The 60,948-nt window shown below is 39.0% G+C and overlaps 5 protein-coding genes and 1 pseudogene across 5 annotated transcripts; 2 read left to right on the top strand and 4 right to left on the bottom strand.

The window, feature by feature from the left end:
- Nucleotides 1-10,222: 10,222 nt before the first annotated feature.
- Nucleotides 10,223-14,837, bottom strand: LOC126600913 (B3 domain-containing protein At2g36080-like). Its single transcript, XM_050267618.1, has 3 exons — nucleotides 13,653-14,837; nucleotides 13,008-13,237; nucleotides 10,223-11,048 (listed from the first exon to the last, which is right to left on the bottom strand). Exons 1-3 carry the CDS (start codon nucleotides 14,494-14,496, stop codon nucleotides 10,995-10,997), a joined length of 1,128 nt encoding a protein of 375 aa, XP_050123575.1. The 5' UTR covers nucleotides 14,497-14,837; the 3' UTR covers nucleotides 10,223-10,994.
- A 17,822-nt stretch (nucleotides 14,838-32,659) lies between these two features.
- LOC126600908 (uncharacterized protein At5g41620-like) lies at nucleotides 32,660-35,929 on the top strand. The gene is made up of 3 exons (XM_050267615.1): nucleotides 32,660-33,465; nucleotides 33,831-33,956; nucleotides 34,140-35,929. Exons 1-3 carry the CDS (start codon nucleotides 32,983-32,985, stop codon nucleotides 35,565-35,567), a joined length of 2,037 nt encoding a protein of 678 aa, XP_050123572.1. The 5' UTR covers nucleotides 32,660-32,982; the 3' UTR covers nucleotides 35,568-35,929.
- A 1,117-nt stretch (nucleotides 35,930-37,046) lies between these two features.
- Nucleotides 37,047-37,575, bottom strand: LOC126600916 (uncharacterized). The gene has a single exon (XM_050267620.1). It carries the CDS (start codon nucleotides 37,518-37,520, stop codon nucleotides 37,329-37,331), a length of 192 nt encoding a protein of 63 aa, XP_050123577.1. The 5' UTR covers nucleotides 37,521-37,575; the 3' UTR covers nucleotides 37,047-37,328.
- Nucleotides 37,576-39,058: 1,483 nt separating this feature from the next.
- LOC126600910 (IAA-amino acid hydrolase ILR1) lies at nucleotides 39,059-42,315 on the bottom strand. The gene is made up of 5 exons (XM_050267616.1): nucleotides 41,871-42,315; nucleotides 40,384-40,509; nucleotides 39,987-40,301; nucleotides 39,728-39,856; nucleotides 39,059-39,646 (listed from the first exon to the last, which is right to left on the bottom strand). The coding sequence occupies exons 1-5, from the start codon at nucleotides 42,231-42,233 to the stop codon at nucleotides 39,269-39,271; spliced, it is 1,311 nt and encodes a 436-aa protein (XP_050123573.1). The 5' UTR covers nucleotides 42,234-42,315; the 3' UTR covers nucleotides 39,059-39,268.
- Nucleotides 42,316-43,727: 1,412 nt separating this feature from the next.
- On the bottom strand, nucleotides 43,728-59,014 carry LOC126600909 (IAA-amino acid hydrolase ILR1-like; annotated as a pseudogene).
- Nucleotides 45,043-46,829, top strand: LOC126600914 (uncharacterized). Its single transcript, XM_050267619.1, has 2 exons — nucleotides 45,043-46,220; nucleotides 46,544-46,829. The coding sequence occupies exons 1-2, from the start codon at nucleotides 45,827-45,829 to the stop codon at nucleotides 46,585-46,587; spliced, it is 438 nt and encodes a 145-aa protein (XP_050123576.1). The 5' UTR covers nucleotides 45,043-45,826; the 3' UTR covers nucleotides 46,588-46,829.
- Nucleotides 59,015-60,948: the final 1,934 nt, after the last annotated feature.

Genomic DNA, 60,948 nt, shown 5'->3' on the forward strand with positions numbered 1-60,948 from the left:
ATAAGCATAAAGCATCATAAGATCAATACAAGCAGTGACGGATCTAACATCGGGTGGTCATAATCAAAGTACACTAATCGGGCGGTGGGACTTAGCGCCTATCCACCTAGATGGGGCGGGATCTAGACGGTTTTAAGTAAATTTGTTATATATCATATGAATAAGTGCCTATTTATACTTAAAAAACTATATTTGTATTGAGAATTTGAGTTTATTATTTTAATTAGGTTTATCATTTAACATATAACATACAAAAATAGCATAATTGTCACTTTCGTATTTTAGTAAATGTGATGGTATGAGATGAAATCTCAAGTGATTACAAGTTCGTAATACTTGAAATATTTTTGAGATGTTGCATTGCAAGAATTTATAGTGAATTTTAAAAGAAATTATGTTTCAAACATATGATATAAAAACTATTGGTTAAGAAGTACCTCATCCTCTATTAATTAAAATGTTGGGTGATACAACCTGATTGGAAAACAATTAAAAAAAATGGGGAGTTGGCTAAGCGGGAAATGGAGAGAGAAAGTCTTTATTCTTCATTGAAACCAAGGTACAAGAACAACAGAATCATGGTAGTCTTTCTTCTTGGTTCAGATCTCATGTTCCACAACATCTGCACAGTCATGGTGGTCTTCTCTCTTCCACCACCTGTCTAGACCATTGAGTGGTCCTCGGAGATCCTCATGTGCACTTCTTCAAACTTCTAGATGGTCCTGGGACCACCATGTTCCATACATGCATTCGCCTCCGAATAAAAGGAATTATCAAAACGGCTCATCCAAAACCCACACAAAAATCAGGAACAAAAGCATCATCTTAAAAAACGAAGCGACGTCTGAAACCTTCATGGTGAAAACAAAAAAAAAAGGACAAAGGAGATAATCGGTACAGTATATAGAAACGGGCATACAACGCAAATTTTACTAAAGACATGGGGTTTTTTTGTGTATGCTTGAAAATATTTGCATGGACCAAACTCAATCTATTTTAATCTTGATTGTACAAGAGCTGGCCGTGGATCTTAATTATACTGTATATATAGTGGTTTCCCCTTCGGATCATATATATAATGCATTGATTAGGTCATGTATTGTTTGGGACGTTAGGATTTTGAATGCGTCTCAATATTATAGATCCAAACCAAGTAGGTTAGGATGTTAAGTATTATGTCGGGTCGATTTCACTACTAGAAATTTGACCAATAGCCACGCATTTTTTTTGTGGTTACTGATATTAATGGGCATGGACGATCAGTGATCATTGAGGTTGGCCACAGATTGACCGTTGGTGGTGTTAATATTGATGTTGCCCACAGATTTCCCTACTCAGTTTATGTAAAACCCAATTTCAAGAAAGTCCCGGTTTGACACGATCAGATTTCTTAGAGGAAAATTAGCATATTGAAGTCATGAGCAATATTTTGGATGCAGTAGAACTACCCTAATGTACAGGACTTATTCATTCAAAAACATGAAACATAATTTTGGGGTTTCTAATTCACTACAGTTTCTTATTAACTAGAGTTTCTTATTCATTAGCCAAATAGTCTCTTAACACGTAAATTGCGGGGCTTTGATGGTACATTTCCTCTAAATGTTTTTTTGGGGTTTTGGTGACATGAATATCACCAATTGAGAGCATATAGCTATTAAGTACAGATAATATCGATAAGAACAACGACAACATGACAACATTTTACTAAAAAAGTGATGTTCTCTAGGGCATTTGGGTAACTATTTGCCTCATCCCTTGTCCGTGACAAGTTTTTAATCACTGCAATGTTGAAGGAAAAGTACAACAAATAGATTTCCAAATCAAATGACACCATCTGCCTCAAACATTTGCTTTGTCCTCGGAGATGTTCTCTAATCTAAGAATCTATGTACTTTTACGAAATTTTAGTATGAGTAATGCTATATGGTACTCCCAGCAGTTTTACTTGTATAGCATTAACTTGTATGCAGGTTTATCTGCTATATATCTGGATCTGATCAGATTATTTTGGTTTGAACAGGGAATGTCTGATCCAGCCTGGACGATTCCTCAACAAATATATGTCCCCCGTTCTGCTTACAAATATGAAACCATTATTATCCTTCGCTAGAATCTCTGCTGAATTGAGTCTTGAGTAAAGCCATCTGATATATATGAACAAGATTGAACCAAGATACACACCATGGCATTTGTTGCTTGCTTTTTTCTTTGAAAATTTTTGTACATGGCGGACAACTTAATTGGGTTTGGGAGATAATTTGGAAGGACATCTATACTACTTTAAGCACAGTAGTCATGGAATAATCCCATTTATGGATAAAGCACTGAATATGGATAAAGCACTGAATTATCCATTTATGGAGAAAGCACTGAATATGGATAATTTCATTTATGGATAAAGCACCGAGTCTAGAGTAGATCATCAAACAGTACGGTTCCAAGATTCAGAAACTCTGACCGGAAGTGGTTCCATTTTAGGGCATGTCTTTAATGGATGGGTGGTGCTATTCACACTTTTTTAGTGTTTCTTTGAAGCACAATATTCGTCTATTTTTTTTCACTACAAATGAATGTCTTAATGATTTTGCATTTGTCTAATTTCTTGCATTGATAATATATGAATGATGCATTAAAATATGAACAGTTCGCATCATTGAAAAATTTATAAAGTGGGTTCCACAAGTTATCCCTCAAGTAAGATTTTTTTTTTTTTTTTGGTAAATAAAATATATTGATGAGAAAAATAGAATACAAGCAGTAAAGAGTAGCTGAAAATACAAACACGCAACAAAGAGATGCAGCTAAAAGAAAAATAGACAGAAAAGCTAACAACGCTGCATCAAAGCAGCAAAAAAAAAAACACTAACTATTCATAGTTATATTCCATTCCCGTAGAGTTATTAGCAGCGGAATGGGTGATTTTCAAAGAACTCAATCGAAATCTAATGGTGGACTTAATTGACTTGAGAACCACCGCAGCAGATTGACTTGAGTTCTTGACTATACGGTTGTTCCGCTCCCTCCAAACATAATATATTGTAATAGCAAGACTTAACTTCAAAACTATTGAAGACAGAGATTTTGCCTTGCAACGGCTAGTAGCCCACATGACAAAAGGAGGCCAAGGGAGACTTAGCCAAGGGACACCGCACTTGAATAGCACCAAAGATCAAATACCATTGGTAAAAGGACACTCAAAGAAGAGGTGGCAATGGGACTCCGTAGCACTAGAGTAGAGTACACAAGTGACAGGAACTGACGGAGCAAAAGTTAAAATTCTATCCATAGTAGAAAGCTTGCATTTAATAGCCAACCAAAGAATGAAGCTCATCTTGGGAATACTTTGATTATACCAAACAAGCTTAGACCAACCAACTGTAGGCTTGGATTGCCGAAACTTATCTCAAGCAGAAGCAGCAGAGTAAATGCCAAACGATGAAGGAGTCCATCGAATCATATCACCCAAGCTACGATTTGGCACAATATTAGACATAGAAATTTGAATTTCCAACTCATGAGAAGAATTATTAGGCCAGCACCAATTAGAACCATTCCAAATATTGCAAACCAAAGCAATTTTTGGAAGCCCAGACTCAGCAATGATATGGCTACTCCAATTGATAACAAGAGGACCTAAAGGATGCCAATTATCATACCAAAGAGATGTTCCCCTACCGTCTCCAATTTTGTGGAAGAAGAAGAGCCAAACAAAATCTCTCAATCGGAAAAGCTTCCTCCAATTCCACGAGCAGTTTTGGGGGATCTTAATCTTCCAAAAGTTCATATTTCTCAAAGATAGATTCTAGCCCAGATAGACCAAATATTGTCTTCATCGGTGAGCAAGTTCCAAATGTGTCTAACCATAAGCGCTTTATTCCAATCAATCAATTTTTTAATCCCAAGTTCTCCTAAATATTTAGGAAGACACACATCATCCCAAGAAACTTTAGCAACACAATGACCAAAAAGCTTACCAAACCATAAGAATTTTCGAACCCTTCACTCAATATCGCAAAGAATTTTCTTAGGGAGCATGAGGTGTGATGCCCAAAAAACTTGCATACTACAGAGAATAGATTGAACAAGTTGTAAACGACCGGCAAAAGAGAGGACCTTGTTCTCCCAAGCTCTAATTCTAGCCTCAACACGCTCGATAAGAATGGAGCAATCATGCAAAATAAGCTTTGTTGAAATGAGAGGCACACCAAGGTAGCGAACAGGCAACATTCCTATGGCAAAATTGTAGAATGCTCATCTTCATCCACACCCGCAAGAAAAATGGAGCTTTTAGTTGGGTTGGCCTTAATACCTGACAAAGAATTAAAGCTGCATAAAGAGTCCTTCAAGATCTTAGCTTAATGATAATCCTCTCCACAAAACATAAAGAGGTCATTAGCAAAACAAATATGAGCAAACTGGACTGCCTCAAATGGTCAATGGTATTTGAAAGAAGGGCTAGCATTTATATTAGAGGTAATTAATAAAGAAAGCACCTCCATAGCAATAACAGAAAGGTAAGGGGACAAAGGATCCCCTTGTCTCAAACCTCTCTTACTAGCAAAGAATCCCGTCAATTCACCATTCACAGAAATGGAGAATTTGGGGGACGAGATGCAGCAATGGATCCAATTGATCATGACAGGAGGGAAGTTGAACGCCATCAAGGTGCTAAGGATGAAGTCCCATTCAACCATATCATAAGCTTTCATAAGATCAACTTTGAGAGCACACCTAGGAGACCCCTTATCCCTATGATAGTTTCTAAGTAACTCTTGAACTAAAAGAATATTGTCTCTGATCCTCCTACCATGAACAAAAGCTATGTGGGACTTGCTGATAATATGAGGAAGAATAGATTTGAGCCGATTAGCAAGAACCTTGGATATGATCTTGTACATAGTATTGCAACAAGAAATAGGCCTGAAATCACCCATGGTAGATGGGTTGGGGACTTTGGGAACTAAAGTGATGATGGTTGTGTTGAACTCCTTGAGAAGCTTTCCGGAAGAAAAAAATTCTTGAACAGCAAGTATAATGTCTCCACCAATCACAGGCCAAGCTTTTCTAAAAAACATTCCATTAAAACCATCAGGACCAGGAGCCTTGTTGGGATTCATAAAGAAGCACACATCTTTTATTTCATCTCTAGTAACCTCACAACATAAAGGATTCACCATTTCACAAGAGAGAGGATTCTTGATAAGATTATTGAGAACCTATAATCGATGGTGATTACCCTCAATGGACTGACCCAACAAGGATTTAAAAAAGCTGGTTGCTTCATTTTTTATGTCGCAATCACTAGTAGCAATGGTACCATCACTTCTTGAAATAGAAACAATCTTGTTTATGTTCCTCCTCTTAGTCATTACCTTGAAAAAGTAGGACGAGTTTCTGTCCCCAGATTTAAGCCATTGCACACGAGCTTTCTGTCTAAAGAAACTTTCTTCAGCAATAATCGCATCAGAGTATGATTTAAGAAGTTTCTCTTACTCCCTCAACTGAAGATCAAAAACATTATCATCAAGATCACGCTGGCAGCAATCCAGAGCATGCTTGGCCTCTTTAGCCTTAATGGTAAGGCCATCTCCAACCGATGGCTGGCCAGAGGGCTCGTTTTAGCCCTCTGGCCCTCCAAGATTCTCCAAGATATTAATATTTTAATGAACAGTACAGGGCCATATTTGCCTCCGTCTCCAACCGAGGGCCAGATGGCTCGTTTTAGCCCTGTCAAAAAAAACCGTCTCCAACCGAGGGTCAAAGGGCCATAGGGCCAAACATAATTTATTATTTAAAAACTACAACTTAATTTTATTTAAAAATCATGTTGGTTAGTGTTGTATAATTTTTATGTCGGTTAATGTTATTTAATGTTGTTTCATATTGTTTAATGTTGTTTCATGTTACTTAATTTAATTTAATATTGTATAATGGCTTAGGAAGTTATAGGAAAAAAATAGAATTTAAAAAAAAATATGAAACAAATTTTGTGAAATAGAAGTTATAGGAAAAAATGGAATTTAAAAAAAAATATGAAACAAATTTTGTAAAATAGAAGTTATATGAAAAAAAATATGAACCAAATTTTGTAAAATATAAGTTATAGGAAAAAAATAGAATTAAAAAAAAATTGAAACAAATTTTGTAAAATAGAAGTTATAGGAAGTTATAGAAAAAAAAAGAAAAAAAAAAGGTTTAAATTCATAAAAAAAAAAAAAAGGATTTACAACGGCTAGTGGCGCTAGCCGTTGGAAGTTTGAATTCAAAATGTTATTTCTGTCGGTTGTAACCGACAGAAATAATATATATTATATTATTTCTGTCGGTTATAACCGCCAGAAATAAGAAACATTAAAAAAAAAAATAGCCAGCCAGGCCCTCCCAGATTCCCGAGCCCTCTGGCCTAGCCCTCGGTTGGAGACGGTTTTAGGGCTATTTTCGGCCCTCTGGCCCTCTGGACCCTTCGGTTGGAGATGGCCTAACATCTTGGACATGATAGTGATTCAAGCGTTTTAACTTATGCTTAACCATTTGCAATTTATAGCAAACCTGGTATTGGAAGGTACCACGAACACTAGAGTGCCACGCATCATGAACAATGCTGAGGAAGTCCTCCCGATCAGCAAGGAAGTTGAAGAACTTGAAAGGAACACATCAAACCCTAGAATTAAGGTCCAAATGAACTAAATCACAAGCATGATCAGAAATGCCCGGAGGAAGGAACTCAGTGTAGCTATTAGGATATTGGAGGAGCCACTTTTCATTAATAATAACTCTATCGAGCTTTTTAGCAATGCTCCCATTGTCTCTCTTATTGCACCAAGTGAACTGAACACCAGTGAAAACAAGATCAACAAGATTGGCATTATTGATGCACAAGTCAAACTCGTTCATAGCAGAAGATATCCCTTGCACTCCCCCCACATCCTCATTTGTAAACCGAGTCAGGTTGAAGTCTCCCAAAATAATCCAAGGAATATTAGAAACCTTATGGATTGAGCAACCAATTATTTGAGGGATCCCTACTCATTGAAGATAACTCATAGAAGGAGCAGCTTCTTATCCGAGATTCCGTTTGATTGTAGCAAAAATATGATAGCTATTTCCATTTTTTTGCTTTAGAATACAGTCATATACGGTAATTACATGTGTTTTACGAGGGCCCTATCATCTCGTATTTTGCTACCATAGAACGGGATCCGTACACACTCACATTACACACAAGAGTTGAAGTCACAAAATGAAGCTTTTCCTTATGGCTGCTAAAAATTAAGTGAGGTGAAGGGTGAGGTCTAAAAGTCCCCAAGGGCCAAAAGCAATGATATTGAAAGACTGTTGTCATACATGTTAAGATGAAGGAAAATGCTGAGTGGGAATATTATGAAGAAAAAGACTCGCATGGTGTTTCTGTACTGTGCTTGGTAATATCTAAATATCTCTAACCAAATGCATGATTGAATGATTATATTCGATCTGGCTCTCTGGCAGGACAAACTAAATATAGAGGATGAGTCCATTCATTCCTTCGATTGGTCATGCACTTACTTGGAGTTCAACTTGAATCATAATATAACTAGACACAATATATATCTGGATTCTGGGGACCCTATAGCTTCCCCACCACTTGCAGAGAGAGAGAGAGATATGACAAGTTGAGTGGTTAGCCACTACGACACCAATATGCATTGGACCCTTCCCATCATCTCCTCCAACTCCTGCAGATGTTTGAGAAGGTCAACGGTTTAGGGTTATCACTCTCCATCTTCATGGGCCCTCATAATTATCACAAGAAAATTCTTAACCTTAATAGTTTCTCTATTTGTCTGACATGTTTTGCAACTTGTATATCAGACAAATTAACATGTAATTATTAGATTTAGGTTGTTGGCCATTACGTACTAAATAAAATAAACAGGTAATCAGATAAAGGTTGTTGAAAGAGATTAACATGGGGGATGAGATCAGTTAGTTGGGTCGTTCTGGTGTCTTGAACGTTATAACAGTCTTGAATAGTAAGTAGCATGTAAGATTTGAAGAAAGCTAAGGTTCCACAATAAAACCAATTGGTAATATAAGGAGTAGCCCAACATCTTATAAGCTCATGCAAGATCCATCATCCCATCAATATGGAACTTATTCTCAACACGCGCCTTCAAGTGTGGCGAATTTTCGAGCATAATACGTGGACAACACAACGGGGTGATGTAGAGTACATGTGGCCGTTTGGCTTCACACGTGGGACAACCTGCTATGATAGCATGAAGAAAGTTGGGATTCCACCATAAACCAATTGACAATATGGAAAGTAGTCAAACCTCTTATAAGCCCATGCAAGGTCATCCTCCCATTAATGTAGGATTCATTCTCAACAAGATTTTGGGTCTCTACTGACTAAAAGAACAGATCGTACGCGAACTTCTGAATTCTGATCACATATTGTATTGGAAATATTGAGAATCCATATCAGATAACTAAAGCCACGACGATGTCTTTTATGTTTAATTCATCCTCACAACTTTTGTGCAAAAGAGAGTTGCGAATTAGACTTTTGGATACAAGAAAGACTACGTTTGTAAAAAAAAAATTCACTCCTAACACAAACTTCAACACTCCAAGAATAACAAGAACACTTAAGTATAAACTACGAACAAAAGTTTCAGAACTTTGCTTTCTTGGTGCTTTGGTTTTAATTCAATGACATGTGGAGAGAATATAAGTTTTTTCTATCAGCACTTGTAGATATATGTGATTTTGTTGGAAAGTAGGTCAATCCAAATTTCAGAATTCGTCCTCTACTTCGTCCACTACTTATAGAGGTTTAAGTTTCCATTTCTAAAATGGTCGGGTTCGACAACCATTCAAAAATTTCTAAAAGATAAAATGTAATGTGGAATGTCTCTTCCATTGAATTCAATCTCTAGCTTAGTGCATGTTTCTGACGTGTTTTGGATACCATATACGGAGTATCATAATTAAAATCGAATGATAACACATGTATAAATAATTTGAATTCGAAGTAGCACTGACCATTCGCTCGATTGGCTCATCAAACTATTGTTGCTGCGCGCCCGGCCACCAGTATGGACTAGCAAATGTAGTGTGAATTATCATACACAAATATTATTTTACGACTTAACGTTAATTCTTTTGCCAACATTATATTTTTTGTGCAAAAAAACGTAACCAAACCAAATATGCAAAAGTAACCACCTATCAAATATAGATTGTTTTTTATCCACTTATTACACAAACACAAACGTTGATTTCAGTGCAGAAAGACTCAACTAGAACAACAATGGCAAATGCTAAGGAGACTCTCTAAATAGTGAGACTCTTCATAGATTTTCAATTACTTCATGTTTTTTACACAATATTTTGTAATATTGGCACAAAATTAACGTTAAATTATGAGATGGTAGAAAGTCTACGAAGAGTTCCACTTTAAAAAAATCTCTTTAGCATTTGTCTTGTGATATTGGGGCAGGTATCTGAGCAAAACTGCAATGGTGGTTTTAATCATATCATGTAGTATTGTAAGTGGCATGGGATTCCTAACCCACTATCCAGGTGATGGTGATGATCAGTAAAATACATGTAACTAAGGTTGAGGTTGCTGAAAAATTCAAATCTGATGATGGACGACTGAAAATTATTGTCTTGCCATGCTCTCTCAAGTGTGACACATGCTTTTTGGGGTCATTGGCCGTATACAAGGACTTCTGTTTTCTTCTGAGTAATTCATGAGCCATTTGTTACTTGTCCAAGAATACAAGAATTTTGTTTCGAACAATTGATAAAATTAAATATGACCTACGTACGTGATGACTAAGAATTATTGTTTTGCCCTACCCTGGACATGTTATGCAGACCTTAATTTGTAAGTTGGGGGAAAACATCGATAATAAAAACCCCTTTCTTCCTTGCCATTGCCCCCAGTCGGTTTGTTTTTCTAAAATCTTCACAATACTATGTTTGTTTCACTCATACCTTCAGTACTTGATGAAACTATACTGTGAGTATTTCTACGCAATTGCAAATCAACCAACCAAATGATACTTTGCTTGCCAATAAAGTAAGATCAGGATCGCCAGAACTTCTAGCAAGTCATTATGCATTTCCCTAGTGTAAATACTATAAATGGATCGAGACATGAAACTCGCCATACATTATTTGAAAACATTTGTCATTCTGATCAACACAAGCAATTAAGTGAATCGCATTAAGTAAAAACTTTGTCAACTGTCATTACTATTCAAATTCTAGAAGTAGAGTGACCAAGACATCCAAAACAAGAGCTTAATTAGCTAGCTACATGGGATTGATCAGAAAATTAAACTAGCTATAATAAAAAAGTTAAACTAGAAAAATAGGAGAGTATGGGTTCTCTCTCTCATTCTCCTCTCTCTCTAGTACAAAAAAAACAAAACAAAAACACTGGGGTTTGCTGTCACCCATCTATTCAAAGTCTAGTCGCACCCACTCAACTGACTTCCCCACCCACCGTGCACCCACCCATTTTCTATCACCACCACCATATCTGATAGACTGGTACCCTCCTTCCCCTTCCATTATTATTTTATCAAAAATCTTCAGGCAGAATCTCAACAGTGCTGCCAAATACCAAACATATCAGATTCCTCCAAGCAAATTTCCCATTTTCCATGGAAGGAGAAACAAGGATGGCGTCACCTCCCCTGCTACTTTTCCTAAATATACCCCACCAACCACTCTCTCTCCCCCCTTACCTGCAGCACCTTCCTTCTGGTTCCCCCTCACCCCTTCTTCCTTCATTGCCCCGGACATGACCTGAAAATCTGGGATTTTTTCGAATATTATATTCGAAAAATAAGGGATTTTTTTTCCCAAGTGGGGACTGGATATTAAAATGGGGGATTTTTTCCCAAGTGAGATGTGGGAGGTTAAAAATAAAAATTATATATATATATTGGGAAGTCAATCAATTCAAAAGCGGACGTCACATCGGAAGATCTCTATCCTCGGCGATTTCTCGTTGGTTTGACATCTCCGGAGAAAGTAGTGAATTCCTGTTCCACATCACAACACACAAATATCAATCAATTGCATTTGTGAAAATCGGTGCTCCCTCATTTTCTTTATGATGCAGCGAAAGTAGAATTGAGTTAAATCACACAATATAAATCAATAATAAGAAACTCATTAGTTATCAAAGTTAAATATCGAATTCATTTATAAATACCGTTGAATTGTAGTACTAGCGACAAACTCATTACTTTCTATAAATTTTTCATTTGTTTCTGGGTTCTGAAAACCACCGATATCCCATGTATAGACCCTAGTTTTTTTCTGGCCCTACAAGAAGCCTACTGCTGCCTGCTATAGGTTCAACGGCAAAACCATCAATTAATATTTGAGCGGCTTAAAATTAAATATTGCCAGTCAAGATCTGTGCAATCCATAATCTGAAATGTTTGGTGCAAGTTTATAATATCTCACACAATTAATTTAGACTACAAATTATGTAACATGGCAACAGTAGGAGATATTTGACAAAAATAATTGAATGCTCAACCCTAAGGAAATTGATCTACGAAAAAGGAACGAAAAACCTAAACCCTAGAGAAATAAGAGAAACTTTAGTAGAACCGTCTTATTAAAGTAGCTTTACACAGAGTAAAGACCAACGTGAAGTTAAATAAGAACAAAATATAAGAGTAGCTATGTTCTGTGAAAGAGGCGGGTATGGATAACGTGGTCGGAGCGTTATTTTTCGGTTTTTTCTCTAGGGAAATATATCACTCGAAAAAAAAGAAGGAAAAAAAAAAACCCTAGAAGCATGAGAGAAGCTTCGGTATTGGTTATTCTACTAAGGCAGCTATCACACCAAATAGGACCAACCTGAAATTAAGTCGATTGTGACAAAAGTACAGAAGCGTGGACAACGCACAAGTAACGTACGTGATCCAAGTGTTCCTACCAATATTTTTCTCATGGAAAATTTGCAAAATTAAAGATCGTATAACAGCTAGCAAATAAGGAGACCGCTTTCACAAAGAGTCGGTGCCTAAAAATATCCCACATAGGGCATAACAGCTATTTTGTGTATGTGTCTAACATAGAGGAAAAATGGAAAACCATGAATGCTTTGAACACACCAGTCAGTCCACAAAAGCTGCCCTCATGATTTGCAACCGTGTTAAATTTTTAATATTTTGGTTTTTTAATTACAATGGTCTCAAATTGGTACTTTAGTTTTTGAGATTGAAATTTGATAGAAGTGATTTTTGAGTTTGCGCACCGTCAATTATTTTGGTCTTTATGTGAAAATCTACGTTAAATGGAAAAGCAAGTGGAGGTGTTGATTGGACGATTACTATCAATTTAACATAGGTTTTTCACTGAAGGCCAAAATAATTGACAGGGTCAAACTTTAGAATCACGTCTATCGATTTTAAATCTCAAAAACTAAAGTAAGAAGTTATACTAATCTTAAGTACTATTTTGGCTAAAAAGTTTTTTTCATAAAAAAAAATAAACAAATAAAAAATTAGAAGCAAATCAACTCAAAGCCAAAACTGACCTTAATTGGGCAAAAGTTGGGTTGGGTCCAACCTTTGTTTCGGCTCAATTGTAGGCTTAAAACTTGTCACTTTTTTGTAAAAAAAATAGTCCGAACATGTTACTTCTCACCCACATTGATATCAATTACCACACATATATGCATTGATAATTCTGAATCGTTGATTGATACTGAATGTATTATGTCATACTAATGACTTACTAATCATACCAATTAAGTTATTCGTTTCGTTGGGGAGAAAGGAGATAACATATTTTACTAATTTTTTTTCTAGACTCAACACAGACACTATCATTTGCTCTTAAAATAATGTGTCTCATGAGAGGAAACAAAATGAGCTTTCTAAAAGGGAAATGCGACCGCAAAATATGCTCTTATAATACACTACCCATGTAATTATATAGTATGATCATTAGGATAACGATAGTTTAGGGGGTTTACGTACCCTGTGTTGGTCGGCATAATTATAAGCAGCAGAAGGGTACAATTGTTGCTGGCCGTGAGTCGGACCCTGGCTTGACATCGACAAACTCGATGATGAGCCATCTGGGGTCGATGGTTCCGACTCGTGGTGCTCAGCTGCCTGCTGCTGGCACTCCAAGTTCACCCCAAATAGCCTCAGTACCTTCGAGTTCCCAACCGATGTCGTTTGGTTCATATTCTGAACATCAGACCCTGCAACAATAACAATTATTAAACACATGCATGAAATTAAATACATACCCCCAATTTCTTACCGTAATTTTACAAAGGACCAATGTACTTGGTTATTTATTTGGGTCACATGTCTTTGACAAAACAACAATGCTAAACATGACCGCAATTTGTACCGTCTCAACTGAACATCTAATTTAGTATATCGATTCATACAGCTTACTTGGAAATATAATCTAAACCCGAGAGCAAATTCTTCCCAAGTAATAGGAAGGTGATTTTCACGCACTTTCACGTGCGTGTAAACAAGAATTAAAAACGTTTAAATTATGTTTTTACGAAATTAAATGAGTGGGAAACTGTAAGAGATAGGGTTTTTGTTTTTTTTATTTTTTGGTCAAAAAAAAAAAAAAACAATTAAGAGGATATACATCACCTGCTGCATGTAGACAGTCAGGTGGGTATGGCGCCACACCATGACAGTAGTGGTGCGCAGGATAAGACGAGCCGTGATGCGGTGCAGGATACAACATCCTGGTCCAACCTCCGCCACCACCACTGCTACTCTCAACCCCTCCTCCGCTAACCTGAGCACCGCTATCGTGCGCCGCGACCGCGTTGCGGCGTCTCCAGCCGATGAAGAGTCGATCCGTGTGGGCCCGGAGCCGCTCGAACGAAACGACGTCGCCTGCGTCGAGGCGCTTCTCCTTGACGTACCGGCTCCAGCCCTTGGTGAGGACGTAGCTCTGGCTGCTGTTCCAGTAGGAGTAGCGGAACCGCCACGACTTCCCGGACTCGTCCTCGAAACTGAGCAGGAGGCCCGAGTCTCCGCCGCCGAGCGGGAAGTACTTCTCCGCGTGCTGCTTGGGAATCACGAGGCGGTTGAGCTTGCCGACGTCGCTGGGGGTCAAGGGCTTCTCGAACATGGGCTCTTTCTCGTCGTAGGAGTCGATGCGGGGATGCGGCGGCGGGGGCTGGAGTTGGTCTGATTCGTTGGGATCGATGGCGTTATGGTGGTTGAGGTTGAAATTGAAGGTGGTTGTAGGGGTGTGGAAATGGGTGGGGGACATGGGAGTGGCGGGGTCTTGGGAGTTGAGCTGCAAGGGTTGGAAACTGGGATGGGGGTGGCTGCCACCATCTTGATAAAATTGGGGGATGATATGGGTTCTGCTGTGGGGGTGTCCTGAGGAGTCATCTTGTTGGTGGGGGTTAGAATTAGCACTGGAGGTGTTCCACCACTGGGTTTCTGAGAGGTCTGAGGAGAAGTGGTTTGTGGACATTTCCACAGAGTGAGAGAAAGAGAGAGAGAGAGAGAGAGAGAGAGAGAGAGAGATGGAGATGGAGATGGAGATGGAGATGGAGAAATTGAGAAATGGGGTTCTGGTTTTGGGGACGAATAATGGGATGGGGAAGTTAAGCTAGCTAGCTAGAGATGTAGAGCGATAGGGGTAAAGGGGTATGTGTGTGTGTGTGTGTGTGTGTGGGTGGGTGGTGGTGAGACGGAAGGGGGAGGGAATAGGCGTGCAGATTATGGGGCTGATGAGAACTATTTGACGGAAGGTAGCTACCCCAAAGATATTGACAACAATGTTAGAGAGGGAGAGAGAGAGAGTGGGAAAATGTAAGTACGAGAGTACTACTTTAAGGTTTTGCGTGAGGGAAAAACTCAATCATTATTTTCAGTGTAAATTCCCATATTCTACTACTACTTTCTTTGTGTTTTTTTGTTGGGATTTTGAGGGAAGAGAATTTTTAATTGAATATTGCTTTTGTTGTGAAAAATATGTAGGAGATATGCAAGTCCCTTAGACCATCTCCAACTCTTGGGCTAAAAGCCAAATTTTTTAGCCCGGAAAATTTAGCTTTTAGCCCAGAAACATCTTTTCTGCTCCAACCCTTCTACCCTAAAATTTTAGCCCGGAATTATTAAAGAATGAAATTAGCCTAAATTTTTTTCTTAAATCAATTTTTATAAAAAAAATAAATATGTAGATTATTGTAAATTAATTTTATGAACATTTTAATCTAAAAAAATTTAAATTCCGATACACATTTCGCATTTAGCCCGGGGGGAAAGCTGGGGGGTATTTGGCCCAGAAATAGCATTTGGCATTTAGCCTAAAATTTTAGCATGGGTTGGAGAGTGTTTGGGGGGGTAATTTGGGGGGTAATTTGGCTTTTAGCCCAGGGTTGGAGATGATCTTATTCAAACCGACAAAATTTGATGAGTAGTATTATACTTATTATTTAATTGTATTTTTACTTGTATCATCTATTTAATAGAGGTATTTCATTTCTATTATAAAAATGGTAAAAATAGATGATAAGAATAACATTTTTGAAATTTGATATACTCACTGAGACAGAGTGATTTCACGTACAATAATGAAGCCTACCTATATATTATTCAAACGCAAGAAACTGACCATACTCTCGTTAATATAGATGGTTTCATGTATAAAATGGGGCATACAACTATTACATCATAACAACCACGTAATTAGTTAGTTTTGTGTGCTTAAATAGTGTATAAAGATAAATTAATAAAAGGAGACTGGTGTTTTCTGAATTGGGCACAGCATGTATGTGGATGAATCTCTTGAGCAAGAAAGAGAGGGTCTTGTGGCAACGTGGATTAAACTATTTGTTTGGAAACACCCCATGTTATTGCTACATTGCCAAACAAATCAAATTGTAACACCTCTGACGTAATAATTGGCCACCTGGTTCTTCATCAATTCCATGCAATGGCCAAGCCGGCCTAGCCTAGCACTTGGTTTTCTAGACCATATATATGGGACACTTGAGATTAGTTTTTTTCTTTTTTTTTTTTGGGTAAACTTGAGATATCCCCCCCTCCCTTCCATATGTTTCAAGCTCGTTTACTCATATGTAATCAAAATGGGAAGAATTAAATTGAAGATGAACTGGAAGGAGATGACTTAGAATTGATTTATGTTGAAGTTGTTTATTAAAACCTTATGGAAACGATTAAAATTAGTATAGATTCTATATAAATTGTTTACTAATTCACTTGAGTTTTTGGTTAAATTTTATATGCTATTTAATAGAGCAAAAAAATGTTAAGCACACTGGAATTTAATTATTTTATTTTATTTTAATTATTGTTATTAATATTGTTAAATGTCATTAAAATGGGTACCAGTTGGTGGTGTTGGGTTAATGCGAACGGCAATTTTAGGATTTTAGAAATAAGTGAGGGTAGAACGGGGAGGAAAAATTCATTCTGATTCACCAAAAACCCATAATTAAATTCCCACCTAAATGTAGGGAATTTATTCCTCTAAATTTTGGAGTTGGATTCCAAAATTTGCGTGGTTCTCACCAACCTTTTGAATTTCCCAATATTTAATAAACATTGGAGTATCTTGTAATCAAATTTCAACTCCCGACCGATTATCTTTACATAAACATGCCATAACTAGAAGAATTCACTCATAAACCTATGAACCCAATTGAACAAAACAAGTTAGTTTGTCTTTTCTCTCTCCAAATTACTTATACAAGAAGTTTGATTTACAATACTTACTGCAATTCTCAGTCGTTCCTGTGTGCATAACGCACTGAGGATTATTTGTAAATTAAACAAGTGACAACCGAGATTAGAATCAGTAGGCATTGGGCAAGAAGGATGTTTCAATGGGGAAAAGGAAATGTAGCTGCACAGAAGAATAGTAATATCACGTGCAGGGCAGCATTATTGGTGTTTGGCCATTCCGGCCTGGATTTAAACGGGGATTGGAGGTGGTGGGATACATAAATCCACAGATCCCTTCCCTTTCCAATAAGCATGCAGGAGAGAGATAGAGAGGAGTGGATGGGATGGGATAAGATTTGTCCAATTGGGAGAATAATACAATAAAATACAAACACAAATACAAATAGGCTTTGGTTTTGGGACATTGTATAATCGTTTTTGAATCGTTTCCTCACACTTCTAGTCCCATCTCTTTCTCTCTCTAACAAAACACTAACTGGGGTCTCAGTCTTCTGTCTCTCTGGGTGTCTTATTATTTTCTTTTATTTAATATTTTATTTTCTTATATATTATCTTTAATTTCTAGTTGGGATTTTATGTCTTTTTCCTCCCCATGAGTTTCAGACAAATCCCACCTCAATTTCCAGGTAGATTCACAAACACCCAATTTCATATCATATCCCCCCAACTAAAAGGTCGGATTGGATTGGATTGGATTATTGTTACCACTTGGTTTTAATTTGATAGTTTTAAGTAGTAAGTGGAACATGTGGGAAACACATTAATCATAGGTTTTTGTTGTTGGCTTTGTGTGTGTTTGTGTCCTTTACCTTACTACTATTCTATCATGATATGTACCATGCCATTCGTCTCTCAATCATATATTGATGGGACAAGTCATGGATTTTAATAATTCATGGTTAAACATGAAAATTACTATACAGGAAACACATCAAATATAATTAAAGTGGTGGATTTGTGACACTACTTTTTTCACACGTTCAACGATCCGAATTGTCTATGTTTCAGGTATTCTCTTAAAAATCATGTCTATCAAAAATAATTTAAATCTGAAACTATATGACCGTAGAATTAAGGGTTTAGGGTTTCTTTATAGAATTGTCGTCCATGTTTTTACTACAAATGAATGTCTTAATGGTTTTGAATTTGTCTAATTTTTTGCAAATGATTATCTATAAACAATGTTCTAAAAGATAGGCTATTCGAATTGTTAAAGTATATTACGGAAAGGGCCCCACAACATCGTAAAATTATGTAAAAAAAGGTTGTGACATGGATCCGCCCCCATAATTAATAGTGTTTGTTTGATCAACTTTGATACAAATCGAGACTTTATTGCAAATTAACAAATTAGTCATGGGATTTTAATAATTCATGGTTAAAGGTAATGAAAAATTATCATATGATACTAAAACATCAGACCTGTACTTAACTAGTGTTCGTGTGATCAAATTTCAATTTTTTTTTTATATCATTAGAGGATTATGCATCTAAATGATGAGATAAATTGAAAATTTAATTATTGATAATGCGCATAGTTAATTAAGTTGGAAAATTAGTTGTTTTATAACATTGATTGAGAGTTCATATTTGTGCAAAGAGTAAAAAACGTGAAGACTTCGAAAAGGACTTTGTCTGCCCTCCCCATTCCATGCTCTTCCCATGCTCTCCTATTCTGTGGTCACTGTTAAATTACGTCAACATTTTATATTGATTTTTTTATAGAAATAATAAAACAAAAAAGTAATGAGAATATAAAATATTGATGTGGCTTAACCGTGACCACAGAAATAGAAAGGCATGGGAGGGTATGGGATGGGAAGGCAGACAATCCAAGTCCCTTAAAAAATGGAGTCCGCACAAAAATGATCAGGAAAGAGTTACGGATTTGAAGGCTAGTTCAAGGCATCGCATGATTTGAGAACTGGTTCGAGTAATGTGTGGCCTAGATTGAAGTTAGAAAGGCTTATAATTTTTCATATCCAAGAAAGAGTCTCATAAGATCAATCAGTTGTCTACGCAGTACAATTGATTGCTTACGCAGTACCGGTCAAACGATGGAAGGCCAAGAACCGCTTAACAAAGGAAAGCTCAAAACTTTGAACAGAAGAAAGAGGATAATGCTAGAGAGTTCAAATTTTTAAATTAGAATTTGCAAATAAATGGTATGGTTGTTCATAATTGGATTATTACCTAAGCATTAATTAACGTGCTTATTTTCTATCGATGATATATCATCTGACCACAGACGAACCCCAAACGTCAATTCGACGAGCTCCGACACGAAGCTACTTTGCTGGCGAGTTTTGCTATTGTATTGGGGGAAGACCTCGGTAGGGAGGTTCTCGTCGGAGATGGAGGCGTAGTGGGGAGGGAAGTGGTTGCAAGTGATGGGGGATGGGGGAAGGGGTGGGTGATGAGGGGTGGGAGGGCGGGCACATGTAGGGATTCTAGGGAAGACGAATGGGATTTGGTTTTTTTTTTTTTTTATAACTTTTCTTTAAATAATTTTTTTTTTTTGAATTTTTAATTTTCATGTGGATCCCTTAATAACACGTGTAAAATTCGACATTTATATAGTAAATAAACACAAATATCAAATTTAAACTAAAGTATACAGATGTTGAAATTTCGACTATCTTGCAAATATACACCTGTTACGTAAAAGGAAGAAACTTCCCTGAAATCTTTTTCATAAGTATCTCTCAAAGATTATGTTTGGCCAGGTGCTGGAATCCTTGACCATAAAGAAACCTATACACTGGGCGAGGCGAGGTTCTGCCATGTAATGCATAATTCGTCTGCAAACATATTTAATATTTCTGAAAATTAATATTCTGGAAAATCATTTATTAATATCTATATTTTAATAAAAAAAATAGTTTATCTTGTTCAAAGAGACCAGGGAACAAGAGGGGCCTTTGATATACATGGAGAAACCCTTAATATTTTTTGATTTCTGGGAATTTTTCAATTCCCAAGTAAAAAGACGTACACCACCTGGTTCTTGTAAGAGCAATCCGTGAGACTTTGAGCCTCCTTCCTCGTTCCCCACCCCAACTAAAGTCCAGGCCACTCTTTTTCGCATTGATTTCTGCCCAGTTTCAGAGATAAAAGGCCGTTTTTGGATTACTACTAATTATATTGATGTTCTTCTTAATTCACATAATATTTACACGCACAAATCCGACAAGTGTGAAACTATAAAGCATTGCATCTCCTTCTATTGGACCAATAACTACATTCACATCTATCGTAATTGTAAATTAGATGTGATTTCTATGTTTCAAATTTGTATTTCATACTATAAATGCAGAGCCGGCCCTGAAGGTAGCCAAATAAGACCTAACTAAGGTCTCCGATTTATTGGGCTCCAAAATTTTTTAATATATCTATTTGTATTATAAATACCATGAAAGTAAGATAGATGACATGTTGGAGCAGTGGAACTGGTGTAGTGGTTGCTTCATGTTCTCGGTTCGAAACTCGAAGTAGGTCGTAAAACTAAAAGGGTCACGCTATATAGCCCAGAAGACTCCCAACAAACATCCAAATACAAATAGAAAACCAAATCTAAAAGGATTTTTTTTTTTTTTTTGGCCTCTCAACGGTAATATATAAGTAGTGTTTGTATATATTTTTTTATTAGTTTTTAACAGTATTTGATGTAGGAATATATTTTTTTTAATGTATTTAACAAATTTTTTTTTTTTACATATTAGTGTATAAAGCTTCAGCCATTAATGCTCTTTAGGGTCCCAATTCCAAGGCTTGCCTAAAGCCCTCAAATTCTTGGGGTCTGCCCTGTATAAATGCTCTTATCTAAAAACAAAAAGAATTTGGATGCTCTAAGTTTGTGATTTTACTCGACTATGGGTAGAGTGAAATTCCTTATAATCTCTTCGGGTCTGGAAAATGTGGATAAGAGTGGCTTACTATCTGTTGTCCTTTTTTTTTTTTTTTAAAAGAAAAGAAAAAAATCATTTATTCATCATATATTGTACTCCTTAGGCAATTTCAGCTCTGGAATTTTCTAGCATGCTTCGACATGTTTTACTCTGTATTTTTAACTGTTAGTTTTTTTTGTTAATAATATAATAATCAAGATCTAATTATTAAAGGGGTGTGGTATTCACACATTTCATTTTACTTTTCACACATCTTTCTAATTTTTGGCCTTCGGATCAAATAAATTGAAAAAAATCAATGGATAAAAATTAACAAGATGTGTGTAAGAAATAAAATAAGGTGTGTGTAAGAAATAAAATGATATGTGTGGATAGCACTCCCCTTATTAAAACTCTTAAAATATACTAAAGAACACCGTGACATTTTCGCTCAGTTTTCTTTTGTTTTCTTGTGAAAAATATTTCAAAGAAAAGGAAATAATGATCAGATATTTGTCAGGTAAAAAGCTGGGTTTTCTGGAAAAATGTTAAACTTGTACATGTACTGGATTGGAGTGTTCTTACAGTTGAATATTATATAGTTTAATCAGGAATGCATATTATATAGTTTAATCAGGAATGCTTAATCACTCGTATGTGGCTGATGCTGATGCTTCTTCAGATGCATCAGTAGTAGATTAATATAGGAGGGAGGACTGGCCAAACTGGCAAACAGGTACGTACCGACTCAAAGGCCACAAACAATGTATCAAAATCTCAAGGTTGATACACATCCTCTATTCAACTTATATTTCTAATTCAATGGACATGCATGCATGGCACCTAATTTATACTGTTTCATAAATGTCTGATTCTTATTTTGTTCTCATATCACATTCTTAACTGACTAGCCTTCATGCATGCGTATGCAAAATGTATTTTTTGAATCACGGCATGCTACTCGTAACTTACACATTTTAAATATATTTATATGCATAAATTAACAAAGGAAAAGTCAAATATTTGAAGTAAATGAATAATTTTAGATCATGCTAGAAGAAACCACTCATAAACCAATTAAAGCAACTGAATTCATATAATAAAATCGGTCTCTATAGAATTTACATTAAGAATAGAGAAAATAATATTTAATAAACAATTGATTGAATCATATTATTGTTAGCCTATTGTGAGGCTAAGCCCACCCCTCTCTTAGTATAGATAATATCATTAATTTAAAAAAAACTCATTTAATAATTAATTTAATCACATTATTATCTGTGTGCGAAAGACCTTTTTTTTATAACCAGCATTACACGCCTCTTAAGATGTTTTAAACGTGTTTAAAAATAGAGAAAATAATATTTAATAAATAATTGTTTGAATCACATTATTGCTAGCCTATTGTGAAACTAAGCCCACAGCCTCTCCCTTAGTGCAGATAATATCGTTTGTTAAAAAAAAATAATCATTTGATAACTTATTTAATCACATTGTTATCCGCGTGCGAATAACCTTTTTTATAATCGGTATTACACGCTTCTTAAGATGTTTTGAACGTGTTTAAAAATAAAGAAAGTGAATCACATTATTGTTAGCTTATTGTGAGGTACTAATTAAAAAAAAGCACCAAAAAGTAAATTATTAAAGAAATACTGTTAAAATGACAAAAATGCCCCTACTGTATTTGATGTATTATTTTGGAATGCATTTGAAGTTTTTTGTTTTGGGGGTATTTTTATCCAAATCTTTTTGTTGAAGCATGGTGACACCAAATCGCTATTCACCTTTTCCATTCTCTTTATATATAATAGATTAGTTGCATGACAATTAATCGAGAGAATCTATTCTACAATCAAGCATATATATGAACAACAAAGTCTTATTTTACTAAACGGAGTCGGCTGTATACATCCTAGAACACCTTAATTTTAGACCAAGTTTTCTGTTAGCTCCAAGTACTTTATGTCTTTTCTTGGAATCTCTTTCTAAGTCTTTCTAGGTGTTCCCCTACCCTTTTTTTCCATGAGTGTGTGTCTCATAATTGCATCTTCTAATTAACCGAAGCATCTATAGGTATTTGGTTCACATGTCCAAATCATTTTAATTGATTTTCTTTCATCTTATGTTCAATTGTGGCCACTCCGGTTTAACCTCAAATATCCTCGTTTTTAACCCTGTCCTTTCTTGTGTGCCCACACATCCAACGAAACATTTTCATCTTCGGCCGCCACACTCATCTTTTGCATGGCCCAAAAAGAAGCATTAACCGAGGATATGTATCCATTGGTGGATCCATATAGGGAGCCAGGAGGTCCCGAGATCCTTTGGAAACCTGAAGAAACACTTATGATCGACCTTCGGGACCCTCCAACAATTTGGGCAGGTGCAGCGGAGAGGCTTGTTGCCTCCATGGATGTGCAGGCAGTAGTGCTTATGATGATGAAGAAGAAGAGGTTTTTAATTTTTGTTTTAAAAGTCCTACCCAAAACAACAGCGTTTTTGAGCCAAGTCATTATAAAAAATTTAAAAATTAAAGTATCTCCATTTTCTCTACAGAGCCCTGAGAACCTCGATCTTTTCAGTATCCCCAAATTATATTTAAGAACTCCCAGCTCTAATTGTCTTCTAACTTTAAACTCAAGTTACCTTATCCCCCACCATCATTTGCCGTTTCATTGCCTTTAGTTGCCTAATTTAAATTCTTCCAATTTCATATAATCATAAACTCTAGTCCCAACTCCCAATTAATAATATATATATATATATATGTTACATTAACAATTTTTTATCTTTGTAGAGTCACTAATTGTGTTATGTTGCTAAAGAGAATTTGTTGATTTTATTACCTTTGAGATTAATCTTGATTTATTCAATGAACGAAATTCAATAGAAAATAGCGATATGAAACCAAATTAGTCTAATATTATTTTTTGAACTTTTATCTTGGGACCCTCCAATCTTGAAATCCTGAATCCGCCATTGTACATATCACATTGTATAAAAAAAAGGACAAGGAAAATTTCCTCCCTAGCTATTGGTTTGTAGTGAATTTTAAACCAAACTAGAAATGAGTCCTCTGTTATTTTTATATAGGCCAAGTTGCACCGAAGGCATCTATATAACAGAGTTTTCACTTTTGTGTGTTAAACGAGGCAAAATTCCTTACAAGTTTTGGTTTTCCATGTAAAATATATGAACTTCACGTTAAGTTTTGACTCATAAATTTTATATTTTGACATGAATAATCATAGGAAGTTCAAAGCTTGTAACAGTAGGTTTCAGATCATATACAAAACTGATTTGATTTGTTTAACTTGTTCATGTTCTAGGGTTTTGTTGACAAAGCACCAAAAAACATGCATGAAGATCTTTAATTTGATTTGTTTAACCTAGAATCAAACACTTCCTAAACTCTAATATGAGCATGAAAATTAAAATTGAAAGTTTTGAAAACCCAAGTTCGTTCACAAAAAAAAAAAAAAAAAAAAAAAAATCAGAATTTTGAACTAACTGAAAACTAAACGAAACTATAACGACTCAAGAAAAAAATACATGAAATAAAAGTTAAAATCCAAATAAACTGCAAACAAAATACAAATAAAGACATTTGCAATGGAATTGGGAAGACATAAACATCATGTTTACATTCACATTTTTCAGAGATGTGAAAGTGATTTTTGCTTCACTAGAGATACATAAATTTACATAATTATTTACATTTTTCAGCCACGATTAGAGAGCTTTCAGACAAACGAATGGTTTTTGCTTCACTCGGGCCTCGAATAAGAAAAAAATTTCAGTGTGCCGGAACATTGAAATATAGACAATAATATTTTTTTTTTTTTTTTGTTCACTCCTCCTTTTTCTGGGAATTACAACATGTGGCATATGATGATCATACTTTACCCAATATAAACCAACATGCATGGGAACGGAAAACCATCTGGGATATACCAAGTTGGTGGCAAACTTCCAGATATTTCCCGTCTTTTTCAAAGCTACAATATTCACTTTTCAATTATTTGACTCAGTGACAAAACCAATATTTTAAAAAAATTAATTAACAACCTTATCAACATTAGCATGCTGCGTTTAAGAATAATTTGAATCCCAATACACGACCATGCATGCATGATGTAAATTGATAGGATAAATTGATCGAAAGTATAAAACGAATGTTTGGTTTTTCCCCTAACTTCATCACAAATTATTTTGTAGACTTCAAGATACAATTTTGACCAAGAAATCTGTATTTGGCGAATAAGAAGTTTTATCCGTTAAGTTGATGAAACCAGTGTGTTCTCTTCTTCTGTACAAGTTCAAACTCCTGTAATTTAAATACGTTTATTCTTAAAACATTAGCTATATAAAAAAAAAATTAAAAATTACTTAGGGCTTGTTTGGTAGTCTACTTGAATTTAACTTTTTAAACTCAAAAACATTTTTTAAGGCATTAAAAACTTGTTTGGTAAAATTATTTTCAAAAACTGAACTCAAGACTAACTTAAAATAGCATATTCTCTAAAAGCACAAAATGAATTTTAAAGTTTCTAAACTTAAAACCCACATATTTCTTTTCTCTCTCTTTCCTCCCTTCTCACTCTAAATCTATCTCTCTCTTTTTCTTCTTTCTCCCTCTCCTCTCTTCAGCTCTCTTATTTCTCTCCTCCTTTTCTATGTCTTTTCTTATCCTCTCTCTTCTTTCTCTCTCCTCTGATCCTCTCTCTTCTTTTTCTCTCCTCCGATCCTCTCTTTTTTTCTTTCAACTTTCTCCCTCTCTTGTGACCCCTCTCTTTGGATCTCTTTGAGCATTTTAAATTTTAAGATTTAAAAACAATTTCAAATCTCATACCAAACAAATTTTTTAATTTTAAATAAAATTATTTTCAAGAAAAGTTTTTAAGAAATATTTTACAAAATGACAAAAATTTTAAACAAGATACCAAACACGTTTTAAATTAAAAAAATAATATTTACAAGATATATGTATTATATGAGTATTATTTTATATACACCCACACTTTTTGAATTCATATTAATTAAAATAACTTTCTTTTCAATTTCAGCTGTCTATGAAAAGTGGGGACCTTGGTCCTCACATGAAGAATACATGTCTTGTAATGGACCACACATTTTGGAAACTGTTCGCACCTGCAAATTTATGGAGCCGATTTCTCAGACCTAATAATTTCTTAGTGATGCCACCTTAATTAATGTACAGTATAATATATATTTTTTATTTTTTAAAAATGACAATTGATGATAAGTCACGGTTATATATAGATAGTGGAATGCAACATATATATGATATATTTCCGAAAAGTTTAGGTTTGCCTGGAATTTTTAACCTAATAATTGTAGTCGGTGAGATCTCTAAAAACTTGGAACGTGGCTGTATAATGGCGAACACACTGTTTTAATCAACTTGACTAAATTCAAATTTGCTTCATCACTATCTTTTAAAACAAGACAATTAATTTTCTATTTGTAGGACACTTCAAAATTTCAAATGCAAATTAGCTAAAACCACCATCTTTTTACCTTCTATAAATTTTTCTTAATTTTTGACCTTCGGATTGAATGAATTGAAGAACATTAAAGGACTGAAATCAACAAGAAAAAAGTTAGCAAAAGTTCTGACACATCAGACAAAAAATAAAATTTCCCAATAAATTATTAGTTGGCCTGCAATTTGGAGTATTTAAAATCTCAGAAACCAAACACCAAAGTTTTCTCTCATCACACCCATCTCCCTCTCTCTCTCTCTCTCTCTCTGCCCTTTTAGTGAGCTTACTAAAAATACAGCAATGAAACAAAGCATGCATGATCAAACATCTGGCACTTTAGACTTTAGAGTTACAAAAAATATTCAAAGAAAGCAACCATAAATATTCATATATTAGCCAACTTCCAAGCAGCCAACTAACTCAAAGCCAAGAAAACTAAATTAATGCTTTGTTTTTTAGCAGTAATCCGATCTACTGTACCAAAAACGGGACGATAAAAATCTGCATCGAGTACACATCTCATTTTTAGTCGCCAGCAAAAACTCTGCTAAAAAGCTGTTATATATATATATATATACATGGATAAAATGTAGCAATTTCCCAAGGCAAGGCATATGTCATTAGCAGGAGCAAAATCAATGTGTCACCAATTCAATCACAGCCACGAACTTTGGGGAATCAACAAATTAAAAAACTGCATGATCCAAAACTGTATGGAAGAAGTCCACGTCTCCAAACTCTCTGGTTTTCTGGTCTGCCCTTAAACGGGAGGGTCATGAAACCAATTCCCCCTTCCTCTTCCCCTATCAGAAACGGCATGCGAGGGCCAGGGCCCATGAGATCAAATGTTTTCTTTTCCGAAGTGGACCCTAACAGTTGGACCCACAAGGCCAATCGGGTGTGCATACTGCATGTCTCTGCATGTCTGAATAATTTTTACCTTCCCCCTTTTATCGTGGTGAATTCGAGCAAATAGAGGAAAAAGAGGAGTGAAAAATGGAAAATCAGAAGCACATGGGTGACGCAGTTGAGTTTCTGACACGTGGCATGAGATACTGTAGCACCGAAAAATTCACTGTAGTGTGTGGATGACGTGGTGGCCCGTGGTGGCGTGGTGGGTTTTCAGTTATAGGGGTGGGACCATAAACCATATTGTAGGTTTTTGTAGAGGGAAGCTGGAAGAAAAGTACCCTACAACTAGAGGCCATGACCCTAAAATTGCCAAGGAATTTGAGGAAGATGGGACATGGGTTGTGAAAGGGACTCTGTCAACTTGCCTTTCAGAGGGGATATGGCACTTGCAAAATCTTTGCAATGTTGCAGCAGCAGCAGCAGCAGCAGCATGCGTTACACTACGTACACTGCAGTGCATGAGTTAGGTATCTACTGTTTTGATAATTGTTATGCTATAAAGTTGGAACTTATTTACATATCAATTACATGTTTGTGGCAAGTGCCAGCAGGATAACGTCATGTCTAAGTTGAGAATATAAGAAGACAATATTGTCCTCTTCATGTTGAGTGGTAAATTAGCATGTTCTTTAATTAAGCAATAACTACCTGTGTACGACCACTTAGTAATATTATCTAGTGGTATTCTTCTTCCCTTGTAAGTGAGAGGTCTTAGATTCGATTCTCGCCGCAAGTTTGAACCACATTATTGCTAGCCCATTGTGAGGCTAAGTTCACCCATTTTTTTTAATGTAAATAATATCGTTTGTTCAAAAAAAAAAAAAAAAAAACTACATGTGTGTGGATTCGTTTTGGGATCCCCTCAAAGGTAGCATTCTCTTATGGGTTAACAAGATCGTAGGACTCCTGTTTCTACATCGAAAACTGGGCAAGACAAGTTTCACTAGTAATAATAAGGTTCATATAGACGCTAGACGCTAGTTGAGCGGTGAGTTGGAACTTAGTGTCCTAGGCAAATTTATTTAACTTTATTGTATATTGTATAAATAAGTGCTACTTATATTTTAAAAAAAATACATAATTGCATTAGGATCCATAAATTATAAAATAAAATAACATATGAATTATAAAGTATTAAAACATAATACAAAAATGAAAGTTATCTATTTTTTGTGTAAGTGAGTCACGACCTAGGCGAGATTTGGCCGGGCTAGGCATGACCTAGGAGGGCGCCTAAGCAGGTCTAAGCGTTCGTTCTTAATTTTCAAAAACCTAGGGACTAATCAAGACAGTGACCAACTACCTAGCGCCTAGGAGGGGCCTAGACGGTGTTAGGCAGAGATTTTTAAAATAACATCTAGACAATTTGTATTAAACCTTTCACCTGTGAGGGTGGTTAGATTGGTCGGTGTTAGACTAATTTGTGGTTTATATGTTGTTGAAGCATGTAGGGCTTGTAAGAGTTTATAACAAGCTACTCAATCTTGAATTCTTGACAACCAGGTTAGGATGAGATCGACATTGAAAATATGAACAAATCCATTAAGGCTTTGACATTTGATAGGCTGCATTGGTCACTAGACTCACTAGTCACTACTAAGCTCACATCACATTGATCTGAATAATTCAATAATGGAATATGTCATCGCGCATGCCAAATGAATTGCTATCACTTATTGGTATGAAGCAGCTCTTAATTTTGTCTTCCTAAAAGTCTTAAATGGAACAGCGGCGTTGCATTCGTCATTGTCACAAAATATTATCAATTGATAACAAAATGACGTGTAATCATGTTGGTCTCACTGGGTTCCTCTATATATACCGAGGTATAGTGAGTCACTCTACAATTACCAGGAGATGACAAAAAGCTAATAAAAACAATCAAGAAAAACCATGAAATAAAGGTTACACTTGTAAACTGATTGTGATAGTTGATGCATCAAAAGATGCATATAATGTTCATATAACAAATAAACACAACCAGTTTTGAGTTAATCATACTTAGCATATAATAAAGTAGGCCAGTGGATGTTTATATAAAAAGACTTTCACATCATAGAAGAAAGATTTCACCTTCAAGATGGTCTTAAATGGAAGAAGACCCACAGCACCAAAGTTTGAAGTTTGAACAATGAACCGACCTTTTCCCTTGATCCCTTCCCTGCCTAACTTTTGAAGAAAATGAGCCGAAATGGGACCCCATCAATCGATATCAGCACATTATCCACAGTTAGTATAAGCACGTTCTTTATCTGACATGCATGTCATTTCCTTTGTCTTATGTTACATCTGTTTTCTTGCACTAAGGTCATCTCTAATAGAGAAGGTTAAAAGTCTAAAAGCTAAAAAATGATTTGATTTGTCAGATGACTCATCTCTAATCAATAGCTGGACTATAATTCTATGGAGCCTACCAGGTCATTATCTGGCGAAATGGCCATCAGGCTGGCCAAATGTAGGCCCTCTACTATGGCCCTTTTTTGGGGTTCAACTCCTCAGTTGCAATATTTGATTCAAATCCAACTGCTATATTTGAAAAAATCCAATGGTAGTTTAACTAAATTACCAATAAATTTAAAGTATAAACTTAAAAGTAATAAATTATTGAGAGATGCTATATTTAGCCCATTTCGGTTGGAGATTGTACATTAGTATGATCTGACATTGTTCATTAAAAGATAATTTTTGCAGGACTATAATTCAGGACATAACTATGTATAGCCCTTTAGGTTGGAAATTGTCTAAGCGTCCTGCTCCTTTGTTAGGCAGGTAACAAAATAATTGGGGGGCTCATTTGTGATTGTGTCTATAAAGGGTTTTTGTACGATGAAAAATGTTTCTGATTACGTTTGACAACAAGCTTTTGAAACGTTTCTGATTATGCTTTCACCAGAAACCACGTTAAAAGCGCTTATGAGTTGTAAGACTTTGAAGAAGTACTTTCAAGTGCTTTTAAGCCATTGAATCTGAGTTTGTGTACACTCGCCGAAGTTTTATAACTTGGACCTGGCATTTAATTTAACATAATGGAATGGGTTTTTGGGCTGTGGCACTGGCTTTGTTGACTGCAGGCTTCATAGAAAGTATAGTAGATCCCAGGCCCAAGTTAGACATGCCATTAAACTATTGGACCTGTCCTATACATGTTCTGTCTCTTTTGGGTTTCCACAATTCTTCTTCCTTTTTATTTTTTCCCCTTCGAATACTGGCCATATTACTACTCTAGTCTAATAGCGCATTTACGTAACCGTAATGAAAATATGAAGAATTAAATTGAGGAGGAATTGAAATGAAGAGAAGTTAGAATCGGATTTTTGTTGAAGTCGTTTACTTAAATATTTTGGAATCATAATAGAAATGACACTAATTCCATAAAATTGTTTACTAATTCAGCAAAATCGGAATATAAACCAGTATGATTACTAAAATGTCCTTGTCCCAAATTAAATATTTTATATACTTTTTTCAATAAAATTTGATATAATATATAATAGTAAGAAAAAAATTAGATTGCTTTTTTATTTCATAGACACTAAAATGCTTTTGTTGATTATTTTTATACAAATTTAAGTATTTACTCTAATATTTAAATTTTCTTGCTCAAGTTGTAGTTTCTTCTCTTCAGTATATGCATGGAGTTGTGCATAATGTGAATTAGTATGGAAATAAAAAAAAGAGTAAGGAATTGTGCATAATTAAACTAAGATTAATGTGTTTATAAAGGATAATTTTAGAAATAAAAAAAGCAAGTAAGGGCATAAAGGGAACCAAAGTGTCATTCCGATTGCCCAAACAATGAGGAATCCAAATACCATGTTAATCTAAGGAATCCAAATCCTCCAAATTTTGGAATTGAATTCCAAAATTTTGTGCGGGTCCCACCTTTTCTTTTACTCCACAAGTTTAGTAAACAAAGATATACCCCGTAATCGGAAATCAATTCCGTGTTTTGATTCCAATTACGGTTACATAAACATGCCTAAAATAAGAAGAGGAAGAAGAGTTTTAAGGCCAGAATAATGGATTGAAGAGAAAGACCTATCAAGAATAATTACCACTTACGGGTTCCCACAATCTGTGTATCTGAATATTGTTTTGGGCTTGCCGACAGTGATAGGCTTTAGTTCGTCCTTGTAATGTGATTTTTCTTACGAACTTCATTTGGTTGGAATTGTTGATATTCGTTCCTGTTGGGTTTGGATCAATCTTTTTTCTACAAAACTAAATCATAGATAAAATATTCATTGTTTGCAATGAGCTTGTAGATAAAGTAGTTAAGAATGTTTTACCTCGCATCCGATATTATATGCTCAAAATTTCCATGCCCAAGATTCATTATTTGTAATGAATTTGTAACTCAAATATTTAACAGTTAAGAGTATTTACCCTTGCACTGAAAATCTTGTGTTCGAATTCTCCTTCTTCATTATCGCTGGCATAGAAAAAAAGGGTCATTGTTTACAGAAAAATGTGATGCCCTTTTAGGTTTCTGCCGCCAATTTTAAGGCAAACCATGAACTTTCATCGAGTGTGAATGTGTTGATATGATTAAGATAGTTGAGAAAGGTCATGGTAAGTATTGGGAGATCCATTTTTACAATGATCTTGATCTCTTGTTTCCTCACTTCTTCAAGCCATTCTGGATCTTCACTGTTTTTGAACCTCAAATCTACATGGTGAGCACCTGCCAACAACCAATAACCCAAATATACATGTTACTACAACACATTCTCCTTTAGTTTTTTTTTTATTATACAATCATGGTGGCTTTAGACCAGAAAGATGCACTATGAGCGGACTACTTTATTTAGACAATGTTAAAATGAAAGTTAGAGTCCGTCCTAAAACTAATCGCTAATAGAAAAAGTAGTCCAATCTCTTATAAGTCCATATAAAATTTCTTTACTTTTCAGTGTTTGACAATTTTCATATTCTCACAAACTTAGCCTTATAAAATTACATTGCATTTTTTTTCTCTTCACATTTCAACAATTGAGATTTGAGAAAGAAAAAAAGGTGTTCTCCATGATGAACCCAAAGCTTAAAAATAAAAAAAATGCACTCAATTTCGCTAAGAACACAAAGGATGAGTAAGAGTTCATACTCAATAATGTTCGTTGCCGATTTATAAAACTTTGCGTTTATGATTGGAACTATTTATATTATAAATCTCTATAAAGATCGCATCTACAAAAAAATAAAGTCAAACTAAGATCGTTTAGTCATCGAATTGTATAAAAACAAATGAACATAATTAGTAAAAACATTACAAACCGTCTATGCATTTGTTGCAATATCAACTAAACAAACTTAGTTTTAATTCATTTTTTGCAGAGATGATCTTAATAAAGTGATTCATAATATGAACAGTTTCTGATCATAAAAATAAAGCTTTATGAGTCAAACATGAATAATTTTGAATAAGAAATCATACTCATCATTAAGTAGCCACACATTGTACTTTGACTAATGAACTTCAAATTTTGAATACAATCGTTGTTTAATCCCTCACGTGAAGTACCCCTAAATCCCCAAGTAGAAACCACAACCACACGATTGGTGAAGACAATTAATCCCAATAGAAAAGCCGAATCACCGCCGCCAGTTACTGCTCGCCGCGTTTTTAGTCTCACCTAATCCCCACCTCATGCAATCATTCTCGCCATCGTCCTTCCTCTCCTTTCCTCTTTACACACAGTCCCTGCGCAAGCTTAACACTCTGTACTCATCAAATCTACAACTCTCCACTTAGTGGACGCCATCAAAATCTCTCTCTCCTCCTTCCCTCTCTCTCTCTCTCTCTCTCTCTCTCTCTCTCTCTCTCTCTCTCTCTCTAGGGTTTCCGGTATGGACAAAACGGTGGGTTTCGGTATCCCCTGAACCCAAAGCTCCCAAGTTTCCATCTTTTTGATCTGATTTTTTTTCAAAAATTTTGGAATGCCGAGGCAGCACAGCAATTTGGGGATGGATCTGATGATCCCTGGAAAAATCCGGAAGCGGGGTTGTTCGTCGTCGGCGTCGTCGTCATCGTCGATCATCCAGAACTACAGATTCAAGCGGGCGATTCTGGTTGGGAAGAGGGGCGGATCCAGTACGCCCGTGCCCACTTGGAAGCTCATGAGCTCCAGGTCACCCACTGCCTCCGCATTGCGAGCCATGGACTCACCCAACTACTCCCAGAACGGCGGCGCCAGGTCTAAGCAGCAGCAGCCCGTGTCGGCGAGGAAGCTCGCCGCTACGCTCTGGGAAATGAACGACATGCCGTCTCCGAGAGTGAAAGAGGGGTCGGACGAGAGGCGGCTGAGGAAGATGGAGGCGCGTAATCGTAAGGCCAGAGAGAGGGAGAGGATTGCGAGATCGGCGCACTCCGGTTCTCTGCCGCCCCATCTCTCCGATCCGTCTCATAGTCCCGTTTCCGAGGTGGGTTTTCTCTATGCTTCTAGTTCTGTTTGGTTGCTGAGAAAATTTGCGGGAATTTGATGGAAAATGTAGCTTGGGTTTTAATTTGAAGTTTTAGTTTTTAAGTATCTTTTTTGAGATTTTTCGTCCCAGCATACATGTCTTATACTCATCATGCTTGCGGCAATTTGATCTTGTTGTTTGATAGCCAGTTGATTGTAACGTTTTGGTAAATTTGGAGTTTTATGTCTCATTCGAAAACTTTTTGTTAAATTTATAGTACATTCGATCCTTCTGATATTTTTGAAATTGGTCAGCATCTGTTAGGCATATCGGTTGAGAGATTGACTGCAATTTTTTTCGTGCTGTGTGTTTTCGTTTTGTAGAGGATGGATCGGTCTGGAACCGGTAGTTTCCATAGAAGGGCGTCGCCCATTTCGCAGAGGCGGCTCAGGCTCACAGACCATCATGCTGGAATGTTGGATTCTCATGGCAATGGTAGCTTAATGGAGGTGAGTCAGTGATCCACCTTATTCAGGAAGGAGTGTGCCTCACTCTTGCTCATTTGAAGTAATCACATCTGCGGATTTTAACTTTTGTTAATTCAAATCAGATGATTGTTTATTGGAATTTCAACTGTATGATTAGTTAATGTGGACGATAGTATTTTTTTCTTCTCATTTTTTGTTATACAGGTTGAGACTAGATCACGAGCCCAGACGCCTACTGCTTCTACAGCCGGAGCCAAGACACGTTTGAAAGATGTTAGTAATGCTTTGACCACGTCTAAAGAGCTACTGAAAATTATCAACCGTGTTTGGGGTAATGAAGATCGACCTTCGTCAAGCATGGCCCTTATCTCAGCGTTACATGCTGAGCTGGAGAGGGCTCGTTTACAGGTCAATCAGCTGATCCAAGAACAACGCTCGGACCAGAATGAGATCAACTACCTTATGAAGTGTTTTGCTGAAGAAAAGGCAGCTTGGAAAAGCAAGGAGCATAAAGTTGTCGAGGCTGCCATTGAGGCTGTTGCAGGAGAACTTGAGGTAGAGAAGAGACTGAGAGGGAGGTTCGAAAGCATGAACAAGAAACTCGGGAAAGAACTGGCAGAGACAAAAGCCTCTCTTGTTAATACGGCAAAAGAACTTGAAGGTGAAAAGAGAACAAGAGAGATCATGGAACAAGTATGTGATGAATTAGCCAGGGATGTGACTGAAGATAAAGATGAAGCAGAGGAAATGAAGAGGGAATCTGCAAAAGTTCGTGATGAGGTTGAGAAGGAAAGGGAGATGATGCTGTTTGCTGACTTGTTGCGTGAGGAGAGAGCTCAAGTGAAACTCTCAGAGGCAAAACATCATCTTGAAGAGAAGAATGCAGCCGTTGATATGTTGAGGAGTCAACTTGAAGCCTTCATGGGAAGTAAGGCAACCAAAGAAAAAGGACGCAGTTCTACTCATCTGAATGACGAAGAAATTTCTGCGTATCTAAGTAGAGCTCATCTTGGTTCCCGTCAGGATGAAGAAAGAGATGAGGATGAAGGAGAAGTTGAAGACGGAGTAGAATGCGAAGAGGATTCTGCTGAAAGTGATCTTCATTCCATAGAGTTAAGTATGGGCAACAACAGCGAAAGCTACAACTTGAATCACACTTCAGCAGCCACTCGTGATCCAAGGTGGGCAGCACCTTATGTTGAAGAAATCAAAGGGAGCAAGTGTACTTCTGGGAAGCCACCGAGAAGAAGCACTTCTTTGCAAAGAAGTATATCAGATGGAGTGGAATGGGGCATGCAAACTGAAAGGCTCCAAAATTCAGGAGACGGGATAGATTGGGAGAGGTTTCCTGAACTGGAGAGGCAAAGGCAACGGCAAGGAAAAGGTTGTGCAAACGAAATGCAAGGACATAAATCATCAAGGGGTATTCGGGACCAAATGTTGTCTGGTTCTAGGCTTGGACCTGCTAGAGTTCATGCTAGTCCCACACGGCAATGGGGGCAGCCATGGCCTTCGAGGGATCCTACCGGTACATTTCAAGATAGGCCTCCCAGCGTGCAAGGCAGTGGTTCGAAGTCAAGATTGGGGGAAGTGAGAGATGAAGGCCAGAATGGCAGAAGGTATAAACGGTGAAGCCTTTTGTTTGCCACGGTCGATGCTCAAATGCAGGGTAGCGCTGTAGAAGGCCATGCTTTGAGGAAGGCGATTTGAATGATGAGAAGCAGCGTTTTGGCCCATCGATGCTTTTGGCTTGTGATCACCAGGAGCTGCTAAGTTGCAGTAATCGCTGCTCATTCTGCGCTACACCAACGCCATTTTCGCATAAGAAGCTTGTTCTGTGGATTTTCAAAGAAAGCTGTGACAATCTAGTGAGCTTGCCCTGTACAAAAGCTTCTAGTATTTATGTCTCAGTTATATAGAAACATTATATATTTGCTTCTTTTTCTTTTTTGTTTCTCTTTCCTTTATGCTAATCGTAATCCGTATTTACCTTATTTCTGGTGTTTTTTTAGACAGTAATTTTGCAACATTTTGTGTTTTGAAAGGACATTGTGCTTCTGGTTGTAGTGAACAAACAATTTTGCGCTAATCAAATGTTTACAATTATGTGTCTTTCTCATCACGTAACGCATAATTATATACAGTCGATTTGAATTTAGAAAACCGGTTACACCTAATAATCTTTCCAAATTCAGTGAACTTTTGACTGTAATTATAAACCCTAAAGAAATTTAATTGTCCAAGGTCACTTTTAGTCAGTCAAAGAATTTTGGCACATATTATTTTATGCGCTTATTTAAATTTAATGGATATGGTTAGAGGACAGCTTTTCAATTGCGTATACGGAGGCAGGAGATTCCTAATAATTTGAGGGAATTATACGGAGATGGGTGAAGGGTTCTCTGCTTGTGCAGTTGGGAAGGGTGGAAGATCATTGTGCTGGCTCGTTTGGAAATACATTTAAAAGTTAAAATGATTGAAAGTGTTTAAGAGAATGTTTTTAGATTCCAAAAACACTTCAAGTGTTTTTTGTAGAAAACACTAAGTTTTTTCATGATTCACTTGCATTTTTACTGAAGATTGGGTCAAAAAACATATTCACTAAAAGCGTTTTCAGCTATTTTAATAACAGTTCAAACGAGCCAACAATTGGGAGCAAACAAAGATTTATAACCAAATTATAGGATAAGTACAACTTTTTGCTTTACCCTGGTTGACTGGGTCGGACTGATTCCACAAACAAATCTAACGTTGGTTTGATCAATTATATAATATAGACAGGACGCCACTGTGAAGTCTAAATCTAATAATATAGTGGTATGTAAAATAATTACAACACGTAACACTGTATCATTGGTCTGCAACATCACAATGTCATCTCGGAGATGTAGGTAAGTGTCACTCCCCAATCCGCGGTTTTGTACCAAAACCAGATTGAGATTCACTTCGGATGTTGGTGGTGGCGGTAATGCAATTACCGAAGTGAATCTCAATCTGAAACCATATCCAACACCGCTACCACCAAAACTGCGGGTTGGGGCGTGATGATAGTAAGTCCTTCCCCTAGTTGGCTGGCTTGATCTGCACAAAAAAGATTACATAGCTACAGCATTCTGCAATTTTCTACTTTTGCTAATCGGAAATCCGCAAAATACTTATACATGTATTTAATACAATCGTCATCTGACGGTCAGAAACCAGCAAATATGAGCTTTTGTGTTAGCCCTCTTCAACGCACCAAACCAATTAAACTCAACTACTTGTGTTCCAATTCCATGATAATTACAAATGGGAAAAATAAAATCCATTAATCGAAAAATAAAAGGCACTGAAAACCCTATCAATCTGATTCTTTACGAACAGAAAGACAGAAGCAGCTGCAGCCGTTTGATCTCAATCATCATCGAGGAGCTTTCTGAGTCGGTCTTTGACGAAGTCCCTTCGAGCCTTGACCCGGTCTTGTTGTGGGCCCACGTTTGCCAGCGATAGGTGAGCTCCAATGGCGAAGAGCGCCACCCCCGTTACGAAACAGAACGCCGTCACGGCCAGCTGCTTCCGCGTCGGTGGGTAGGACCACACCACCATTCTCTCTCCCTCTCTCTCTCTCTCTCTCTCGGTTTTGCGTTTGCAGTTTTCGGCGCCGTTATAATTATATGGCTAAATTTCAGTGTTGATCCCTGTGGGTTATTCCAAATTTCACTTTTATCCATGTTAATTTTCATTGTGTCAATTTTGACCCGTTATTTTTGTCAGAGTGATAATTTTGACCTTGTTGTTTACTCTAGTTCCAATTCAACGAGAAGTCTTTGCAATTTACTGTTCATTTTCTTGGCATATCAATCATATGCAACTTACGTTGTCGTCAGGGGCATTTCAATTCCTATAAATAGTTGCATAACCATGATTTAAAACCAATGAAGGGATGATAAAGAATTTCTGGGACTGTTCATAAGTTCAATTTCACATATATAGCTCAAGCACTATTACAACTCTGTTCACTATCTGTGCCTGACTGAACAACGATGGAGTTCAAATTTCTTTTTTCACTAACTCATTCTGACAGGTTCGACCCTAGGACTCTTTGTAGAGTTGTGTCTTTTAAAAGACTTGAGTTTCTATACATTCTTAGGAAAAATAATGAAAATTACTTGAAAACTTTGAGTTTTAACCACAAGGACAAAATAAAGGGTAAAGTGAATAGTACTAGGATTGACTTTTTAGTGTAAAAATGTAGTTTTTCTTTAAAGTGAACAGTATCGGGAACTTTTTGTTAAAGTTTCTGTACATTCTTTTGGGGTCATGAGTGATAATTTGTAACCCCCCACTTGACTTCGCTAATATATCATTTCTACTCCTAATACGCCGCCTCAGCCTCCTATTTTCCTCCTAATACGCCATTTTTACTAGGTCATATCATTGAGTTGTCAAGCAAATGAACAGAAAGTTAGACATGCCCTTGAATTGAAACGTTTGGTAAACTATAGGGTCAAAATTAGCATAATTAAAACCAAATGGACTAAACTAAATTTGGTGTAAACTACAGGGATCAAAGATTTCAAAAGTAAAATTTGGCCAATAACAAGAGTTGTCGTTAGAGGATAAGCGACCGTCGTTTTTCTCAACCCTGTCTCTGTTCGGAAGAAGAGGGAGGAGGGCGTTCCGGATGGGTATACGTACCCGTCTCTCGTTAGCACGTTCCGGGAGGCCGGGAAATACATGGTCGGCGGTGAGGCGTGGGGCTGATGGGATGTGTTTGTTGCAACAAGTTTGAATGATTTGTATGGAAAATGTAGGGAGGATGCGCGCGCGCGTAAGGTGTTTGATGAAATGTCTGAGTTGTTTTCAACAAATATGTGAAGGCATTTTGTTTGCTGAAAGTCTAACTCATCGCCTCGAGTAAGAGAATGGCGACATAAATGTGGCTCATTGGAGATCTTATAACGCCATGGAGTTAGCACTTCGGGATTGAAATGCGCGCTTATGACCGTGATCTTTTTCTGGTACTGTCGTCTGGATGCTGTTAGGAAGTGAACCATATCGTGTATATGATTCCCTCTTCACCAAATTCGGGTGCCAGTTATTCCAGCATAGACTCAAATTAGACTTCTGAGTGCTTGGAGAAATTTCAAGAGCAAAGGTTGGATGTTTTTAGAAGTGAAGATAGTACAATGTTTATACTCAGTCATTAGCAACATGGCTTTCTAAGTATGCTTTGCTTAGTTGATTAGGGTAATCGCCAAGCGATATGAGTGCTGAAAGGTGCAGCATTTATTTTCTAAAACATTTTTACATTCGTGTTCCTTGTTTCTAGAATTGCAGAGTGAACCATGTTCCTACTGAGTGTTGACAACATGGCGATCAAAGTATGAGATTGCAGACGCTGCATGAAATTCTGCTCCTATTGGAAGAGCCTCCTCATCGATAAAAAAGTAGGGAGAGTGCAAGTGTTGGCCCGATTTCAGAGTCTCGTTCTTTATCCCAACCACAAAGATTGCAGCAGCAGTCTTCTCTGCGAAGAAGCTGAAATCCTCTGCACCCATAGTCAGTGGCATAAGATGAACATTAGGTTTCCCAACAAGGACCTCACCGACATTCTTCACATGTTCGTACAGTGCATCGTCATTCTTCATCGCCGGATGAGGCAGTGGTCTGTCCTCCATGAAGTCGACCACAGCAGTACATCGATACACGGCTGCTTGCTGCTCTATGATCTGTAAGTGCAATATATTTAGTCAAGTCTACTTACATTGAATAGACATTTATGATATTTGATAAGATGGCGATATGTACACCTCTTTGATCCTTTCTTGGAGATATGAGAGACCCTCAGAAGTCAAGCTTCGATAAGTTCCCCCGACTTTCACACTGTCAGGGATCACATTTCCTGCTTGACCTCCCTGTATGTACCCAACTGTTACCACCTACATGATACAAAGATGAATGGATCAAAATTGTTGTTCTAAATTGCTAGTATAATTTTGAAATGTACAACTTCATTTACGAAACTTTTGATTGATTTTCACAGAAGAAAAAGGAAGGGATTAAGATTACTCTGGATTCAAGTGGATCTGTCTCTCGAGACACAATCTGTTGGAGTGCAAGGGTTATAGAGGCTGCTGCAGGAATTGGGTCCCTGGCCTCATGAGGGGATGATCCATGCCCTCCTTTTCCTTGTATTGTAGCCTCAAAGAGCCCTACGCCAGCAAGTACTGCCCCAGGCCTCGAAGCTATGGCACCAGTTGGTACTGATGGAAAAACATGTATGCTCAAGATGGCATCAATGTCATTCAAAACATCGTCTTTTAACATATGGTAAGCTCCAGCGTAACCCTCCTCTCCCGGCTGGAAAACTAGTTTCACGGTTCCCTTCGATAACATGTTGAAATATTAAAACCTGCAAAGTAGTAGATTGGTAGCTTTTGCTGTTAAACACAATGTATTCATCTACCTTCAACAAATCTCTTTTGTTTTGAAGCAACTTGGCTGCTCCAAGTAGCATTGCGACGTGAGAATCATGACCACAAGCATGCATCTTTCCATCAACTTTGCTCTTGTATTCCCAATCTACCAATTCCTTCAAAACATTAAAATTCGTTTCAAGGAATCAGATTTCAATTAAGCAGCTAGTCAAAAGCACTTCCAACTACATTTGACGAAACTACTTAAAGGTGATTTTGGATCATAGAAGCATTTTCTACATAAACAACTGCCACTAGGGGCAGATTGATGCATGGACCAGGGTGGTTCGAGGACCACCCACAAGTCCAAAGAAGCACCTATAAGGACTTTCGAGGGGAGGAGGATTCTCTACCCTCCTATTCCCATCCCCTTCCATCCCCTCATCTCACATATTGCTTTTTGTCTTATTATCTCTATAAAAAAATCAATATAAGATATTGACGCGGCTTAACCGTGACCGTTCAAATAGGAGGGCATGGAAGGGTAGAGAGATTAGGAGGGTAGATAATCCTCCTCCCTACCGAGGACCACCCAACGGCCTGGGCATGTGGTGGAGGAGAGAAGATCATCATGGTTGTGAAAATGCTGTGCAGTGCAACAGAAGCTTTTAATCAATAAGAAATATCTAATTTCAAACAAAGATGAGCATAGAGAAGACCAACATGACTCTACTATTCTTGGTTCCAACGAAGAAGAAACTCTCCCTTTGTTTCCCACGTGAACAACTCCTCATTTTCCTTTTTCTTATTTTTTCATTATTATCCAACCAGGTTGCATCACCAGCAATTTAATTAATAAAGGGATGGTGTATACAATTTTTCTTTTTTAAATTCATTATAAATTCATACAAGCTCTGGAAAATATTCTGTAAAGTACTACAAACTCGTGTAATCACAACTTTCATCTCATACCGTCAAATTCTTTAAAATACTTAAACAATAGTTCTAATATTTTTCTATGTTATATTTTAAATAAGTATAATTTTTTAGTGCAAATAGGCACTTATCTATATAATTTATAATAAATTTACTTAAATCCGCTTAGACTTCTACCTAGACCTCGTCTATGCGCATAGGCGTTAGGCCTCAACCCGATGTCTGCCTAGCGCAAGCATACCTTGATTAGGACAACCCGATGTTAGAATTCTAGATCGGCCACTAACTGGCAGGTGCTTTCTTCATGAAGCACTCCAAGTGCTTTTTAGGTACCTCTTGAAGTTTTAATAGAATTTCAATATATTTATAATAAAAACCCTTCTAACAAAAGCAATTACACGTAAGTGGAACTTGAAAATACACTTGCTGGAAATACATGGGCCAAATTCGATGAAATTGAAAATACATGCAGAGAAGTGGAACTTTGAAGAAAAATTGGAAATAGTCTGAACTATTGAAGAAAAATTGAACGGTGTAGGTTAAAAAAGTGTTCTGGCCCAATTTCTAGAGAGAGAGAGAGAGAGAGAGAGAGAGAGAGAACCTGGAGAGGGAGGGCATCCATGTCAGCTCTAAGAGCAAAGACTGGTTTAGAGCCAGAGCCAATATAAGCCACCACCCCAGTCTTGGCAACAGGCCACTTGTACCCAACTCCCAGCGAGTCGAGCTCGGTCCTGACGAGTTCACTCGTCCTGTGCTCCTGGAATCCCAGCTCCGGGTACTGGTGGATCCTCCTCCTCAACCCTCTCATCCATTCGAAAAACTCGGGCTCCCTCGCCGACGCCAGCAGCTCTTGAGTCAGCGACTCGAGCTCCAGTCCATCTCCGGCAGCACAAGAATGCTGATCAAACAGTGCGGCAGCTGATGACAGTAACAAGAAGGAGGTGAAGAAAGTGAAAAACCCCATTGGAAAATTATCTTGAAAGATTCCAAGAGCAAGAACGTTATGTATTAACTTCAAATTATTACAAAAGACAAACAGCTTAGCATTTCAAATTTCTCATAAGTTCAAACCGGTAGCTCTCACATTGATTGACACGTGATTGAGGAAGTAGTTGGTCGCTGGATTTAGCCAATAATGGATAAGCATCTTGTTTTGTGGTGATTGGTGTGTCAATTTAAAAGTTATGGTTTAGAGCGAGTGATCGAATGTGATTGTGTTTTAGCTTTAAAAAGGCAAGGAATATTTAAGTTTGGGTGAGGGTTAAATAATGGAGCAAAAGGACGTGTAATTTTTTATTCATATGAAGTTGTGTTATTGACGGAATGTCGTAATAGTATAGTACTTGGCGTGTAAATTTCTCATATAGTATTTTTATTTCTTTTTTATTAATTTAAAAAATAGTAATTTTCTATTATTAATTGCCCAAACAATTCATTTTACGAACTGCAGATACTACTAGATAATTACTATTTACTAAGATAATAATTGCCTTTGCCCAGGCCCAGTTGACGGGGCAATTATTGCCTTAGTGGGGTTGGCTTTTGCTCTTATTGTGTCTCTTTATATAATAGATAGGAGTTTTAGGGTACTAATGTGTCATATCCTAACTTACCAACTATACTTATTTTCTGGAGTGTATGAGTGGCTAGGATCTATCTACAGTACATGCGTGCAAATCTTAGCATTTATGTAGATAGGAATAATAGCACACGCCTACAAGAGTTAGATCTTTGCAACTCCTGCTTTGGAGTCATACAAGTATGAATGACCCAAATTAACTTACACATAGGGCCGCCCCTAAGGGTAGTCCTTGTAGGCGCCCGCCTAGGACCCTCACTTCGGAGTGGCCCTAAAATTTTTATATATCCTGTAAATAACATATGAATATAGAAAAAGTAAGAAATTTCATAATTCTATTTGTTGGTGCAATGGAAATGTTCAGCTTCCTTTCTCTTTGGGGTGTTAAGTTCGAAACATGGGGTTGCCTTTTTAGTCACTAGTTTTTTCTTGTTTTTCAAATTTACTCCCTATCCATATGTCCAAATCCATATAAAGTTAGAAAACTCAAGTCTATTTGCAATCGTTTTTTCCTTCAACTTTTGAATCTCTCAATTTCTATCGAATGTTTCAATCAACGATTACATGGTCTTGAAGATTGTATTTTAAGGTAATCAAAACTTTGAACTTATATTTTTCTTTTCAATAATTTATTATTCAATGGATTATTTTAATATTCAATTCGTTGGTATGATGTTGATTTTAGGAAAAAAAAACACAAGAAAAACAATTGGCGTTGTTGAATTTACTGGACTCATCAATCAAGTTTTATTGTTTTTTACTCTCTTGATCAAGTTTTATTGTTCAACACTCTCAATCTTAGACTCTTTGATTGTAGTCATTTAGTACATTTGCGTTAAAAAATGTGAGACGTGTATAATGTTTGTAAATCTATCTTCTTTTGATATTAATTTTTAATGATATTTGATGTAGAAATATAATTTTTAATGTAGTTAACGAATTTATTTTTATACATATTAATGTACAAAAATTCGGAGATTAGACAACTTTAAGGCTCCACTTTGAAGGCTCGCCTAGAGTCCCCAAATTCTCATGCCGGCCCTGCCCACACACGCAAACTTATGTGAGTAGAAGCTGAAATCCTCTGCTCCATGATCACCGGTTGAAGCTCCACATTAGGTTCCCGGAGTAGGGCCTCGCCAACCTTCTTCGCGTGCTCGTACAATGCTTCGTTCTTAATCATCACTGGATAATGCAGCGGTGTTTCCTCCATGAAGTCCACCGTACCCTCAAATCGATTCACGGCTGCTTGCAGTTCTATGATCTGCAAGTGGAACCTAACTGTAAGAGAGGCTATACTCGCAATGCACTCACCTTGGTAAAATGACCTAGTAATTTACCGAGTCCTTCTACAGTATGTGATGCACCAATTTATGAACGGCTAGATTGGAATGCTTTCTAGGGTAAAAGCTGCATATTTTTAGAAGTGAAGATAGTACAAAGTTTCTACTCGGACTTTAGCGCCATGGCTTTCCAAGTATGCTCTCCTTTGTTAAATATTTTTATCTTCTGTGTTCCTTATTTCTAGAATTGAAGTGTGGACCATGTTCCTACTCAGTGCAGACATCATGGCCGTCGAAGTATGAGATTGCAGCCGCTGCATGAAGTGCTGCTCCTACTGGAAGAGAGTCCTCGTTGATAAAAAAGTAGGGTGAGTGCAAGTTTTGGTCCGACTTTAGAGTCTCATTCTTTATCCCAAGAACAAAAATTGCAGCAGCAGTCTTCTCCGCGAAGTAAGTGAAATCCTCCGAACCCATAGTCAGTGGCAGAAGATGAACATTAGATTTCCCAAGGAGGACGTCACCGACATTCTTCACATGTTCATACAGTGCATCGTCATTCTTCATCGCGGGATGAGGCAGTTGTCTGTCCTCCATGTAGTCCACCACATCAGTACATCGATACACAGCTGCTTGCTGCTCTATGATCTGTAAGTGGAACATATTTTGTCGAGTGTAATTAAATTGAATAGACTTTTACAATATATGAAGATTTAAGGACTCGTATGTTAAAGGAAAGTATATTTGGTTAAACCTGATTGTAGGGATTGTAAATAGTCAATGATCTGGTTAGAGCTATCATAGGACCAGATCGCAATCAACTTGTAATTAGAGATTGGTTACCTAGAATAGGCTGCATCTGATTGTATAAAGCTTGTATCCTTATATGAATGAATATACTGGAAAATAAACCATTCAGCGAACACTTCAATTTTCACATGGCATCAGAGCACCGATCCTGGTGACTCTAGGCGTCCATTCCACTTCCGCTACAAACACAACCCAAATTTTTTCCAACACACACACACAACCAACATGGGTGATGAAAAACCAGCAGAGATGGTGCCATATGCATCCGACCCTCTCATCCTACACCACTCAGATTCACCAAGTCTCGTCTTGGTTTCACAGCTCCTCGACGGACACAACTACGGACAGTGGAGCCGCTCTATGCGTATCGCTCTCAGTGCCAAGAACAAACTTGGGTTCATTGATGGATCAATCAAGTGCCTTGCAATTACTGATGCCAAATTTTCAATTTGGCAGAGATGCAACGACATGGTCTTGTCATGGATTTGGCAGTCTGTGCAAGGCAACATCGCACGCAGCATACTCTACTGCAAATCTGCATCTGCAGCGTGGAAGGATCTTGAGGATCGATTCTTGGAAGGAAATGATTCCAGGATCTACCAAATTCGACAAGAAATCATCGAACACCGACAAGGACAACTATCTGTTTCAGACTATTACACCTAGTTAAAGGCTCTTTGGGATGAATTGGCTTCGTATTATGAACCAATTGCTTGCTATTGTGAGGGATCCAAGACTCGTGTAGCAAGGGAGGAAAAAGAGAAAGTCATGCAATTTTTGATGGGCTTGAACGAGACTTACTCAACCATACGAGGCTCCATCTTAATGATGAATCCGCTCCCTGATACGTGACGTGCCCACGGGTTGGTTCTGCAACACGAACGCCAAATGGATGTGGCAAATCATCGTGAACCTGCTGCCCACGTGATGCAAACACATCGGTCCACCACGCCAAAGGGAAGGTCTGCACCTGGTAGTTCCAGTTCACGCAAAGTGTCCAAATGCAGCTACTATGATGGCTCACATTCCGTGGAGCGCTGTTACTTTCTTATTGGGTTCCCCGAAGGTCATAAGTGGCATGGGAAGCATGTGCTACCAAAAAACAAATGCCCAAATCCGATAGCCCACAATGTCGAAGCATCTCAATCACAATCCACCCATACAGACGCAACCAAGGCCACATCTTCCAATGGCCCAACGTTCACAACCGAAGAGTACCATCAACTTCTTGCCTTGCTTCGCTCTGGAAACGGTAAAATTACACCACTTGCGAATGCAACAGGTATTGTCACACCCGCATGTAATATGACGAAACATGACTTGCATTTAACCCTTTACTGGATTATAGATAGTGGGGCATCTGATCACATATCACATTCACCATTAACACATAATCAGATTGATGCTGAAAATGATTTTGTGGGATTACCAAATGGGGGAACGGCAGACATTAAGAGCATTGGATCCGTAAAACTATCACATGAATTATTACTTGATGAAGTTCTTCATGTTCCAAAATTCCGTGTCAATTTATTATCTGTGAGTAAACTCACACGGGCTCTACAATGTATCGTAATATTCTTTCCGGATTTTTGTGTTATACAGGACATGGATACGAAGAGGACGATTGGCCTGGGCAAGCAATTTAATGGGCTATATTACCTTACGCCAAGTCAAAATCCCCATCTTACCAACCATGTTAGCCGCACCACCAGTCTCTGGCATCAACGCTTGGGCCACCCCTTTACACACCCTTTACATTTTTTGTCAAAAACAATTCCAGAAATAATGTTCGATTCCAAACATGTTTGTGAAGTTTGCCCTTTGGCAAAACAAACTCGATTGTCTTTTACTTCTAGTTCAATTCAATCCACTGCACCTTTCGACTTAATTCATTGTGACATTTGGGGGCCTCACAAAGTTCCCACACATTTCGGGACACATTATTTTCTCACCATTATGGATGATTTTACTCGTTTTACATGGGTGCATCTTATGCGTTTTAAATCCGATACACAAACACTATTGACATCATTCTTCTCTTGGGTCAAAACTCAATTTCACAAAAACATCAAAATCCTACGCGCTGACAATGGTGGAGAGTTCCTCTCCATGCGCACTTTTTTAGACACCCATGGCACCATTTTTTAGCATTCATGCGTTCACACCCCTCAACAAAATGGGGTTGTTGAATGTAAACATCGACATTTTTTGAATATTGGGCATGCACTTCGTTTCCAAGCCAATTTACCATTAAAATTTTAGGGAGATAGTGTTCAAACCGCATGCTATCTCATCAACCGCATTCCCACACCCTTATTATCCCATAAATCTCCCTACGAATTTTTACATGGTCACTTGCCCAATTACTCTCACCTTCGCGTGTTCGGATGTCTTTGTTATGCCACCAACCTTCACCCAAAACACAAGTTTGACACTCGTGCTCGCCGTTGTCTTTTCCTTGGATATCCCCTTGGTCAGAAAAGTTATCGTGTTTATGACCTCGAAACGCATAACATCTCCACTTCCCGCGATGTCCACTTCCATGAAACAATTTTTCCCTTTGCCCACTCACCATCTGAACATGAGGATGACTCCCTCGTTCTTCCACTTATTTCTCCGGACTCATTACCCATTCTGCCCAGTACACCATCTCTCGGCCCACACTATCTTAGCCCAGACCTAGATGCCTTGAACCACAACACTACCCCACCTCCCACTTTCCCATCCCCAGTTCCCGACACCAATTCCCAATCCCCAACCCCTTCCCCATCCCCACCAGAGACCGCTCCGATCTCACCAACTACTGCCACCCATTCTCTCGCCTTACCTGCCTTTCCACCTGCACCGTCTCCACAACCTCCTATTCGACACTCTTCTCGCCTGACCTGACCCCCTGTTTATCTTAAAGATTATGTGGCCCATCATGCTGCTTTGCTTGCGCCTGTCGTCGTCTCTTCCTCCGTGTCCAGCACCCATCATCCCCATCACCGGTATGTCTTTTATGCCTCCTTATCTCCTGCTCATCAGACTTTCATCCATAATGTTTCTTATTAGATGGAACCCACATCCTATGACCAAGCCCGCCATGACCCTAATTGGGTCGCTGCCATGACCACTGAACTCCGAGCTCTCGAAGAAAATCAAACATGAAGCATGGTCTCTTTGCCTGCTGGTCATCGTGCCATTGGATGCAAGTGGGTTTTCAAAATAAAATACAATTCGGATGGTACAATTGAGCGGTACAAAGCCTGACTCGTTGCCAAGGGTTTTGCTCAACCCGAGGGGATCGATTACAAGGAAACTTTTGCCCCTGTTGCTAAGCTAATCACTGTGTGATGCTTGTTGACTGTTGCTGCTGTTCGTCATTGGCCCTTACATCAGATGGATGTGCAAAACGCTTTCCTTCATGGTGAACTCCACGAAGAAGTGTATATGTTGCCTCCTCCTGGTTACCGTCGACAGGGGGAGCGTGTTGTATGTCGACTCCAAAAGTCTTTGTACGGACTTAAGCAAGCGTCCCGCAGTTGGTTTCAGAAATTTTCCTCTGCCATCCATGACACTGGATTCACACAATCTAGGGCTGATTATTCCTTGTTTACCAAGGTCTCTGGGAGCTCCATTACCATTGTTTTATTATATGTTGATGACATGGTTATTACAGGAAATAATGATAGAGCAATCAATGATCTCAAGCAATTCCTTAGCCGTTGCTTTCGAATTAAAGACCTTGGACCCCTAAAGTACTTTCTTGGAGTTGAAGTTGCATGGTCCAAAGCTGGCATTACCATCAGTCAGCGCAAGTACACACTTGACTTACTGGAAGAGGCGGGTTTACTTGGTGCGAAGCCATCAAAGGTCCCAATGGAACCTGACTTAGTGCTACTACCCACTGGTAGTGATCCTCTCAAAGATCCTACGCAATACCGACGAATGATTGGGAAATTAATATACTTGACAATCACAAGACCGGAGATCACATATGCCGTCAACACCCTGAGTCAATTCATGCATGAACCTAGGCGACATCATCTTGACGCAGCACATAGACTTATTCGATACCTTTAAAATGCTCCTGGACAAGGTTTGCTGTTTTCTTCTCAAAGTAAGCTAAATTTGATTGGCTATTGTGATGCGGATTGGGCACGTTGTCCGATTACTCGCCGTTCAGTTATAGGTTATTGCATTTTTCTGGGCAACTCACTCATATCTTGGAAGAGCAAAAAACAGGTCACAGTAGCACAATCATCTGCCGAAGCAGAGTACCGTTCCATGGCTGCAGCAACTTGTGAACTCACTTGGTTGAGATACTTATTGAAGGATTTGCAAATAACCCATCCTAGTCCGGCGAAGCTGTTTTGTAATAATCAAGCTGCATTACACATTGCAATGAATCCTGTGTTCCATGAGCGCACCAAACACATTGAGCTTGATTGCCACACCATTCGTGAGAGGATTCAAAGAAGAGAAATCAAGACAGCCTATGTACACACTGGGGAACAAGTGGCTGACATGTTTACTAAGCCACTATGAACACCTGCTTTCCATTTGCATCTCCGCAAGTTAGGCGTTCTTGACATCTACACTCCAACTTGAGGGGGAGTGTTAAAGGAAAGTATATTTGGTTAAACATGATTGTAGGGATTGTAAATAGTCAATGATCTGGTTAAAGCTATCATAGGACCAGATTGCAATTGTGGATGCAAATTTCTTCCTCCTCGATCTTGGACGATTTTGCAGCTACAAAACAATTAACACCTTAGGTTAAGGCCAAGAGCCTCACGCACCCACGATGAATGGGGGGGGCTTTGGCCGAAGAACCTCCGATGCCAAAGTTAGAATTTAGAGAGAAAGAGTGTTTAGAGAATTTTGGGATTTTTGCCAAAGTGTTGGAATTGGCTTTTTGGTGAGAAATGAGAGTATATTTATAGGGATAGGAGGTGGCTAGGGTTTTTTGGGTTTGATTTAGGTTTAATTAGCCAATTTATTTGGCTATTAAACATAAAATGAATGTTTTGGTGGTTTTTTGTATAATTGGCTAATCAATGTCACAAAAAAGGAAAATTATGGTGAAAAAAAGAAGGAAATGGCCGGCTCCCTTTGGAGAAGGGATAACCGGCCTTTAGGGTGATTTTTGGGCTTAATTTGGTGATGTAATTAGCCTTTAATATATTGATTATATTAATTGGTTGAGGATGTTATGGAATGTTTGAAATAAATGGCTAATTGAATAAGGAAAAAATGAGGTAAAAACATATATGGAATGAAATAGGTTTTGAATTGTTACCCATTTTGGGTACTCCTGACTTGGTTGATGGATGATTCTCCACTGCTCGCGTGTAGGAAACCCGGTATGCCTCGAGGGTATTTTTGTCCTCTTTTGTCCAAAAGTCCACGTGTCGCCTAGTGAATATTTTTTGCTCCACAAATGCCCCCACACCTGTTGGGCTGCTCGCAGAAAAGGGCAGCAGGTGTAGAGATCTTCTTACTTTAGGAAACTTAAGACTGCTTCCTATTTTGATGTTGATTCTCTCTTTAATAGGAAATTAGATCCTTCTAGGAAAAGGAAATAAATTTCTCTCAAAGCCTATTTAAGTCCACTTTAAGTGGGTTATTAAGTCAACTTTGGAGAGCGATTTATTCTACCCTACAAGAGAGAGATAGCTTAGAGGATATTTGTTCCCCCTCCTCTAGCAATCTTCTACATCTTGCCCGTGCAAATGACCGTCTTTCGTTGCTTTCTTCATCTTCTTCGTGCCGCACCAATGTAAGAAAAATTTAATTTTTCTTACCTTATTCTTGGATAGTGCTATTGCGGGGTAGCCGTCGGGGTGGTGCAGCACGTCGGCTGGCAGGGGCCAGGAGCTGGCTCGGCATGGGTTGAGGAGATGTCGTGGCAGGGACCACTGCTTGGGTAGATTGGCTTAGCTTGAGCCAAAGGCAGCTTGTGCAGCTGGGGTCGAGGATTGCGGTGCTGGGGCGCAGTGCTAGGCGAGCCGCATGGCTCATGTCCTTTGGGCTCTTGGACCTGACCCGGCGATTGAGAGAAATAAGGAGATTGCGGGTCTCATGGGCTGCTGGAATGTTAGGCATGCAGGCCTCCTGCCTGCTGGAATGCTGGGTTGAGCTCCCTTGCTGAGTACCATGAATGTCGTTGGCTGCTTAGTCCTTTTTGCTGAAAGAAATGTGGGCTGCTCCAGAAAGAGGAGGTAAAGAGGATCAAGGCGGATGCATTGGCTCGTCTGATCGCTGTCGTGAAGCTTACTATGAATGAAGATGGAAAGAAGAGATCTTCCCCGCCTGCTCATGAGATGCCAGTTAAGAAAAAACTAAAGACTTCTTCTGCTGCTCATGAGGGTCCGCTTGCTACCGAGAGGTATGTGATTGACATGACTTCTTCCAATGGGAAGAAAAATAAGGCTGCTAGATCTGAGCATATGGCGTCTTCCATGTTGAGAATGGCTAGTACAATTGTGGATAAGATTGCTCAGCGTAAAGGTTTTATCATGCCCCTAGTGCCGAAGTCTGTACCAGGACGTTCTTTGGGAGCCAAGTCCGGTTCACCTTTGTAGAGACTTGCTATTATGAAGAGTGGTAAGGTGGACTCTGCTGCTAAAGTGGCGCCAAAGCCTGCTTCCTTTGCTGTTGAGATTGATTCGCCTCATATTCAAGATCTTAAGCTTGCAATTTATGAGCTTCGTTTTGCTGCTTATGCTAAGAAGGGAGTGGATGAGCTTCTCTATTTCGCCATAAGACTTGCTTGCTTTTATTTTTAAAGCTTCCATTGGTGAAGTAGTTGGAGAAGTTAGTGCCCAGACTGGGGCAGCCGAGGGTGAAGCGCCGGATGATGCTGCTGCTAAGAGCGTTACGACTGTTGAAGGTGTGGCGACCGAGTAGTCGTGGGATGTCCAAGCTGCTGTAGTGTAGTATTTTAGGTAGCCTTTAGGATTTTCTTTGTTTTTCCTTGTAGCTCTTGTTTTGCTTGAACTCTTTCGGCCTTTGCTAGTTGTTTATAAACATGTTTTCCTTCGTTTTTCTTCATCTTCACTTCTTTTGTTCATGCCCTAACCTTTAGACTTGATAGACTAGTGGCAGGCATGCTACTTTTTTATAAGCAGACAAGCTCGCGTAGCCTATGCAGCCGTAGGTGTTGGTGTAGAACTTTGCAAAGTTGTTAGCCATAGGGTTGGCAGCCGGATGCCTTACTTACAGAAGCAGACAAGTCCGCGTAACCACTAGGTTGTTAACCTTGACTTTCTTCAATTCCGTAGGTTACGTAGCAAGTATCACAACACTTTAGGACTTGGTGTAGGTTGTTCCGCGCTTGGCAGAGGTGAAGCTTATCGACTACGTAGCATGTCGGTAGTGGATAAAACTTCGTATATGCGCGCTAGCTTGTTTAACCTTTCACAAGAATGTGTGGTTGCATAAGTCTAGCGCTGCTTTACTGCTCGAAGGGCAAGCCGTAGGCAGTCTTCCGGAATCCGTAGGCTACCTTAGTGCACTCGGTAGCAACTTTAGGATTCCAGGGCAGCCGTCCATCGAATGTACTGCGTAATGTGCCCTCTCCGTCTCTAGGGCCCGGTTCCCCACGGATTAGGCCAAGAGACCCAAAATCCTTCAGTTAGCTAAGCCTTGAAAAAGACCATTGCGGCTACTTCTAGGAATCCTGGCGCAAGCCATCGTGCATCTAGTTATACTAGGGCAGCCAGGCTCATCCACATCTGGATATTCGGAGTGTAAAGTTTATCCTCCCGTCTTGGAGAGCTGACCCATATGGGTGTCGGGGAATTGGTTTACCCTCTCGCACTGGAGAACAATTAGTTTACCCTCTCGCACTGGAGAGCATGGTTGGTCCCTCGGGGGGCGCAATTCCTGCGATGAGTCCCTAAGAAGGGCGCAGTCTTCTTTTGAAGTGCCAGAGTGATCAGTTGTTCTAAGCATGCAGCCGAGCCAAGTTGTGATTACTTCTGAATTCCTCATTGAAAAACGAGTGAAACAAACGAGAACTTAGCTGTAAGGTAGGAACTGCATAACAACTGGATAGTCCTCGACTTGTGAGATGGTGCCCGTCGAGCTTCTTGAGTCTTCGGGCTTTGATGTAGTGGGAGGTCACACATGGTACTTCTTCAGATTGTAGGCGCTCCACTACTTTTCGATCTTTTTATCGTTCCATGGTAGCGGGGGTATAATTACTCTTGCCGCCTATTCTGCTGAGCTTGTACAGACCTTCCCAGATGAGATCCATCTTTTTTGATGTTTCGGCCTGCCTATTGCCTTGAGGATATCTCGGCATGGACATATGCTGCTTGGTGCCATATTTTTGGAAGAACTTCGCCAAATCTTTGCCCATGAATTGCAGGCCGTTGTTGGTGACGATTGATTAAGGGATGCCAAATCGGTAAATGATGTTCCTCCATATGAAGCGCTCTATGTCCGTCTGAATCGTGGTCGTCATGGGCTCTGCTTCCACCTATTTGGTGAAGTAGTCGGTTGCCACGAACCACGGCTGCTCGCGAGCCTTTGTAGTTGGATGCGCCGTTGACATGCGAATGCCAGAAATCTCCATTGAAGGAATATGTGCGGCTAAAGTGTGATCGACTGCCTTCGGGGCATCGTTGGGCCGAGTTGTTACGTTCGTCAGAAAACTTTGCATCTGCCAGGGTCTACGCCTTTATTGTCGCCGGTTTGGATTCGGCGGAATAGTGCGTCATGATGATGACTGCAGGTAACTGTAGAATACAGGTAGTCGGGCCCCCAGCTCTTCTCGCATGATGGTAGAGCTTATTGCTACTTTAGATACCGTCAAACATGCGAATAAGTTCTCCGCTGCTTCTAGGGAGGTGATGTCGGGTACTTCTTCAAGTCCTTGAATATGCATTGGCGAGCCTCATCCCAAAGTGCATGCTTCTCTGCTAAAGCAAAAGAGTCTGCTAGAGTTAGATCTTCTTTCATGATCAATTTTCCGAATAGCGGGTGGTCTGCTGGAAGTCCTTTTTGGAAGGCTGCTCTAGCTATCGAGTCATTGCATCCGACTATTTTTACCTTCTCTACTTTGAACCTTCTCACATAGTCGCGAAACGACTCTTTTGGGTTCTTCTTGACATCGAACAAATGGTCAGACTTCTTTTTGATCGAGCGATAGGATGAATATTCTTTGGTGAAAACCAAAGAAAGTTCGTAGAAATTCCGGATGGATTGTGGCGGCAGGGTGTAGAACCAATCTTGCGCCTCGCCTTGTAGAGTGGTGGCGAATATCTTGCACATGAGATCATCGTTGTTTCGATAAAGGATCATTGCACTTTGGTAACGTTTTAAGTGTCTCTCCGGGTCTTCATCCCCTTTGAAAGATGTGAAATGTGGCATGGTGAACTCGCGTGGAGGCTCTGCCTGCTCGATTTCCTTCGTGAAAGGTGACCTGCTTATGTTGGTTATGTTCCGTCGTAGTGCCTCGTCGGTGACCTCGTTGCGTTGGAAATCATGTAATCGCTTGGTCAAGAATCTCTCTACTTCTTCCTGAATTTGCCTTTGTTGGGGTAGCGGAGCTCTCGGCTGCCCCCAGTCATGACTTGCTGGTCTAGGCTGCTCTTCCATGTGTTTGGCTCGTCTATGCCGCAGATGCAGTGCATGTGGTGCGTTCCTAGTAGGCGAGCGAGTTCTTCGCAGGCTGCTGGTTGAACTTGAGCTGGATTGAGTGACTGCTTCTCTCCGTCCGTCGTGCTGCCTACTCTGATGTGAGGTGGATGACGCTCCTTGTGGGCTTAGCTACGAATAGACATTTTTCCCGGAAGGTTGTTCATGTTGACTATCGGAGTATGACCCCAACCGTGAATGTATGCTCCTCCGTTGGCCTAGTCGAGAGTGCATGCTCCTTCGTGCTCTAAGACGGGAATGTACACTGCCCAAACGTTCGGCTCGTGGCTGGTCGAGTGGCTGCTTACCGGGACGCTGCTGGAAATGTCCGTCTGCCATTATCTTACTTCGGGATACCTCGTCCGGGGCACGTTGGATCCCTGATGCGTTGCAAAAGTTGATTCACCAAGGTTGTCTGTTGTGCAAGGGCGCTCGTCAACTCTATGACTTGTCGAGACAAGTGTTGTTCGCCATTTGGATTGGAAGAGCTTGGAAGGAATGCGCCTCCTTGGGCAGTTGAAGGGTGGTAGACTCCGGGCGCAAGATTTGAGTTGGGAAATGTCAAATCTGCGAAAAAATGTGGTGAGAATGCTTCCGGCTCGATGGTAGGTCCAGAAGGTTGAGATAGTCTTGGGCCGACTTGGGCTGCTTGGAAAGCCACGGGAGCAGTTTGGGCCTTGAGAGTGGGCTGCTCGTCGGGAGCAGGCTGCTTGGCAGGAGCAGGTTGGGCCGTGAGAGTGGGCTGCTCGACGGAAGCAGGCTGGACTACGGGAGTGGGCTGCTCGTCGGGAGCAGGCTGCTTGGCAGGAGCAGGTTGGGCCACGGGAGTGGGTTGTTCGACTGAAGCAGGCTGAGCCATGGGAGTGGGCTGCTCGTCGGGAGCAGGCTACTTGGCAGGAGCAGGCTGGGCCACTGGAGTGGGCTGCTCGACGGAAGCAGGCTGGGCCACGGGAATGGGCTGCTCGACGGAAGCAGGCTGGGTCCGAGAGCAGGTTGGGCCGTGAGAATGGGCTGCTCGACGGAAGCAGGCTGGACCACGGGAGTGGGCTGCTCGTCGGGAGCAGGCTGGGCCACGAGAGCAGGCTGCTTGGCAGGAGCAGGGTGGGCCACGGGAGTGGGCTGTTCGACTGAAGCAGGCTGGGCCACGGGAGTGGGCTGCTCGTCGGGAGCAGGCTGCTTGGCAGGAGCAGGCTGGGCCACGGGAGTGGGCTGCTCGATGGAAGCAGACTGGACCACGGGAGTGAGCTGCTCGTCGGGAGCAGGCTGGGCCACGAGAGCAGGTTGCTTGGCGGGAGCAGGCTGGGCCACGGGAGCGGACTGCTCGTCGGGAGCAGGCTGGGTCACGAGAGCAGGCTACTTGGCAGGAGCAGGCTGGGCCGCGAGAGCAGGTTGCTTGGCGGGAGCAGACTGCTTAGAATGTGATGCAAGCGAATGCGAGGCTTGGGCCCGGGCCCGTGCAAACTTGGATGGCACGACTTGGGCCGTGGCCTTGGTGTCGTGAGCCTTGGATGACACGGCTCGAGCCGTGGTGAAGGCACCATGGACCTCGCCACGGGTGGCTACCGAGGTAGCCACCGTGGTGGTTCCCATGGTGGAAACTCGTGGTGGTGGTGTTGCTCCACTTATTGTCGCATTTAACCTCACGGATCTCCGCAATCCCATTTCTTGAACATTAGAATTTTCACTCGTGGAATTTTCTAAATTTCTAGCCATTATATTTTGCTTATACGTTTTATCAAAGAACCTTTGCAAGTAAAAAATTCTAATAATAAGAACGTATGAAAAATATTCAAATGGACTAGAAAATAAAGAAAAAACCTTTTTGTGCGAGAGTCTTCTACGAGTATGGATTTCAACTCTCAATGAAAGCACCAATTTGTGGATGCAAATTTCTTCCTCCTCGATCTTGGACGATTTTGCAGCTACAAAACAATTAACACCTTAGGTTAAGGCCAAGAGCCTCACGCACCCACGATGAATGGGGGGGGCTTTGGCCGAAGAACCTCCGATGCCAAAGTTAGAATTTAGAGAGAAAGAGTGTTTAGAGAATTTTGGGATTTTTGCCAAAGTGTTGGAATTGGCTTTTTGGTGAGAAATGAGAGTATATTTATAGGGATAGGAGGTGGCTAGGGTTTTTTGGGTTTGATTTAGGTTTAATTAGCCAATTTATTTGGCTATTAAACATAAAATGAATATTTTGGTGGTTTTTTGTATAATTGGCTAATCAATGTCACAAAAAAGGAAAATTATGGTGAAAAAAAGAAGGAAATGGCCGGCTCCCTTTGGAGAAGGGATAACCGGCCTTTAGGGTGATTTTTGGGCTTAATTTGGTGATGTAATTAGCCTTTAATATATTGATTATATTAATTGGTTGAGGATGTTATGGAATGTTTGAAATAAATGGCTAATTGAATAAGGAAAAAATGAGGTAAAAACATATATGGAATGAAATAGGTTTTGAATTGTTACCCATTTTGGGTACTCCTGACTTGGTTGATGGATGATTCTCCACTGCTCGCGTGTAGGAAACCCGGTATGCCTCGAGGGTATTTTTGTCCTCTTTTGTCCAAAAGTTCACGTGTCGCCTAGTGAATATTTTTGGCTCCACAGCAATCAACTTGTAATTAGAGATTGGTTACCTAGAATAGGCTGCATCTGATTGTGTAAAGCTTGTATCCTTGTATGAATGAATATACTGGAAAATAAACCATTCAGCGAACACTTCAATTTTCACATCATAAACCTCTTTTATCCTTTCTTGGAGATAGGAGAGACCCTCAGAAGTCAAGCCGCGATAAGTTCCCCCGACTTTCACACCGTCGGGAATCACATTTCCTGCCTGACCTCCTTGTATGTAGCCAACTGTTACAACCTACGTGATACGAAGATGAATGGATCAGAATTGTTGGTTCTAAATTGCTGGTATAATACTCAAATGTACAACTTCATTTACGAAGCTTTTAATTGATTTTCACCGAAGAAAAAGGAAGGGATTAAGATTACTCTGGAATCAAACGGATCTGTCTCTCGAGACACAATCTGTTGGAGTGCAAGGGTTATAGAGGCTGCTGCAGGAATTGGGTCCCTAGTCTCATGAGGGATGACCCGTGCCCTCCTTTTCCTTGTATAGTAGCCTCAAAGAGCCCTACGCCGGCAAGTATTACCCCGGGCCTCGAAGCTATGGCACCAGTTGGTAATGATGGTGAAACATGTATGCTCAAGATGGCATCAATATCATTCAAAACACCGTCTTTTAGCATATGGTAAGCACCGGCATAACCCTCCTCTCCCGGCTGGAAAACTAGTTTCGCGGTTCCCTTTGATAACATGTCGAAGTATTAGGACTTGCAAAGTAGTAGATCGGAAGTTTTTAAAACAAAATATGTAGCTTTTCGTCCACCTTCAACAAATCTGTTTTGTTTTGAAGCAACTTGGCTGCTCCGAGTAGCATTGCGACATGAGAATCATGACCACAAGCATGCATCTTTCCATTAACTTTGCTCTTGTAATCCCACTCTACCAATTCCTTCAAAACAATAAAAATGGTTTCAAGGAATCAGATCATTTATAATACCTAGTCAAAAGCACTTCGGACTACTTTTGGTGGGAAAAAAAAAAGAAAGTGATTTTGGATCAAGCGTTTTTTTAGATAAAGACTAGGAAGTGCTCTTTAAACATCTCTTGAATTTTTAATAAAATTTCAATATGTTTAATATAATTAAGACACTTCTAGCAGAAACAGTTGTGAGCAGTCCGCAAATGACACGTAATGTGGAACTTGAAAATACACTAATTGTAAATACATGGGCCAAATTCAATGAAATTGAAAATACAGGCACGGAAGTGGAACTTTGAGCAAACTACATAGGTTAAAACAAAGTGTTTTAACCAGTGCGTCCTGGGTTCAAGTCTTCTTTTCCCTTGATGTACAATTAGTATAGACTATCGCTATAATAAAAATAAAAATAAAAGTGTTTTAGCCCAATTTGTAGAGAGAGAGAGAACCTGGAGAGGGAGGGCATCCATGTCAGCTCTAAGAGCAAAGACTGGTTTAGAGCCAGAGCCAATAGAAGCCACCACCCCAGTCTTGGCAACAGGCCACTTGTACCCAACTCCCAGCGTGTCGAGCTCGGTCCTGACGAGTTCACTTGTCCTGTGCTCCTGGAATCCCAGCTCCGGGTACTGGTGGATCCTCCTCCTCAACCCTCTCATCCATTCGAAAAACTCGGGCTCCATCGCCGATGCCAGCAGCTCTCGAGTCAGCAACTCTAGCTCTGGTCCATCTCCGGTAGCACAAGAATGCTGATCAAACAGTGTAGCAGCAGCAGCTGATGACAGTAACATGGAGGTGAAGAAAGTGAAAATTTCCATTGGAAAAATTTTCTTGTAAAAAAGTTATTGAAAGCGCTTTTACGATTCAGAATTGTTTTTAAGGCTTAAATTAAACAACTGGTAGCTCACATTTGTTAATGTTTTTATTTAAATGCGATGTTTTTATTTAAATGTGAAGGGCAAGGAATGTGTGAGTTTTGGGAAGGGTACAAAATAATGGAGCAAAAGAGGGGTAACAAACATCAATACTGACGAGTTTGTTGTGTCTTGGGATACTCTACCTCTTAAATAAGGAAACGATTTTCACATTTACGTTTTTTTTTGGTATGATCTTTTTCCTTTATTTGTATTCTTTGATTCTTTTTAAATCTACACGATTCAACAACTAGAGAAAAAGAATGAGATGAGTGGGAAAATCATTTTCTGTTTAGATAAATAGGAGATGAGCACTAAGATAAGTTGAGTGTACAAGTGATGAAATTGCTTTGTGGTTTCATAATCATGATTGGTCAAGATCAATATGCACGCCCATTAGACAACTAATCCTAGCATTTCTCTAGACAAGATTAGTGGCACATACATGTGTGAGTTGATCCTCATCACTAGTGGCGGATCTAGGATACGAACATTTGGGGGGTCTAAGTGTTTCTAATAGAAACTGAGCGGGAAGTACGCAAAATAATTTTTTGTTCAAATACTTGGTGGGCTTGTTGTCGTAAGCGAAACTATGTATACACGACCACTCCAAGCATTTTCTTAGATAATATTTACTTTCAAAATAAAATTACAAAGGTTATGGATGGAGTACCCTTCAAATTTCTCGCTCCTCCAGTCTCTTTTTATTTAAACGGTGACTATTAAACTACGTTAACTTCTTGTATTAATTTTTTTTTTAGAAAAAGAAAAACAAAGAGAAAAGTGAGGGATTATATTTAGCTTCAAATAGTAAGGCTAAAATGCCAAATCAAAATAAAATTACAGAGATTGAAATCTTAAACTTTATGGCAGATTCTGATTTACAAGCCCCAAGAGTTAGCCCAAATGACGAAGGTGGCTGAGAAATGAGTTAGAATTAAACTAGGTCGAATGTTTGATTCTTTTTAGTCGTAACTGTTGTAAATTGAAATAAAAAGGAACGAAGTTACTCAAAAAAATGTAGAAGCCTTTAGAGGTAAGTGATTCTTGGGTTGAGTCGCGGATTAAGTCGCTCTCTTTAAGACGTTTCGCGGCTTTGCCCAAAGTGTGCAAGCAGTTTTCAAACACCACGTCGTCCCAGGATAAAACAGTCCAGAACCTTCTTCTTCTTATAGGTTCTTCCTTGCACAATGAAAGAACCTTTGAACTCACACCTTTTCTATATGTTGATTTCAGAACTCAATTTAAAAAAAATAATAAGCTGTTGTTTCTTCTTTTTTTCTCCTCTGTGTTTTCTCCAAGTATTAAAAGAAGACAACGTGTAAGTAGAAGTAGACATTTCATCAACATTTAATTTAAACATCCCATCAGTAGCATATCCCTTTCCCACAAAAACCCCATTTTTAGTGAGAGTATACGTATATGCTCCAATGGTTTGAGTGAATCTAACCTTGTTGAGAAGAAAGCCTGAGACCAGATTCTTCCTTATCGCTGGAGCGTGCATCACATCTTTTAGTATCATGGTTTTTCCAGAGGTGAACTTCAACTCCACCTCTCCAGTACTAGCAACATCAGTTAAGTGCAAATCACCCAACAACACCTTCCTTCCCTCAGCCACATAATAGGTCTTGAAAAAGGAACGATCATAGCAAACATGGCGAGAAGCGCCCGTGTCCACCCACCATCCCTCGAATCCATCAACTACGTTGATTTCTGATATCATTGCAATCAGTTGCTCTTCAACAAGATTTGCCTGAGAAGCAGAGTTTGCCTTATAATGCATGGCAGATTGAATACATCTTAAAATTGTTGTAACCTGAAATAGAAAGGAACGAAGTTACCCGAAAAAAATGTAGAAGCCTTGAGTGGTGAGTGATTCTTGGGTTGAGTCGCGGACTAAGTTGCTCTCT

Source organism: Malus sylvestris, chromosome 14 (assembly GCF_916048215.2).
Source record: "Malus sylvestris chromosome 14, drMalSylv7.2, whole genome shotgun sequence".
In the NCBI taxonomy this organism is placed as follows: domain Eukaryota; kingdom Viridiplantae; phylum Streptophyta; class Magnoliopsida; order Rosales; family Rosaceae; genus Malus; species Malus sylvestris.

What these genes read in the sequence shown, in the direction of transcription:
- LOC126600913 (XM_050267618.1), bottom strand. Translation starts at nt 14,496, where the DNA reads ATGTCCACAAACCACTTCTCCTCAGACCTCTCAGAAACCCAGTGGTGG. An exon ending in TGACTGTCTACATGCAGCAG is followed by an intron (nt 13,238 to 13,652) that starts GTGATGTATATC and finishes TTATTGTTGCAG; the next exon opens with GGTCTGATGTTCAGAATATG. An exon ending in ATTATGCCGACCAACACAGG is followed by an intron (nt 11,049 to 13,007) that starts GTACGTAAACCC and finishes GATGTGGAACAG; the next exon opens with GAATTCACTACTTTCTCCGG.
- LOC126600908 (XM_050267615.1), top strand. Translation starts at nt 32,983, where the DNA reads ATGCCGAGGCAGCACAGCAATTTGGGGATGGATCTGATGATCCCTGGA. An exon ending in CTCATAGTCCCGTTTCCGAG is followed by an intron (nt 33,466 to 33,830) that starts GTGGGTTTTCTC and finishes TTCGTTTTGTAG; the next exon opens with AGGATGGATCGGTCTGGAAC. An exon ending in GCAATGGTAGCTTAATGGAG is followed by an intron (nt 33,957 to 34,139) that starts GTGAGTCAGTGA and finishes TTTGTTATACAG; the next exon opens with GTTGAGACTAGATCACGAGC.
- LOC126600916 (XM_050267620.1), bottom strand. Translation starts at nt 37,520, where the DNA reads ATGGTGGTGTGGTCCTACCCACCGACGCGGAAGCAGCTGGCCGTGACG.
- LOC126600910 (XM_050267616.1), bottom strand. Translation starts at nt 42,233, where the DNA reads ATGGGGTTTTTCACTTTCTTCACCTCCTTCTTGTTACTGTCATCAGCT. An exon ending in TGGATGCCCTCCCTCTCCAG is followed by an intron (nt 40,510 to 41,870) that starts GTTCTCTCTCTC and finishes AATGTTTTGAAG; the next exon opens with GAATTGGTAGATTGGGAATA. An exon ending in TCCAAGAAAGGATCAAAGAG is followed by an intron (nt 39,647 to 39,727) that starts GTGTACATATCG and finishes TTGCACTTACAG; the next exon opens with ATCATAGAGCAGCAAGCAGC.
- LOC126600914 (XM_050267619.1), top strand. Translation starts at nt 45,827, where the DNA reads ATGGATGTGGCAAATCATCGTGAACCTGCTGCCCACGTGATGCAAACA. An exon ending in ACCACTTGCGAATGCAACAG is followed by an intron (nt 46,221 to 46,543) that starts GTATTGTCACAC and finishes TGTGTTATACAG; the next exon opens with GACATGGATACGAAGAGGAC.